This window comes from Adiantum capillus-veneris, chromosome 3 (assembly GCF_014529385.1).
Source record: "Adiantum capillus-veneris isolate H3 chromosome 3, ASM1452938v2, whole genome shotgun sequence".
NCBI classification, from domain to species: domain Eukaryota; kingdom Viridiplantae; phylum Streptophyta; class Polypodiopsida; order Polypodiales; family Pteridaceae; genus Adiantum; species Adiantum capillus-veneris.
The window spans coordinates 90,671,999-90,744,087 of record NC_140933.1 but is presented as its reverse complement, the minus strand read 5'-3'; the positions used below and the strand labels follow the sequence as shown (position 1 = coordinate 90,744,087).

Here is a 72,089-nt window from a genome sequence, read left to right as displayed (position 1 = left end):
GCTTTTGACGGCATAGCTTTTGGTCGTGTAGCTTTTGCCAGTTGTTTTTTTTAGCGCTAGGCTATTGAGCGTTGGAGCCACGTGGACTCTTGAGGGACCAAGGATTCAATTATGCCCACTACGCTAATGAAGTAAAAAAAGTTAAGATAGAAATATTCCTTTTTGCTGGAATATTATGGCCGGAAAGTGGTAGGAAAACGGCCGACCGGTTGGCTGGTGGTTGATAGTCAATGGTCGGTGACCGGTGGACAGCCTTTTCTACACATAGAAACAGATTGTGAAGCATTGTGATGCATTGTGAAGTTGATGTGAGGTGGTGAGAGTGAAGCAAGACGAGAGCTCCAAAAGGGTATAATCCCTTTGTAATCTACTTCTTGTTTTGAAGTACTAAAGCCATTGAGTGGCTGATTTCCCATGGACGTAGCCCACGTTGGGTGAACCACGTATATCGTGTGTGCACTCTCTCTCTCTCTCTCTCTCTCTCTCTCTCTCTCTCTCTCTCTCTCTCTCTCTCTCTACAATCTCTCATGTGTGAAAATTATCTCTCTCCTTTAAGTAAACTACTCAATTATCTACTTAGCTACGGCATATTCCCTAACAACTAGTATCAAAGCAAGGTTTTCTTGTAGGTAAAGTATCTCAAGGAAAGGATTCCTTGAATTGACTAGGAGTAATTTGGCGGAGGAAGGGAATCTCAAGATCGAGAATTTCAATGGCAAGAACTACCAACACTAGAAGGTGCAGATTGAAGACTATCTCTACCAGAAGGACCTTTATTTGCCACTACGCGATTTTGCAAAAGAAGCCCGCAACAATGGCAAATGAAGCATGGATTGTCATTGACCGAAAGGCGTTAGAAACAATCCGGCTAAGTTTGGCATCAACGGTGGCCTTCAACATTTCGGAGATGAAGACCACGGAGAACTTGATGAAGTCACTTGACGGCCTCTACGAGAAACCATCGGCATCTAATAAGGTATTTCTTATGAAGCACTTGTTCAATCTAAAGATGGTAGAGAATGGTTCAGTTGCAGAACACCTAAATGATTTTAACACCAACATAAGTCAACTTTGATCGGTGAAAATCAATTTTGATGACGAAGTTTAGCTCTCCTTATACTATCGTCTCTACCGGATAGTTGGGACAGCTTTGTGATGGCTGTAAGTAATTCTATCTCTGACACAAATTCTCTTAAGTTTGATGATGTTGTGGGTGTTCTCCTAAGCAAGGAAATATGAAGAAGAATCACAGGAGAATCATCAAGTGTTGCACTATCAATAGAAACAAGAGGAAGGCCTAAGGAGAGGTTCAAAAACAAAAGGGTCGTGATTGCTTAAGGCGGAGCAAGTCACGCACAAAGTTAGTTCTTGAATGTTGGAACTGCGGTGGTAAGAAGGGCCACGTCAAGAAGGGTTGTTGGTCAAAGAAGAAGAAGAAGTCAGAGTCTCAAGACAACAAGCCAACATCAGAGGCCAATGTGGTACTCTAATTCTCTCATTAGACAATGTGTCTAATTCCTAGATAGTAGATTCCAGGGCTTCATTCCATGCAACGCACACAAGCAACATTTCCAAGATTACACCAACATTTCCAAGATTACACCAAAGGTAATATTGGGTATGTATACTTGGGAGATGATGAAGCTTGTGAAATTTTCGGCAAAGGTACAATTTGTGTCAAAACTACTAACGAAAATGAATGGAATCTTAAAGATGTTAGGCATGTTCCTTCTATTTGCAACAATTTGATCTCTAATGAAGGTCACAATATTGCATTCGGAAACAAACAGTGGAAGATCTCAAAGGGATCTTTGGTGGTTGCCAAGAGAGAAAAGGGAGGTACACTTTACTTGTGTACTGTCAGCATGCAATCTTCAACTTGTGCAATAGCTACAGAAGTTGACAGTGCAGTGTGGCACTATCGGTTTGGGCCTATGAGTCTCAAAGGAATGCAAATCCTTCAATCAAAGAAGCTTCTACCAGGTTTGAGAGAAGTGGACTTAGAGTTTTGTGAAGATTGTATTTATGGTAAACAAAAGAGGGTAAAATTCCTAAAAGCAAGAGATGAAAGAAAAAATAAAAAACTTGAATTACTTGCAAGACCCCAAACAGCAGAATGAACCACACCATCCCTTGGTGGCTCACTGTACTAGGTAACATTCATAGACGATGCAACTAGAAAAACATGGGTTTATGTCATAAAGAATAAATCCGATGTGTTTTCCATATTTCAAAAATGGGAAGCCTTTGTGGAGAATGAAATAGGTACCAACGTTAAATGCCCCAGATACGACAATGGAGGCGAATATTGCAGCCAAGCTTTTGAAATCTTTTGTTCTAGCAATGGCATTTGGAGGCAAAGGACAACCCCAAGGATATCTCGACAAAATGGAATTTCCAAAAATATGAACAGAATAATCATGGAACAAGCATGAAGCATGCGGCTACATGCAGGTTTATCGCTTGAGCTTTGGGCGGAAGCAGTAAGTACGAATGTGTATTTGATCAACCGGTCACCCTCAACGGCATTGGATGGGGGAGTTCTAGAGGAGGCATGGACAGGTAAACCGGTGATTTATTCATTTCTCAAAGTGTTTGGGTGAGAGGCTTTCATTCACATAGAAGAAGCATAAGATCAAAGCTAGATACAAAGTCCAAAAAATGTTTCTTCATTGGCTGTGGAGAACATGAATCTGGGTATCACCTATGGAATCCTGAAGATGGTAAAATCTTTAAAAGTAGGGATGTAATTTTCAATGAATAAATTATGTACAAAGATTATTTGGAAAGAAAACAAACAAAAGAAACAGTTGATGAGTACATGGAGCTTGAGGATGGTGAAGACTCAAGGAGTGTAAACGGTGACAACGTACAACAACGTCAACCAAATGAAGAGTCTCAACCTATTCCCCGAAGATCTACAAGAGCAAGTAGACCTCGAGAAAGGTTTATTCCTTCCTTCAATCATCTCTTGATTTCAGATTTTGGAGATCCGAAATCATACAAGGAAGCTATGAAACACGAATGCAAAGAAGAATGGATAAAGAGCATGTAAGTGGAGATGGACTCATTATATTGCAACCAAACATGGGAGTTGGTTGAGTTGCCTAAAGGTAAGCGGGCACTTCAGAGCAAATGGGTATACAAGCTGAAGGAAGAAGAAGGTGGGAAGAAAAGGTACAAGTTTAGGCTTGTGGTAAAAGGGTTTTCTCAAAAAAAAAAGGTGTTGATTTCAATGAAATATTTTCTCTTGTTGCAAAAATGAACTCAATTAAGCTTTTCTTAAGCCTTGTGGCTGCTCATGATTTAAATCTTGAGCAAATGTATGTAAATACGGCATTCCCTCACGGTGACTTAGAAGAGGAAATTTACATGCTTCAACCAAAGGGGTATGAAGTAAAAGGTAAGGAGAAAATGGTTTGCAGATTAAAAAAGAGCTTGTATGGTTTAAAGCAAGCATCAAGACAATGGTACTTGAAGTTCGATCAATGGATATTGGCTCATGGATTCACAAGGTGAAATTCAGATCATTGCGTCTACACGAAGAATTTGGGAGATGGAAAATTCATCATCCGAATGTTGTTATTGATGACATGCAAGGGCTAAGCAGGACATCAAAGACCTAAACAAGGAGCTATCTAAATCTTTTTCAATGTAAGATTTAGGTGCTGCAAAGAGGATACTTGGTATGAAGATATCAAGGGACAGGACAAAGAAGACAATAAATCTATCTCAAGAGGATTCCATCAAAAAGGTACTAGAAAGGTTTGCAATGCAAAATGCAAAAACGGTTTCTACACCTTTGGCTGGTCATTTTAAACTAACCAAGGATATGTGTCCAAATACACAAGATGAGATAGCCTATATGTCTAAAGTTCCATATGTTGCAGCGGTAGATTCTCTTATGTATGCTATGGTCTAAACAAGGCCAGACATTGCACATGTAGTGGGAGTTGTAAGTAGGTTCATGGACAATCCATGTAAAGAGCATTGGAAAGTTGTTTAGGTATCTGAAAGGGACAACAACAAATGCTTTGTATTTTGGAGAAACTCCAAAGACACAAGAGGAGATAGCCTATATGTCTAAAGGTCCATATGTTGCAGCGGTAGATTCTCTTATGTATGCTATGGTCTAGACAAGGCCAGACATTGCGCATGCAGTGGGAGTTGTAAGTAGGTTCATGGACAATCCATGTAAAGAGCATTGGAAAGATGTTTAGGTATCTGAAAGAGACAACAACAAATGCTTTGTATTTTAAAGAAACTGATACAAGTGCAAGTACTCACTACCTTCGTAGAGGAGGCGATCTGTCAAGGACTGAGGGAGAGCTATGAAGAGCATCGTCCCCATCATGTGTGTTCACACAGATGCGCTTTAAGCACGTTGGCAATCCTTGATATTATGTTATTGCATGAAAGCTCTTTGAGACCTCTTGGGATTGTTGCTACCACGTTAAAATCTTGTGCTGCTAATTATGTTGCGTAAAATGGTGCGCAAAGACCTGGGAAAGAACTAAGGAACGATGATGGGAGCACCGTGCACGGCTAAGGAACGATGCTAGTTGGAGAACTGCCATGTAGGTGTACTTGTTTTTACTTAAGCTTTTCCTACAAATAATAAAGGTAAGCAACATTTGAATCTACTATAGATACTAAAGGAACAATGTGAAACCTACGTACGATTTCCGTGCAACCATAGTTGGAAACAAACTTTGTGCTCGAGTTCTATGCATGAAGCCATCGTTGTTGTTGTGAAGCCATCTTCTTCTCTTGATATAGTATGTATGCACCGACATGTGGTTGATTTGTACTTTGACAACACAGGTCTTCGCTGATTGGCGAAAGTAATCAGGTTGATGCAAATGAAGGCCACGTGGAAAGCGGTCACAACCTGAGCATGTAGTGAGCAATTGATCAGCACTTGTTGGAGCCTAAGCAAGGGAACAAGTAGCGTGTGAGCACTGAGCAGGTAATTGGCAGCGAGTAAGTCATACGAGAGCACGCCGGCGTGCGGGCCTAGAGCGAAGGAGATCTGGGCCTTTGAAGCGTGTGGTGTAACAAATGTTTCCAGGCCATGCAAGGGCACGCCAGCGCGCAGGCCTTGAGTGAAGGCATGTGGCGGAACAATTTTTTCCAGGCCATACGAGCGTGCGCCGGCACTTGGGCCTAAAGCAAAGGAGATCTTAGAATAAATTTTTCCAGGCCATACGAGCACACATCGGCGCGCAGGCGTAGATCAAAGGAGATCTCCAAAAAAAAAAGGGGAGGTGGGGGGGGGGGAATCACCAAAATACCCCTCTAATTTGTGAAAATTCCCAAAATAAAGTACCCTTGGTTTTGAGATTATATTTCTCCAAAGATAAAAAATTTGTAGCTTTTCATAAGAAGGCTGATTGTCTTTCAATACAAGATGCTAAACTAGAATTTGAGTTGCTTATATAGGCTTTGGAGATGAATTGTTTCATTACTTTTATACATAAGTGCTCTTTTTTGAAAGGTAATTTGTGAAAAATTACATGCTAAGCACTCGAAAACGGATCTCAATTGTCAAAAAGGAATAAAGATTGGAAAATCTCGAACAATCCAACCAAAACAGAATTGAAAGCATTTTGGGAATTTTCACAAATTAGAGGGTTATCTTGGTAATTTTCTCATAAAATATTCTTGGCCACACGAGCGCATGCTAGCATGGGGACCAAGAGCGAAAGAGATCTCGGCTTTTGAAGCATGTGACGGAACAAACTTTTCCAAGCCATACGAGCGCACATCGGTCCGCGGGCCTAGAGAAAAGGAAATCTCAGCCTTTGAAGCATGTGACAAAATACCTAATAAAGAGCACAAAAATAGGGGACCGTTCACTTTTATTGTGGATTGAAAAGAATATCATTTAGCCTAGATTACAAGGCAAATGAGTTTGCAATACTCACATGACCCTGTCTGCTGTAATGATGGACCTAAATGGTATTGATGAGGACCCATCCATTATCGTCGGTGTGGCTCTCTTGTCAACCAATGTATCATTGATCAATGGAAGATGTCATGGCTCGTGACGAGCATGGCAGGATTTTGTAATTCTATGATTTTGCTAATATAATCTACTCACCATTATGAGTATTGAAAAAGAAAAAAAAAATTCTAGGGTTGGGTTGCCAATGCAGCCGCGATGGCTTCTCCCTGCACATAGCCTCTGAGGGATTCGGAACATGGGTGCTCAGTGGGATCTCTTGTGGCAAGACATGCTTGCGTTGCACCCTCGATGTTGGCTCTATGCGGTGGAACGCGCGTCTGGAGGACGAGGGATTGTCTTGGTGGGGGGGCACATGGCTGCTCTCCTTGTATAGGTGCCCTGCATGTCGCAGCCCCCCTTGTTTTTGGCCTTGGGGGACCATTAGGGGCCGACAAGAGCCCCCCATCTGGGGCCGCCTCCAGCATGTCTACACAGTACATCTGGGCCATGACAGAGCCTCTCCCCCATACTCAGAGACGCCCCAAATTCACTTGCACTCCCATCCCCTAGAGAACCTACCTAGATCCCCTCCCCGCTCATGCAAAGAATTCCACATTTGGTGCAAGATAGGGGAGTGCTATAGCATGGCTCGGTGCTAGGATAGGACATACTAATGAGCACTTCCTAACTTGCTCCAAGCATGCAAGAGTTGAGAACCTTTGCCAATAAAGGAGGAGGGTTAGGGGTGCTCCTTCCCCCTACTTGAGGGACCCTTATCTTTTTTTTTCTTACATCTTTTAATATATTTTCTACTTTGAGAAATCTTATGCGATTCTCACAATCTCACGGGATTCTCACAAATGGATATTTGGAATCCACAAAGATGCTAATTCCTTTCATTGGAATTCTATGCTTATAAAAATTTATTATAATATTATTCCCTTTCTTATTGTAGAATGTTTTCTAGGTTTCTAGAGATGCCCGATGGATATGCAAAGGCCGCATCTCTCTCTCTCTCTCTCTCTCTCTCTCTCTCTCTCTCTCTCTCTCTCGGGTTGTGGATGACTAGAAATGCTTTGAGGATGGATTTGGTTAATATTGAAATCTTCATGTAAGTTGCCCAGAAGGGTTGAACTTTTGAGATTCGGTGAGATAATGCGATAATGCGCCATGTACAAAGGGAAAGCTGACCTTTTTTTCAAAATTAAAATGTACTCTTTGCAATTTGGTTAAGATTTTAAATCCTCATGCCAAGTGCCCTAAAGGATTTTCGTATTTTTGGAGATGTTGATCCATGTATGAAGGGGACTCTGTCCATTTTTTCAAAAACTAGTATGCATGTTTGGCTTTTATCCTAATGTGAGATGTGCTAAAGGTGTATGGTATGGTATGTTCTGATATTGTCCCAAGTATACACTACAACATCACCATAGATATTAGCTCAGGCTTTGCTATGCTCGTAAAATCTCACTCGGCCTATGGTAGGACTCACCCCAAACACCCCAAAAAAAAAGCGTTTGAAAGAGGCTTTCTACCAAAAAAGAGACCTTTCCCAAACCATACTTCTCATATATATCTTTGAGGGTTACAATCCATTCTCACACTAGATGGAGGGCACAAATGCAAGTGCTTATAACAAATCACAGTACCTATTGCAAAGCAGGCAAACAAGAAAACTTGGCACTATCAAGATCGGCCTGGCAGAATGCTGAAGGTATCAATCGATCAATTGGCTTCTGATTATTAGAAACTAACAAAGCTGAAGGCAAGACCGTTAAAACAAAACTTTGAAAGAAAAAGTCTCTTCTTTGTGGACCAACATGTCTCCAACATATAGAACAGTGAATGTGACTTGCTGCACTTTAATGGATGTGTACGCATACTCTACGCAGCTAGTGGAACTCATCGACAGGCTCTTGCAAAGCAACAATCACATAGTTATGCACCTCCTTGGTGGTTTGTGTGCATGTGTGTGCGTGCTGCTCTGAGCCAAACAAACGCATGTATGTGCATGCCCACAATGAGCAACAAGCCAATGATGTAATCACATACCTATATATAACAAGCTTGTGGGTGGATGTATTGAAGAGAGAGAGAGAGAGAGAGAGAGAGAGAGAGGGAGAGAGAGCTTGTGCCCATTTAGTGCTCATTAGGAGAGAACATGGTAAGCATCTAGTGTCATTCTCTGTCTACAATAATTGATCTATTTGTTGTATAGTTATTGCTCGTGTATTCATTGCTAGAAAATTCTATGCCTCAACTTTCTCTTCTTATATGTTAAAGATAATATCTCACTCCTCATTGACCATATTTTCTTCAACAACAAATTTTTTGGGTTGCTAGGGGCAAGTCCTCTCTCTCTCTCTCTCTCTCTCTCTCTCTCTCTCTCTCTCTCTCTCTCTCTCTCTCTCTCTCTCTCTCTCTCTCTTTCTCATGCACTCGCGGGTTGTGGATGACTAGAAATGCTTTGAGGATGGATTTGGTTAATATTTGAAATCTTCATGTAAGGTGCCCTAAAGGGTTGAACTTTTGAGATTCTATGAGATAATGCACCATGTACAAAGGGAAAGCTTGCCTTTTTTTCAAAAACTAAAATGTATTTTTTTCAATTTGGTTAAGATTTTAAATCCTCATGCCAAGTGCCTAAATAATTTTGGTATTTTTTGAAATATTGCTCCATGTATGAAGGGGGCTCTGTCCATTTTTTCAAAAACTAGTATGTATGTTTTGCTTTGGTCCTAATTGAAGGGGATCGGGGAGCACCACAGACGGAGAGTGAGAGAGAGAGAAGGAGACACACACACGATGTGGGTGGGGAGACTCAAAAGAGTGAGCAGCCCCCTATACACTTATGCTATGTATAAGGTACAGTGGACGCCCAGACTATGGGCGGCCGGGCTAGGCACATGCGCCTATACCCCAACAACCTCCCACTTAAAGGCGACTGTGCCTTTAAGCAAGAGAACCTAGTCTAAAGACTACAAAAGGCGAGAGAAAACCGCTCTCAACCGATGCCCACTGGCTGGCTGTGATCGTGTGCATCCGGCTGTCCTGCTCCCATGTAAGTCCATACACCACCATACGTACCGCACATGTACTGCAAGTATGTACGCAATACCTATATATCTCCCTCGTGCACTATGCCATCATGAGTCAACAAACGACTGGCAACCCCAACTGCAAATGCTCCCACTGCAGCTGCGATATCCGGTCTCAAGATCAGCATCTCATACATGAGACCACCGAATGCCGATGCAATGCTAGCGGGCCCTGCTAGCTCTACGGAGCATGCATCAACATATATATCCCTGGCAATAGGCATCTCTGACTGACAAGGCGTGTCAGCCACATGCATCTCCTGACTGTCCGCAAAAGACGCATCAACCTGTCGTGCAACCTCAGATCAAACTAGCTGCTCTAGGTGTCTGTTGGAAGACATATCCTGCACAACTATATCCCCATGCTCACTGTCGAGCATAGAAAGGAATGATTGCATAATCGCTAATGTCTCAGCCTCCTCTGCAATCATCCACTGTAAACATGACCACTCAATCTGTTGTGACTCACTAGAGCTCTCATGCTCTAACTCCTTATAAATAGACTCTTGCACAACGTCCTCCTGTCGTGACTCACTAGAGCAAGACCGCTCTACTTGTCTATCCTGCATAGAAGTATCTTGCACAACTGACTCTCTGCTTTGCTCAGTCACTAGCAAAGCATGCATGTCTGACTTTGTCACCTCTCTGTGTGACTGCTCAAGTCGTGCCCCAACTTTGTGCACAACAAGCTCACTACTCTGCACTCCATGCAAAGCACCCTGCAACCCATGAGCAAAAGAGATTGTCCGGGTCTCTCGCTCTCTGCATGGCTGTAACAAGATTGAGACTCGACCATCTCGCACCAGTACTACGTGCAATGGGTACCATGTGCCAACTCTAGCACCTCTCGCAATCACCAGCCAACCCGAATGCAACACAAAAGATCGCTCAAGCAGCGATACCCGACATCCACTATCCCGTAACTGTCTGACTGAGATCAAATCCCGTCTCAGATCTGGCACATAACGCACATGACGCAGGATAAATCTCATACCACTGGGCAAGGACAAACATACGTCTCCTGCACCCTCAATGTCATACACAACACCATCAGTCATGTGCACACAACCAAGCCTCCCACTAGAAAATGTGCTAAACCACTCACGATGCGACGTGACATGAAATGTAGCATCTGAATCTAGTAACCAATGTGAAGACAATGTGGAATCCAATATGCAATCCGTACACATAAGATCGTCTGAAGACAAGCTAGATGTAAATGTGACATCGCCGTCACAAGCATACTCAGTAACCACCGTACTGATCTCACTAGTATCTGTCATGCCCAAATTTGCATCACGCATATGTCGCCTCCGTTGTCTCAAACGCCTGAAACATTGACGCCTAATGTGCTCTCTATGTCCACAATGCCAACATGTCAAGTCTCTATGCCGTCGAGACTTGCGTGTGGGACCAATCCCTCCCATGGACATAGAAGTGGGACTAGACTCCCCTGTAGACATGGATGTTGCGTACATAGCATGTAAACTCTGCCATAAAGCATGAGTTGTAGTCTCCCTCGAGACCTGCCAGTAAACAGACTCAACCAGATGCAAACAAATCGTAGACATGGCTAACTCATCAAGATCCTGCCAATCATCATCACGCATAAACTAAGGCTTCGCCGATAAACCACGCAAGGGTTTATCCTGCCCCAAATCCACCAATGCAACAAGCATATGCTCCTTCTAAGCAACAAAATCTGCACCATCAAACTATGTCAGACCATAACGCTGAAGTCAAATGAAAAATCAGCCATAATGCTCGCAAAAGAGCAACCAACAATGAGTAGCAAATGTCAACCAAATCAGCCATAAACTGGCTCGAATCGCATCAACAAAATTCTGCAAATATGGCTCAAAACCTGATGCAAAATTGCACCAATAACCGTGCAAAACCTTGCACAAAATCACAAGCCAATATGACTCGAATCCGGGTACCTAGCTCGTAGCCACACAAGCATGTATCACTCCTGTGAGTGTGCCAAGATAATTGTACGCCTGTCAAACCGTGAGCTAATCACCAAGCCCACATTGTGCGGTATCGATGCATACACATGCACAAATCTCCCACCTACAGACAACACCGCACGCAAATGCTGAGTGCAACCCGCAATCTCTACCTAGATCGCATAAATGATGCGCATAAAACTCCTGGGAAAATTTCGCCAGAGTTTCGTCAGTAAAACGGCCACAAAACCAGTAACCAAACTGACTGCACGCTCAAAACTATGAGCAACCAAAGCGCATCAAACCGCACTCCAAATGCATTCACCAATCTCCACACTTTGCATACATCATTGCAAACACCTGCAAATCTAGTACACAAATATCTGCTCTACCTATGATGACTGCCAAAAAACATGCTCGAGGCATACATTGCCGAGCTCAAAATGCAATCACATTAGTCTCCCTGAGCATCAAACCACATAAGGAATACATCGTATCCTCCCACCTGTGAGGAAACTTGCAGCAAATATCACTCTCATATCTCCTCCACACACAATAAACAACTGCTGCTGCAGAAAATTCAGCGTTCAAAATTTTAAAATTCTGATATGACGAGCGCGTCCGGAGCATGCCAAAACCCCAAGGTAGACTCTGGATCACATGTATCCAAGTCCGGGTGTGAAAGCTATGCCAAAAACCTCCGTTTTGGCCCAAAAACGCAGCACAAACTGCCAAAAGAGGGCTGAAAAATGAAGGTCCTCAACCGTAGCTCGAATGAGGTTTTTGATGGCTCGAATGGCTTCGAAAGGGGGGTAAAACAGCAGGACGCCTGCTGGAAACGCTCTCGGAAAGCTAAATTTGCCGATGCCGAAGTCGAAACCCTGTTTGCACTCTTGAAAGTGCGCGCGCGCGCGGGGGCGAAAACAGCAAGCACAAAACCTCGCTCTGATACCAATTGAAGGGGATCGGGGAGCACCACAGACGGAGAGAGTGAGAGAGAGAAGGAGACATACACGATGTGGGTGGGGAGACTCAAAAGAGTGAGCAGCCCCCTATACACTTATGCTATGTATAAAGTATACAAGTCAGTGGACGCCCAGACTCTGGGCGGCCAGGCAAGGCACATGCGCCTATACCCCAACACTAATGTGAGATGTGCTAAAGGTGTATGGTATGTTTTGATATTGTGCCAAGTATACACTACAACATCACCATAGATATTTGCTCGAGCTTTGCTATGCTCGTAAAATCTCGCTCGGCCTATGGTAGGACGCACCCCAAACACCCCAAAAAAAACACCGTTTGAAAGAGGCTTTCTACCAGAAAAGAGACCTTTCCCAAACCATACTTCTCATATATATCTTTGAGGGTTACAATTCATTCTCACACTAGATTGAGGACACAAATGCAAGTGCTTATAACAAATCACAGTACCTATTGCAAAGCAGGCAAACAAGAAAACTTGGCACTGTCAAAATCGGCCTGGCAGAATGCTAAAGGTATCAATCCGATCAATTAGCTTCTGGTTATTAGAAACTAACAAAGCTAAAGGCAAGACCCTTAAAACAAAACTTTGAAAAAAAAAGTCTCTTCTTTGTGGACCAACATGTCTCACAACAGATAGAACAGTGAATGTGGCTTGCTGCACTTTAATGGATGTGTACGCATACTCTACGCAGCTAGTGGAACTCATCGACAAGCTCTTGCAAAGCAACAATCACATAATTATGCACCTCCTTGGTGGTTTGTGTGCATGAGTGTGCGTGCTACTCTGAGCCACACAAACGCATGTATGTACATGCCCACAATGAGCAACAAGCCAATGATGTAATCACATACCTACATATAGCAAGCTTGTGGGTGGATGTATTGAAAAGAGAGAGAGAGAGAGAGAGAGAGAGAGAGAGAGCTTGTGCCCAATTAGTGCTCATTAAGAGAGAACATGGCAAGCATCTAGTGTCATTCTCTGTCTACAATAATTGATCTATTTGTTGTATAGTTATTGCTCGTGTATTCATTGCTAGAAAATTCTATGTATGTTGAAGATAATATCTCACTCATCATTGACCATATTTGCTTCAACAACTAATTTTTTGGGTTGCTAGGGGCAAGTCCTCTCTCTCTCTCTCTCTCTCTCTCTCTCGTGCTCACGGGTTGTAGATGACTAGAAATGCTTTGAGGATGGATTTGGTTAATATTTAAAATCTTCATGTAAGGTGCCCTAAAGGGTTGAACTTTTGAGATTCTGTGAGATAATGCTCCATGTACAAAGGGAAAGCTAGCCTTTTTTTCAAAAACTAAAATGTATTCTTTACAATTTGGTTAAGTTTTTAAATCCTCATGCCAAGTGCCCTAAAGGATTTTGGTATTTTTTGAGTCCATGTATAAAGGGGACTATCCAGTTTTGCAAAAACTAGTATGTATGTTTTGCTTTGGTCCTACTGTGAGATGTGCTAAAGGTGTATGGTATGTTTTGATATTGTCCCAAGTATACACTACAACATCACCATAGATATTTGCTTGAGCTTTGCTATGCTCGTAAAATCTTGCTCGGCCTATGGTAGGACTCACCCCAAACACCCCAAAAAATAAAGCGTTTGAAAGAGGCTTTCTACCAAAAAAGAGACCTTTCCCAAACCATACTTCTCATATATATCTTTGAGGGTTGCAATTCATTCTCACACTAGATTGAGGGCACAAATGCAAGTGCTTATAACAAATCAGTACCTATTGCAAAGCAGGCAAACAAGAAAACTTGGAACTATCAAGATCGGCCTGGCAGAAGGCTGAAGGTATCAATCCGATCAATTGGCTTCTAACTATTAGAAACTAACAAAGCTAAAGACAAGACCGTTAAAACAAAACTTTGAAAAAAAAAAGTCTCTTCTTTGTGGACCAACAAGTCTCACAACATATAGAACAGTGAATGTGACTTGTTGCACTTTAATGGATGTGTACGCATACTCTACACAGCTAGAGGAACTCATCGATAGGCTCTTGCAAAGCAAAGTCACATAATTATGCACCTCCTTGGTGGTTCCTACGACATTCTTCCTGAATGTTTAGAAAAAACAATGCAGCGGCTACATTCACTGACATGATCCACAAGCCGGATAAAGACCCTACAACATTCACATTGTACTCCTCCAGTTTATACTTCTAGTGGATAGGCCCATTGCTCGTTTCAACACGAGAGAGAGAGAGAGAGAGAGAGAGAGAGAGAGAGAGAGAAGAAGAAGAGAATTTTAACGTCGTGGGAAACTATCCAAAGAGACCTTAAAGATCTATCCGACGAGGAGAGTTGAACTCAAGACCTGTTATTCAAGAGGGAAATGGCATAACCAATCTACCACACTTGGGTGATAGAAAGGTTATACCATTTTTCTCTTCTTATTAGCGCACGCACACACACACCCGAGAAGAAGAGAATTTGAACGTCGTAGAGAGAGAGAGAGAGAGAGAGAGAGAGAGAGAGAGAGAGAGAGAGAGTCTCACCTCCATGACCTACACAAAAACGCCAAAAAGCTTTATAGATGGCTAGACATGCCCCGTATGATATTCTTGAGCCTTCCTTTCAGAGAGTGTTGCACAGAATACTTATGGCCAATTATTTGGCTGTTGCAAACAATACTTAAAAACGTCCGACTCTTATCTTAACCGTGGCATGTACCATAAGACGATGGTTCATTAAATAAGCTTGCCATCATTCCAACAAGTCACTTTAACGCTGAATAATGGTTTTGCAGATGGGGTAGAGAATCCTTGCAACAGCTTCATCTCTTCCCACTAGATTTGAGTGCAATTGCTATCATGTCCGCAAAGCTTTCCTGCCTGAGATCATGGAGCAGCTTATAAGTAAGCTTATACAGACTTCAGCAAGAAAATTTGATTATGAATAAAACCGACTCAATTTGTCAATAGCAACATACATTGATTCAAAGCAATGTAGCTGCATATTGGAAGCAATCTTGGCAGATGCAAAACAGGAGAAAGCTAACACTTCTACCCATTGAAAACATGACCATTTCAGATAATTAGACCACAATAGACACACACACAGACACACAACACACAGAAATGAAATGAAATGTACTATTAACAACTGCAGAAGGCCAAAATGACCTATGAGACCAAAATACAACCATCATCTGAAAATAACAACTGTCTGGGTAAAAATAACTGAAATGTAATGTACTGAAATGAAAACTAATACGACATCTCTGACAGTAGAAAACCAGTGAGGGCAATAACAAAGAAGGAGAGTATATCAGCTAATGAGCTGCCTCCTGGGCCTCTGAAGTGTAAATCTCCTCCATAGTGAAAAAACGAATAGGCCTTGCTCGGTCTCTGACAATGATGACCTGAAACTTCCTCTTGAGTCCGTGGCATTGCAATGGTCTGCTCGCTTCAAATAGTTAACGTCTTACAGGTCATGCACCACGTTTCTGTCCTGCAAATCAGCCACTATTGCTACCGAGCCTCGGCCGTTTTGTTTTGTTTTATGAGTCAGGGATGGGTACCCTTTGACGTCTCCCCATAAAAGAAAGGAAAAAGATTAATATATACAATCAAAATAAAAAAGGGAAAGAGACAACAAAGACTCCATTGCACCCATACTCATAGGGCAAACGCTTTTGTCACTAGTTTCCCGTGGTCTACGTGAGGTCCTCTCCCCCAAGAGGCCAAGCTTATCTACCCTCTTAGAGCAGTGCCCTTCAGGGACCCACATCGCTAAATGTTATGGGCGTGACGACGACCAAGTACCTCATATCAGAAGCCCAGATACTGTTGGACTCGCTTCGGCCTTCCAATTGGAGTTTCCTCCACAAGGTAGCTTATAGCTCAACAACTAAACTGCCCTTGTAGCCCTGTCAATCAAGATACCGCACGCTCTATACTCTCAGCGTATCTCTGACTGGTGCTGGTAGGTAGAAAACATGAGATCTGTCTCTGTATTGGCCCTCTATGCTCTAGTCGTCTGCTCCTCAAGTGTCTCCCTGAGTCTGCATATCTCAATTAGGTATACGCCTAAGCATCTCTGATCTGAGTAATCCATAACTCTAGAGAGCAATCCAAAGCCCTCCCGAAAGAGGCAGTGAAAACGACCTCTGATCTCATAGTATGTAGGACGCTAACAAATACAGTGCTCATCGGTCTCCAGTGCTAGCGGCCATACCTGACACATGCTGTTCAAGTGGCACTCCAGTATATCTGCCAACCTCTATCTCTAGCTGATGTAAAGAGGTACAAATCTGACCAATCACACGTCGTAATGCATGTTATAAATGTGTATCTCGGTCTAATAATGAACCCATCATCTGTAGTGCGGAGGAGATGCTCTAGATAGAAAGCCATCTTCGTCCCTAACTCATCTGTTGGTGCCAACCATGTCCTGCTAACATCAATCTATGTGATGTCCTATCTGATGAACTGGTTAATCTCTGTACGCTTGAGTATGAGCAAAGCCGCATCTAGTGAGTACCAAAATGGAGGTAACCTATCCATATTAAAACCATGTAACCAAACCATGCTGACATCTGTGCATACCAACATGTAGTATCCCCAGCACTAGCTAACTGCTTCGATGACTCCAAAGCTACCCAAGCATATCTGTGTCAAGGAAGCTCCAACAGGCTATGTATAAATGAAACAGATGTAGTGAGTGCCTCAACTGTAATAGGAGTCGCACCAAGCTCTACTCTGATGATCTCATGTGGGACTGAGGCCTTACTACGAATCATCCTGGAAATCATGGTGACTAAAGGTCTCTCCATAGATTTCCAACAGTGTGTGCCTCCCTGTCTTCTTTGGCGGTCCAAGCTAGGACCCCATATCTTGACTCCATATACTAAAGAAAAAGTGACTAGAGTATCAAAAAGCCAAAGCTTCGTGCGAGGCTCCTAAAACTGTACATGTGAGCACATCCTCTCTAGAGAATCCAAGGCAGCATAGCCTCTAGTCAATCTGACATCAGCAACCCCTCTCAAGGAAAAGGACAGACCAAAGAAAAGCACTCCCAAGTAAGTGTATGAATCCACATACACTGTGTCCTGGCCTTAGTGAAGTAAGGTGCAGATCTCCTCACCCACTATGGAGTGGTATTAAACACCATAACCTTGGTCTTCCTAAGGTTGACTGCCATACCACTCTCTTGTGAATATAAGTGTAATGCATCTAACTGCCTTAGCATTCCCTCCGGTGACTTTGCAATCAACAAAATGTCATTTACATATAAGAGAAGAGGGATCCATACACCTCCTAGCTGAGCTCCTCTATCTCCTCTTGTCGATATAATTTGTAAGCTCGTCAATCTACAGCCAAAAAGTGCCGGAGAAACGGGCATCCCTGTTTCACTCCAATGGTGGAGGTAACAGGTATAGATAGACCCTCTGGAATTGTGACCCTACCAATCATTGTGTCATACAAAGCTGAAATCCCCCATACAATCTCACTGGGTACCCCAATATCGTACATCCTCAGTAAGAGCCTAGCTATGGGAACCGTATCAAACACTTTGCGGAATCCACAAAGCAACAATATATCCGTTTCCCTGAAAATCTGCCCTTCTCAATTAATGCTCTAAGAGTAAGAATACAGTAAAGAGTACCTTATCCTCTCCGGAAATCTGCCTGTCCCTATGCTCTAAATTGCAACCTCTGCCCATCTCTGTAACTCATGCTCGAGAATAGATGCATATGGCTTGCCAATGTGTGATCAATCATGATAGTGCAATAGTTAGCCTGCAGAGTGGGATCTCTTGACTTGTGTATAGGCACAATTGTGTTGGTGCTCCGGAAACCTTCACACATAGCTCTATCGAGCACATGAGCCAAAAGCGATGCTAACATATCTCTAGCATGTACTAGCCTGTACTAAGCCTGTCTATAGCCTCACGCACCATGCTATCTGTGAAAAAAGTAGAGGATTGAGGACAAATCTCTGGTGGATCTGGAATGGCATGCTACCCTGGTACTATATACCAATCAGCTGCATCTGTTCCCATGTATCAAGCGAAGTAACCTGTAATGGAGAGCTATGCTTCAAAGGAGTTTCCGTGCCTCTTTTGAATTTTGTCCCAGGAAAATCTGATGTAAATCCCTCTCCAATTGTGCTAAGTAGGCTCTTTTCTTCCACTTGATGAGGCATCTGAAAAGAATATGCAATCTCCTATGAGAAGTAGATCCAAGCACAACCTCTCTCTGCAATTGTGCTCTCATCTCTCCGCAATCATCATCATACCAACTGTTCTGCAGATCAATACCGGTTTGTGCTCTGCCTGAGGATCGTGAATGCGGGAAGGCCATCGTTACCCATGTATGTAAAGACTAGCAAAGCTGGTGAATGAGCTCCTCTAAAGGCAAATGAGGATTCACATCACATAGAGAGCGAAAGATCTTTGAAGTGTAAGCCTAATCAGTCTCCTTAGTAAAATGATATCGTGGGTGAGAGCTCCACAGTATACTAACAATCCAATGAGAGATAAATATGAGTGATCCGCTGCTATCCCAATAGGTCTAGGTGATACCATAAAATCATAAATATGAGGTATCATCTCAAGTGGGGCAAGAAGGTAGTCTACTGTGGTCTCTCCTCTCAATGTTATTGCATGTTATCCCTCCTAATCCCGTCCGTCGCTCCATGCCATTAAGTACGGGTAGGCTATGTGCAGCGCCCATATCCAAAATGTATCTGCCATAATCTGCCACTTCTCCGACATCTTGTGAGGTCCCCAAGTCATAATGATCCATCTCCTATAGAATCTCCTCTAATTTATCAATAAAAGGAACTTGTAGACTCCTATCCTATAATTGAAATTCCCCAAAAGAAGCACATTTCCATCTCTAGAAAACTCCCATATTTTACGGGACATAAGTAGATGTTATATGTGGAAAATAACATCCTCCCCCATCCATTCTGCATCAAGAGCCAAAAAGTGCCCTTGACCAAGTTATCCAGTGGACCTAGCTTACCTTTCTGTCCTTTCCTTGTGCCTAAGACCTATTGGTAGCCCCGCTGGCCTCCCCTGTCCACTCACACCTATATCTGAATCGTCGGAATTCTTTAATGAATCATCAACTGATTCCCTTGCTTCTTTGGAAGCCTCGGATGCACTGTCAGCTGATTCCCTTACTTCTTTGGAATCCTCTGATGAACTATCATCCAATTCTCTTGGTTCTTTCTGTTGCTAAATTGGCTTTATCTGACAGAAAAATAATTCTAAATGAATTATTGGATTTATAAGTGAGAGGGTTTTCTCGCTTGGAACACCAAGGAAAAATAATTCTAAATGAATTATTGGAATTTTAAGTGAGAGGGTTTTTCTCACTAGAGACATCCGAGTACAAAGTATTCCTAGTGCGTCATTCAAAGCAATGACGGGAGCATTGTGAACGGGAATATCTGTAAGGTCACCAAGAACGGGTACTTCTGATGCGTCACATCGGATGGGTGACAGGGAGCATCGGGAAGAAGTATCCGACCATCCAGGAACGGACATCTCTGATGCGTCATAGGATGGGTGACATAGAGCATCGTGAAGGGGATTGTACCGTAAGTTTGGTAGAAAAGGACTAGGTGATGGGTATTCCTGATGCGTCACAAGGTGGGTGACGGGTGCATCAGAAAGGGGATATCCATAGTCAATAGGAAATCCGAACTGGAAAGAGGAATACGCATAAAGACGCAAGCACAAGAATAAAGATGGGTTCTGAGAAGCTTTTCTTAAAAAGCGGAAAATTTGAACGAGTTTTCCGGGAAGAGCAAACGCTTTCCCGCGAGGAATCTATGTTTGCATTGCATTCGTGCATGTGGTTGCATCCACGGACGCCTGGGAAGTGTTGTGAAAAGCATTGTTTTAAACTTATAAGGTTTTATTGAGTTTTTGGGCAGGTTCATACCAATTTTAAAATATGCCGGCCGTCCACTTAATAAGTGGGCAGCCACTTAGAAAATAAAGCAACAAAACCAGCCAGCGAATTCTCTCTCCCTATTTCGGGTAGAACAAAACAAAACAAAAAAAAAAAAACCAAAAAAAAAAAACTACGGCCGCGATCTCTACGCAAGCAGCTATTAGTGCCGTGGTCAAGGAGCTATAAAAGCACCACATACCCTCACTGAAAAGGGAGTTACCAATGGGAAGGACATCGAGTCAAAGATTTAGAACGGAGGGGTTTTCTCCGGTTCTTGTGCTTGTAAAAAGATTCTCCCTAATAAAGAATTCTCTTTAAGGGGGGGGACCAGCCCATCTTCTGGTCCCCAGTACTGTGTCGATCTTCTCACTCTCTCTCTCTCTCTATCTATCTATTTCTCTCTATATCCTCTGGCTTCAGCAATAAGTGATAAATCCTATTTATCCGAGTGTATTTTATATTGTTATGCGCTCCCGTTTGTGACAGTGGTATCAGAGCATGGTGTCCTCTCTTTCTCTGTAAAGGAGGACAACTCTGGGAAGATACGGGAAGAAGCCATGACAAGCCAAGAGAGAAGTAAGCAAGCGGAACCCTAAGTCCTGCAAGGAAAAGCTCACAGAGGTGGGAAAATTTTTCTCTCTGCAAGAAGTCGACACAAGACTTGGGATTCTCTGAGAAGGCGACAAGAGCATGATGCTCAAGAACCTAGAGAATCCAAGGAGCGGAATGCTCAAGATCCTTCAGAATCCAAAAAATATCCATGAACATCAATCCATAACCATAGCCAAGAAATCCCGTCATTCCGGGAAGGATATGAAGAAGGTCTTTAGACCTCAGAACACTCCGGTCAAGTTTGATACTTTTGACGGATGGAAAGATGTCCCAAAAGCTAACGCTTTCATTTGACAGTTTGAAGTTACCTTTGCAAGCGGCAATTTCTGAAAAGCGCCGAAGGTGAGGCATGTGACCAAACACCTCAAGGGGGATTGCAAGTACTTGGGTGGTATACCAAAGCTTTGCAAGGAACTTACAACAAGACTTGGATCCAATTCAAGGCTGAATTTTCGGACAATTTTTTTTTTTCCTCTACGCTTTGAGGAAGGCATTCAAGAAGATTAGGATTGGTTTGCCCAATAGGAACACAAGCGAGTCAAAGCAAGTAGTGGTTCACTCTTGCCAAGGTAGCTCCAGTCTTGATCCTCTCTGAGGAAGGAAAGATGAACAAATTTAAAGGACTTTTGCCCGAATTTTGTAAACCCATCTGCAAGATACTTTGCAGCAGATGGTGGAGTCAGCAATAAAAGCTGAAAGTGTACACCTTGATGTACATAGAATACAATCCCCGCAGTGGGACGAGAACCATTGAACACAGAAACAACGAATTTTTGTTACTTCTCCTCGCACGATACATTGCTATCCGGAGAAAGTTTGGAGTAAGGGAATTCAATCTAACTCCTCAGTTTTTGACCCTCAAACTTTAAGTGAGAGGGCAGGTCTTTGATCAAAGTTAAATCTTTCAGGAACTCATAAAATGCGTATTGCTTTTATGCACGAGATATGCATGTGTCTAACCAGGACAATCACTCTCGAGTATTTATGAGAGTAGGATCAATTTGAACATTGTTTTTTGAGATGAATTGGTTTGCTCAACCATCCGGATTGATCTCGTATCCGGTAGTTCACAAACAAATTACCTGCTATTGCGGGTAGGACGGCAGAAAGGAAGGAACCATTCCAAGCTTTCAACCAAGAAAAGCTTTCACTAAGCTTATGAACAAACACCCCCTACCCGGTCAGGGAAGACATGGTAGTACTTTTCGCACAAGTGAATGAACACTCTCTTTACAAGGGAAGGAACAAGTGACGACTACGGCCTGTGCTCGAGGAATCCAAGGATTGAAATCCTAGTTTATTTGATGAGCGGGTTTTGCTCTAAGATCGAGCCAAGGGATCGTCAAGTTGAGCGTCTTCGCTCTAAGGATCTTATGAAGGAAAGGAAATTTCCAGGTTCACCGAAACTCTAACACAGCTTAAGAATTATGTACACCTTTGAGTACATGGATAACACACGAAGATGCAGACCTATGCCAGGGAACTGGACGGGAGTTTGTTATACTCTCTTGAGCGCCTTTTTGCGCGCAAGGATATTCCGACACGAGAATCTCTATTTGAGATGTGTTCGGTAGAAGGAATTTGAGTTTCTCTACGAAGAAGAGGTTTTCTGATGGTCGTTGATCATTGAATACGCTATGTGCTTTTACCATTACAGTAGCAACTTTTGGTTGCGGTATATGTTTCTCCATGAGCAGGTCAAGTAGCATTTACACGCTGCTAGAATAAATTCGAACTATTATGTTCGTAAGAATATAGTTCGCCAACCGTTTCAAAAACGGTAAGAATTACATATGGGAGAACATCCCTGGGAATCAAAGAGGGTTCGCTCTATTGTGAACCGCGTTTGAACGTACGTTCAGAAAATGCTATGGCTAGAATCCTATCTACTTGAGATTTTGCAAGGCGTCATTGATGCTCGCAAGGTGAATCATTTTTTATGATTTCGTGAGGAAGAGACGCTAATGGGCGTCGGGAAAACACTGCTGGTGGTAATAACTCACAGGAGAAAAGGAAGTGCCGCCGTGCACAAGGAATCTTCGGATTGGAACCGTCCACCTACATTGAGCGACGGCCCGAAACAATAACCTTCTTTAAGGTGATCCCAGACTTTGTTTGTCAAGGAAGACATCGAGATTAATACTCTATGATTTGGGCATTCCCTATGTGGGAGGACACGAGAGGTTTGATACCCTCAGGACTAACAACGCAGCATTATGCGCAAGGACAGATTCCTAGATTGATTTCTAGGAGGATTATTCTTCTCGGATTGAGAAGGTAGACTTGAGTTAATAGATTCTCGGATGAGGAAACTTCCGATCTGTTGGAAAGACGCGAATAATGAGTTCTTACATGGCTCGTAAGTTTGATGATTGGTGAAGGATATCCTCGAGGTACTAGAGGAATGACATGAACCGGTAAGGTAAGTATTGAATTTTTTGAATTTCTATTTAATTTAATTTTTAAGTTCTCTTTTGAGAAAGGACCAACTCAACTCACCATTGAGCAAGATTTAGAATCTTTCCGGTTTCTCCCCGGCAGTTCAGTTGGACCTCTACAGTTGAGGACAACTGTTTATAAGTGAGAGATGTTGCTAAATTGGCTTTATTTGATAGAAAAATAATTCTAATTGAATTATTGGATTTATAAGTGAGAGGGTTTTCTCGCTTGGAACACCAAGGAAAAATAATTCTAAATGAATTATTGGAATTTTAAGTGAGAGGGTTTTTCTCACTAGAGACATCCGAGTACAAAGTATTCCTAGTGCGTCATTCAAAGCAATGACGGGAGCATTGTGAACGGGAATATCTGTAAGGTCACCAAGAACGGGTACTTCTGATGCGTCACATCGGATGGGTGACAGGGAGCATCGGGAAGAAGTATCCGACCATCCAGGAACGGACATCTCTGATGCGTCATAGGATGGGTGACATAGAGCATCGTGAAGGGGATTGTACCGTAAGTTCGGTAGAAAAGGACTAGGTGATGGGTATTCCTGATGCGTCACAAGGTGGGTGACGGGTGCATCAGAAAGGGGATATCCATAGTCAATAGGAAATCCGAACTGGAAAGAGGAATACGCATAAAGACGCAAGCACAAGAATAAAGATGGGTTCTGAGAAGCTTTTCTTAAAAAGCGGAAAATTTGAACGAGTTTTCCGGGAAGAGCAAACGCTTTCCCGCGAGGAATCTATGTTTGCATTGCATTCGTGCATGTGGTTGCATCCATGGACGCCTGGGAAGTGTTGTGAAAAGCATTGTTTTAAACTTATAAGGTTTTATTGAGTTTTTGGGCAGGTTCGGACCAATTTTAAAATATGCCGGCCGTCCACTTAATAAGTGGGAAGCCACTTAGAAAATAAAGCAACAAAACTAGCCGGCGAATTCTCTCCCTATTTCGGGTAGAACAGAAAACAAAAAAAAAAAAACCGGCTGCGATCTCTACGCGAGCAGCTATTAGTGCCGTGGTCAAGGAGCTATAAAAGCACCACATGCCCTCACTGAAAAGGGAGTTACCAACGTCAGCAAGAGAAGACTCTGCCGCTAGAAGACGCGAGAGATCGCGAGACTACGAAGCACGGAAGTCGCTTTTCCCGTGCAAGAGCGACAGGTATCTATTGTGGATTCGCCATACGAATTGTTGTCGCGTGTATGCATGTGTGTTTGCAGGTACTTCATCGCGAAGGAGAAGCGAGAAGGCTTCGGCCTACGCTTGGGAATTGGAAACGGAATTCGGAAGTTGTCTGCGGAGTCTCAACTCCGAGTACAGATGGAAAAAGGATTGAGAGCTTGTCTCTCGGATTTTCCTTACGGGAAGGAACGACCATCGAGTCAGAGATTTAGAACGGAGGGGTTTTCTCCGGTTCTTGTGTTTGTAAAAAGATTCTCCCTAATAAAGAATTCTCTTTAAGGGGGGGACCAGCCCATCTTCTGGTCCCCAGTACTGTGTCGATCTTCTCACTCTCTCTCTCTCTCTCTCTATCTATTTCTCTCTATATCCTCTGGCTTCAGCAATAAGTGATAAATCCTATTCATCCGAATGTATTTTATATTGTTATGTGACACTTTCTTTTCGTTGGAAGACTCTTGCCTCGTTGAGGTGGGCATTGGCTTGTCCGTAGGATAGGTCAATGAGCCGGCATGCATACCAACACCTTGCTTAGCATGTCCCATAAGTCTTTGGATGGAGTCAGACTTCTATTGCAGGCAATGCCATTGAATCTCTTTTGGCAATCCACAACAGAACCGCTCAATCTGGTCCTTCAAAGTGATCCCCCGAAACGAGGATACTAGCAAATAGGTATCTCAAAACCTCTGGCATTAGTCATCCAAAGTGTCCTCCTTATTCATTCTAAGATGATCCCAAGCTGTGATGACATGTTCTTCCATTATCTAAGCAAAAGTGAAAACTCTCTTGAAATTTATCCACTTCGTAGGTGCTTCTCTACGCAACAACAGCGTAGACATTGCCACAACTTAACACCTAGAGTGCTCGCTGCTGCTGCTCTCGCTCGCACTCGCCATCGCCGTCGCTCCAATCCCCCCAGCCCCCCCTCACGCTGCCCTGACCCTACCAGCACCGCCTCTCCCCCCCTCCCCCCTCTCGCGCTGCCCTGAGCTGCCCGCCCATCACGCGCTGAACTGAGATGTCCGCCCGTCCCTCACTTCCCCCGTCCTGCCCACATTCCCCCACTCCCACCTCGAGCTTCTTTCGGTGTTGGTTCACAGCGACACCGACTCGCCTTGTCGCTTCTTTTTTGTTCGCATCGACAACCTCCACTCCCCTTTGTTCACCTTCCCAGCAGTAGACACAAATGGAGGATTCTCCTCCGCCACAGAGGGACTCCACTGAAGCCCCCTCGCCCGACCCCGTAGATGACAACAAACTTCCCAAGAAGGGCTCTGCTCTACTGTGCTGGGTCTATGATCCCCAAACCCCCCTGAGAACAAGGTAGAGTGATGACCTGCCAGGCTACTTTGGCCCGGGCTATCTGAGTGTCGCGCCTTATCCAAAGAAAGTTCCCGATCAGCCTCTCTATTTGGCTACTACAGGAGCTCGAAAAGATCCAGCAAGATGTAATGTACCACATAGTAGCCAACAACATCTGGTTGGCCACTACAACTTTGCCTGCCAAGGAAAGCCGTGCCGAACTCCAATGTAACAACTTTCTCTTGATGGACAAGAGGAGGGGAGCAATTTGCTGCTCAGGAACAAGTCCAACCATACAGCCCAAGTAGCGAACTACAGTCCCTAGGGAAATCCATCTAAAACTCTCACCAGGCAACCAATCATGCGTAAGAGCACTGCCAACCCAGAAAGCCACTGCCTTCCTCCAACTGATCAATGCACCTGATGCACAACAAAACATCGCTAGAGCCTACTCACACCTGTGTAGGTTGGCCTCCTGGCCCTCCAAGTATAAAGCTGAGTCGTCTGCAGACTCAGCAAGTAGCTCCTCGCCCCGAATAGGGAGTGTTAAGCCAAGCAGACCAACCAGCTTTGAAACCAAGAATCTGCTCATCGCCTCAACATAGAACAAAAAAAGGAAGGGGGTTGGAGGACAGCCTTGTTTGACCGAGCGTCTGAGCATGAAACGGTCTCCTCTACCTCCTACCAAAAGCACTTGACTGTGTGCACGTTTGTAGAGAGCCGACACCCCTATGATCCAAGCATCTGAGAAACCCATCCTGCATAGAGTGCCCTCCAAGAAGTCCCAGTCAACTCTGTTGTAGGCCTTCTCAAAATCGAGAAGATGTATCACCAAATCCTCACCACGAAGGCGCGCAAGGGCAGACGCCTCCCAAAAAGTGAAGATGTTGTCAAGGATACTACACTCCTTGACAAAACATGTATGGGTCACATGTATAATGCTCTCAAGAAGTGGCTGAATCCTCAAACTCACAGCCTTGGCTAGAATTTTGTAGGTTGGGTTGAGGATGGTGATGGGTCGCCACTACCGAATCTCATCCAAGGAGCCACCCTCCTTGGGAATGAGGTAGATCAAGCCCTCACTCATGTTGTCAGGCATCTCTCTTGTGCAAGATGACTAAAAAGCGTTGCACAAATCTGAGCCAAGCAGGTCCCAGTACTGCAAGCAACAACTAGGAGTCAAACCATCCTCACCGGGGCAACTACCTCGGGGAAGTGCTCTGAGTGCCTCATGGATCTCCTCTAACTGAAGAGGCAGCTCCAGCCTCTGGCGCATCTCCTCAGTCACAAGACAAGGCATTTGTGCCCAAACCAGCTCTCTGCATGCCTCCTAACGCTCTGACTGTGGCTCTGTTGACAACACGTCACGGTAGAAGTCAGTAGCAACTGCACGCATATCCTCTAGCTATGAAGCCACTGACCCGTCAGGTCACCTCAATTGGCTGACGCTGGTGTGTGCATGGCAGGGTCTCGCTGCCTCAAAAAGCGCCCCAATCACTCTGTCACCCACCTAGGTCCATTGAGACGTATATCGATGGAAAGCAAACTCGTGTCGCCTCTCCTCTATGCTGGTACGCTCCTTGCGAGCTTGCTGTAACTGCTCCTCCAAACAAGGACTGTCTGGATACAACTCTTGCATCCTCTGCAAGGAAGCAACGCTTGTCGGAGACGCCGCTCCTCCTCTATCGCTGTAGCTAGACGAGCCGTAGACTCCTGAAGAAAGAAACGACTAAGCTGAGCAAGTCCAAAGGCCACTCTCTCAGCAAAAGAGTCCTGAGTGTCCAAGCCCTCTGTCCAAGGAGCCACCACTTGCTCAATGCTCTCTGAGCTCCGAATCCAACAAGATCCTCTTAGGGATGCGTAGCATCATGATCCCCCTCCTCTGTCTATGTGTCACAGTGAGGATCACTCGTGCATGGTCCGAAAAAGAAGTCCCAGCCAAAATGCAAACTGACCCACCTAAGTCACAGAAGTGGTGATTGGCGTAAAAGCGATCTATCCTAGATAGATTCACTCCTCCCACTCTGGGTTCCTAGCGAGAGAAGGCCAAGCTGTCTGGGGGCCTCACAAAGTCAGAGTGTTGCCAAATATCTGAAACCCTCCAAGTCATACATAGCCTCTCCCAAGCTGCCAACTCATCCCTGTGCACAGTAGTATAGCTACCTCCAATCCTGTCAGACAGGTCCTCCAGCATGTTGAAGTCACCCCCAATGCATCATTGCTCTGCATGCAACAGAGACTCTACAATGTGAGACCAAAACTTTGCACGTGCACTTGCCACATTGGGCGCATAGATGTTCAGGAAGCCCAAGAGGCAGCCCTTAACCTGCATAGTAATCCACTGAGCCCTGCCAGGCACAATAATGTTGGGGTATAAAGCCCATTGTGGTCGCCCAGGTAAGTGGGCGGGCCGCCAAGTATGTACACATATTCTTTTGTAAAAACCTAATAAGAACTCACTATGCTCTACACATTACAGTAGAGCGAGTTCACCATATCGTCGTGCTCTTCTTCTCGCACTCTCTCTCGCGTCACACTTCCGCTCGTACTCCTTCAACTGGTATCAGAGCTCAGATCGAGGCTCGGGGCAGCACTGCAGGAGGCTAGAGTCACCAGCTCAGATTGGAGTGAAATTCGACAGGCAAAGACACGGCCCCAAATCCTGTGGGATGGCCCGAAGGGCTTGGTGTTCTCAGAATTTCATTATGACGTCATCTCGACCACCGTTCGGCTTCGACAAAGTCCTGCGCATGCCATTTTCGACTACGTGGTCTTGGCGGGTGCAGATCCGACTCTGCAAATTTGGGGTTTTCTGTCTACGACTGCAGGTGCTGAGGATATCGACACTCCCAGAGTGTTGATTTGTGGCTGTCTACACATCGAAGGACGGCTCACAGTTCTTGGAGGCGTGTCACATACGACACGGGCGCATCTACACATAGACTGTAGGCGACATCCACTAGTTCATCAGGTAGCTTGTGTTTGCTGCTTGATATTCCAGATTTCATCCTGACATTGCAGGTACTTCCACATGGGATGTATTGTCAGAGATGATGTATGTCTGTTGAGGGTTTGCTGGCTCTGAGTCACGCAGCAAACAACCGCCGCAGCGGTTACAGCATACAGTGGGAAATTTGTGGATGTATGACTTTGTGGGAAGTCTATGTACTGTCAGATTTACTGCAGCCTTTGTTGAGGGTCGAGTGAGGTTTTATTGAGCTGGGGGATTCTCGAATGTTGAGATCCTTTCGGTGATACAGGTCTTGGAGCGATCCCTCGAGCACCCTTAGATAGGCAGCTAGGATGTATTGACTGTGAGTTAGACAGTTGGGATTGCATCTTTGCTTTACTGCCGTTGAGGCATTGTCGCAGTCTATGCTTACAGGACAGTGAGAGACAGTACAGGTGCAAGACAGGTTTACCCACAGCTAACAGTGTTAGAGAGATAGTGGTTTTTTGAGCTGTTTTTTGGTCTGTTTTTTAGTACACCATAGCCATTTTACAAAGGAGACACTGCCAAAATTTCTGCAGAATCTGAAGCTTTCTTGGTTTATTTGACAGGTTGATATTAGTTCAGAGGTCAGTTTACAGGGGAAACTCTGCCGAATTTTTCCCAGGAAAGTAAACTACTGTGAAGCGTAGCTATGGCTGGATCACAGGACACTGCTCTTTACAATATCAAGAAGCTGGATGGAACCAATTTCCCATTGTGGAAGAAGCAGATTTGGCACGTGTTGGTACAAAAGAAGCAGATAAAACCTATAAAGCTCAAGGGGATAAAACCAGAAGATATGGACGAAGATGAATGGAGCGAAATGGATGAATAGGCACTTTCTACCATTATGCTGACTTTGACAGAAAGCGTTTACTTCAATGTAGCAGACGAGATGTCGGCTTATCAAGCATGGTTAAAGCTGAGTGATCTTTATGAGAAGCAGAGTGCAGCTTCACACGTATACTGGCTTAAGAAGCTTGTTGACTTGAAGATGAAAGAAGGGACACCTATGTCCAATCATCTGAATGAATTCAACACAATCTATAGTCAGTTGTCAGCTCAAGGTATCAAGTTTCATGAACCTGTTAGAGCTATGTTCCTGTTGATCACATTGCCGAAAAGTTGGGACACTTTTCGCACAGCTTTGAGTAATTCTGCACCTCCAGATGGTTTGAACATAGCAGGTGTAGAAGGAAGTCTGCTTACTGAAGAAACCAATAGAAAGACAATGGACAAAGGCAAAGGAACAGCCTTAGTTGTCAGGGGAAGGACCAAAGAAAAGTACAAAGGTGGAAAGAGGAATCAGTTTCGTAGCAAGTCTCGCAGTGCTAAAGGCAAGAGTGACTTAGAATGCTACCATTGTGGCAAGAAGGGTCACATCAAAAGAGACTGCAGAGAATGGAAAGCAGAAAAAGACAAAGAGAAAGCTGAAGACCATGGTGAGAAGAACAAGTCCTCAGTGAAGATTCAAGAAATAAATGTGACAAACACTGTTGCAGAGGATGACAGTCTAGTGTCAGGAGACATCTACTTTTTGAAGAATACAATGGACTCAGCTCTTCTTACAGCATCTGATGGAAATGCACTGAGTGACTGGATTATAGACTCAGGGGCATCACTTCATGTGTCTCTAAACAAGGAGTGGTTTACCTCTTATGTGACCACTAAAGATCATGTTCGGCTAGGCAATGGGCAGACATGTGAGATCTTAGGTGTTAGAGATGTTCAATTGAAGTTTCAGAATGGCTCTTCTTTCACGCTGAAGAATGTGAGACATGTTCCCGCAATTACAAAGAGCTTGATCAGCACAGGTTTACTTGATGATGCGGGCTACGTCACCACTTTTGGACAGAACATGTGGAAGATATCCAAGGGTTCAATGACAGTAGCACATAGAGTAAAGTCTAGAGGACTTTACATGATTTATGTATCAAATGTCTCTAAAAATGTAATCAATGTAACCGAGCAGCCGAACGTTTCTTTGTGGCATAGCCGGTTAGGACATATGTCCAAGAAGGGAATGGAAATCTTGTCTCGTTCTGGTTATTTGCCTGGCTTTTCATTTAATGATTTTGAATTCTGTGAACATTGTCTGTATGGTAAGCAAACACAGCAGCCACATAAGCATAGAAGCAGTAGAAGAGATACACAGTTGGCACTTGTTCATAGTGATTTGTGTGGACCTATGCCTAACCTATCTCTAGGGGGAGCTTCTTACTTTATGACATTTATAGATGATTACTCGAGGAAAGTATGGGTTTACTTTCTCAAGCACAAGGATGAAGCGTTTAGTGTTTTCAAAACGTTTGTGACACTTGTGGAGAATCAGAGTGGCAAGAAGCTTAAATGCTTACGCACTGACAATGGTGGAGAGTATGTTTCAAAGGCCTTTCAGGACTTTTGTGAGTCAAAAGGTATAAAACGTGAACTTACTGCTCCTTACAATCCTCCTCAAAATGGTGTTGATGAGAGGATGAATAGGATCATACAAGAGAAGGTCAGAAGTATGTTGTCTAATGCACAGCTGCCAAAGGGGTTTTGGACTGAAGCTGTATCAACAGTTGTTCATCTTATAAATAGATCTCATAGCAAGGTTTTGCAGAAGGATTTAGTGGCAGAGATGGTATGGTCAGGCAAGGTGCCCTCATACAAGCATCTCAGAGTCTTTGGCTATGAGACATATACTCACGTTGCAAAGGAATTTAGGAACAAACTTGAGCCAAAGAGTAGAAAGTGCATCTTTCTAGGCTATGGTAATTCTGGTGAAATGGGGTACAGACTTTGGGATCCCGAATCCAGAAAGGTTATCCGCAGCAATGATGTTCACTTTAATGAAGCCAAATATCATTCTAAACCAGAGAGGGTTGAGGAGATTAGAAGAGTTGTCTTCCAAGAAGATGGACCTGCACGTGCAAGACAAAATGTCAGGGCTCAAGAGGAGCAAGGACAAGATAGAGTGGAACCACAGGTTGTGGCTGAGCCTGAGCCACCTATTGTAAGTAGATCTGGACGTATCACGCGACCTCCTGATAGGTTTGTTCCATCTATGAAGTATGTCATGTTGACTGATTGCAATGAGCCTTCATGTTACAAGGAAGCAGTGCAAATGAAGGACTCCAGGAATTGGCAATTGGCCATGCAGTCAGAGATGACAGCTCTGCATAAAAACCAGACATGGAAGCTAGTTAAATTACCACAGGGCAAAAAGGCTCTACCTTGTAAATGGATTTACAAGTATAAGATCGCCACTCATGATAGTCAGCCAAAGTACAAAGCAAGGCTTGTTGCCAAGGGCTTTAAGCAAGAACAAGGCATTGACTTTGATGAAGTCTTCTCTCCGGTGGTCAAGATGACTACATTGAGATGCTTTCTTGCATTGGTTGCCATATTAGATTTGGTGTTGCACCAAATGGATGTCAAGACAGCGTTCTTGCATGGTGATTTAGATGTGGAAATTTACATGCAGCAGCCAGAAGGGTTTGTTGAGAAAGGCAAGGAAGATTGGGTATGCCAGTTGTTAAAGAGTCTTTATGGCTTAAAACAATCACCGAGGACATGGTACCATAAATTCCACAAGTTTATGCTTTCTCAAGGCTACAAACGTAGTGAGTTCGATCACTGTCTATATACAAAGAAGGATAAGGATGGTAGTTGGCTGATCCTTATTTTGTATGTGGATGATATGTTGATTGCTAGCAAGCACTTGGAAGAAATTTCAGCTTTGAAGTCAAAGATGGCAAAATCGTTTGACATGAAAGACATGGGTGAGGCAAGTCATATACTTGGTATGCGCATTGAGAGAGACAGATCAAAGAAGTTGATTTGGTTATCTCAAACAGAGTATATTGACAAGGTTTTGCAACGTTTCAATATGGAGAAGGGAAAGGCATTGAGTGTTCCATTGCCACCATATGTGAAACTTAGCAAACAAGATTGTCCTGTGTCTGAGGAAGAACAGGCTGAAATGGATAAGATTCCATATGCGTCTGCAGTGGGTAGTTTGATGTATGCAATGATTGCTACTCGCCCAGACATTGCATTTGCAGTGGGAGTAGTAAGTCGATACATGTCAAACCCAGGCAAGAAACATTGGGAGGCAGTGAAAGGAATATTGAGATACCTGAAAGCTACAAAGAGTATGCGTATATGCTATGGGAGTCAGGAGCTAAGTGTAAAGGGTTTTACAGACTCAGATTATGCAGGTGACTTAGACAATCGAAGGTCTACGTCAAGGTATGTCTTTACATTGGCTGGTGGAGCAATATCATGGCATTCTAGATTACAAGATTATGTTACTCAGTCTACTACAGAGGCTGAATATGTTGCAGCATCAGAGGCATGCAAAGAATCAATTTGGCTTAATCGACTAGTAACAGATTTGGGAATCAAAGAAGAGATGCCTGTGTTATATTGTGATAGTCAGAGTGCTATACAATTGGCTCGCAATCCAGTTTATCACCTCAAAGACAAAGCATGTGGATGTGAAGTATCATTTCATCAGGGAAATGCTCGAGGATAAGAAAATTCAGCTTGTCAAAGTTCACACCACAAAAAATCCTGCTGATCTACTTACAAAAGGACTTTCCTCAGAGAGCTTTGCGCATTTTCGCAAGCAGTTAGGTGTAGGGTAGTACATCACTTCTCTACATCTCTTGTATATTAGCTTGTATAGTAGCTTCTCTCACACTTAAAAGTACCACATTGGACTTTAAGTGGGAGGTTGTTGGGGTATAAAGCCCAATGTGGTCGCCCAGTTAAGTGGGCGGGCCGCCAGGTATGTACACATATTCTTTTGTAAAAACCTAATAAGAACTCACTATGCTCTACACATTACAGTAGAGCGAGTTCACCATATCGTCGTGCTCTTCTTCTCGCACTCTCTCTCGCGTCACACTTCCGCTCGTACTCCTTCAAATAATGTCTCTGCCCACAATGGCCTACTGCCAAGAGTCTGCAATAGTCATACATAACCCTCCCTGAATACCACCAGGTCCAAATGCAGCTGCCCAAAAAGTCTCATATCGTCCACGCAAAGCTGACCACAACGTCTAATGCGGCTCTCACAAAGACGACGCTCCTGCAACATAAGAATATCAATCTCGCCGCCCACAGGGCATCGCGAAAGCTCTTGGCGCAATTGAGCCCGCTAGCCCTGAAGTTGGGGCCCACCTAATCCGTGCACGTTCCATGAGACAATCCTCATGGAGAACGAGAAAGAACTGATGCTGCAACAGCAGCTAACCGCGCTATCTTTGAGGCAGGCTTGGATGGGGAATAATCTGCATCTGAGCGTCCCCTGGATAGGCAAACTACAAAGAGTGTCTGCCCAAGCCCAAGAAGAGCGTGCCGTGCGCAAGGGAACCTCCTTTGTCCAAGAGTTCTCATATATGTATACATAGCATGGTGGGCTCTGCGTGTCAACAAAGGGGTGTACTACAATGTGTCTACATCCTGCCGAGTTCGGAGGAGTCACTGAGAACTTGGTCAACGGCCACATCTGTACCAGGTCTGTAACCCCCAGGTCTCCCATGTGGTGAGAGAACTCGAGGGCCTGTGCCTGCAGCCACTCCATCACCGAATCCAGTGTCCACTTGGACTGGTCCCTGCCTCATAGGGGAAAAGAGAAGCGAACCGCTATGTACAAGGCCTCTATCCCTCTAGCTACAAGGAACAGTACATGGCCTCTGAAGCAAGCTGCCTCAAAGTCTGGTGAAGGGTCGCCGAGAAACCGAGTGAAGTCATAGGCGAAGAAGTCCCACCTATGACGAATGTCGAAGTGATGCTGATGCTGGAAAACGTTGGTGCTTGTAGGGTTGAGAATCGCTACATGATGATAAGGTGCTGCGAGTACTGCTTGCACTGCAAGGTACTCATTTTGCGGGTCCTCCTCCTTTCTTGCCCTAGGAGGTGACCCCCTAGTCCTTTATAAAGCAAATCCATGCTGGAATGAGCAGCCATAACTGAGACCCAACGACCTTGGAAAATAAAGCTAGAAAAGTCACTTATTAATAAGTTGACATAAGAGACTGTTCACACGCCTATACGCTGATATGACTTTACTGTGCAAGAGAGGGTATGCAACTACGACCAGCCTGAACATGCACGTCCTACTAGAGGCTCACAAAGTGCAAGCTAGGTCCTAAGCTAAACTGCGACTGATCTACTGTAGCAGAAGTTTGTCCACGTGGCTCAAGTGTAATGCGCATGTGACATCCCCCCTGTTAAAGGTGAGGCACAACTGCCGAAGTTCCTGCGGATGCTTTCTATACTAATGTTGAATGCTTGTGATGCTTGTGGATGCATAAACCGATAGAACTCCTCCAAACTTATGGATACTGCGGAGGTAGGTACTGTTGCGATGTAAACACCGACCATACAAGTTACTAGGTAGCCTTACTACTGTCGCAGAATACCAGCCTTGATGCTGACTCTGCGTTGCGAGCAAGTACTACCACTCAACTAGCCCTGTCATGAAGACATTGCGGGTGAAGATGAAAGGTAAGGGTGCTCAGAGGTATTTCCAATGGTTCCATGTCGATGGAAGTGGTTGGACGCTACATGCGAATGCGAATGCAAAAGAGGGTTAGGGATCCTTGCACCAACTCCTTCTATATCCGCATACGAGGCAAGTAGATCTTGGTACTCAAGATCTGGATTGCCGTGTATCCTATGTTGATCTTCGTTCAAAGACATAGCAATGAAGACAGGAGCGCGCCCGATGCGCGATGGACTAAGGGTGGGAGTGGCTAATAAGTCCGGGGTCGGGACACGAAACTTCTTTGAGGAGGAAAAACTGAGAGAGGTTCTTTGGGTTCTTCGTTCTGCTTGAGTTCTTGATTCTTCCCTTGAGTTCACAAAGCCGAAGCACGCACAGAGCTCTGATACGAGTGTCACGTGCAGTGGAAGTGTTTAAGGATTTAGCTCGGATCTAGTACTCCGCACAAACACAAGGTTACTTAACTTCACTTCAAAAGAGAAACTCAATTGAACACAATGAAGGAGAGAGACAAGAGAGACAACACGGCATGTTGGGTCCCAACCACCCTGAAGGGCCCCCTTGTACTATTTCCATAGCAAGTACTTGCTTTATTACTTGCCCAATGTTGTTGCAATGATCCTACATGCTGAGATGCTTGACGGATACTTGCTAGAGATGCTCGGTACTGCGAGAAGATGCTTGGTACTGCGAGGAGATGCTTGGTACTGCGGGGCTAAGGCTGAAAACTGTTATGGCTGAAAAATGCCAGAATGATGAGGCTGAAAATACTTACACCGGCTGGTCTGAGGGGATGTTGATGAATCTGAGGTGCGTCTGAGGAAAAACACTGAAGCTTCCTTATGGCTGAAACGCTGATGTGCTGAAAACGCTGGTTGTTGGTGCTTGAAGTCAATGATGCTGATGCTAGAAAACGTTGGTGCTTGTAGGGCTGAAAAACGCTACATGCTGATGAAGTGCTGCGGGTACTACTCGTACTACAAGGTACTGACTTTGCGGGTCCTTCTTCAAAAGTCACTTATTGATAAGTGACTTAAGAGACTGTTCACACGCCTATATGCTGAAATGACTGTATCGTGCAAGAGAGGGTATGCAACTACGACCAGCCTGAACATGCACGTACTACTAGAGGCTCACAAAGTAACAAGCTAGGTCCTAAGCTAAACCACAACTGATGCTAGACTGTAGCAGAAACTTGTCCATGTGGCTCAAGTGTAATGCGCATGTGACACTACAATACCTTGATTGTTGCTTGATAATGTCCATTGTGTTGTCTTTTTCGCTGTTTTACCACAGAACGATGCCTTACCGTGTTTCTAATCAAGTTATTCTCTCTTCTCAAAAAGAAATTTACTCCTTCACTTTTTCCTTGTCACCATGCTCCCTGAATATAAAAGGCAAATTACCTTTCTGAGCTCGACATTTGATTCATAGACCGAATGCCACGAATGGGAGGGGGGCCGGACAATTTCACACCCATAGAAGAATTGCATACATCACCACATATGACCACTTAAACAAAGGTGAGATTTGATTTAAATGTCTTACTTGAACACTTCTTCTGCTGTCTTGATGACTTCCAAAGGGTTAGTTTCCACCACTTGCCCACCTATTATCATCTCATCCAAGATGGTATGCACCTACACATTGCATTCAATACATCAGATGAAAAGCAGAGTTGAATGAACTATAAACTTAATCTCACACTTGAATAGGGAAACAAAAACATCATATTTATTCTCATTGTGCATTTCAGCTCTTAAGATAGCAGCTATGAAATAAGTCCCGAACACATAAAGGCACGCATCTCTCCTATGTCAAATATGTGTTGTAAACCGCATAGCATAGAGGGGTTGAGAGCATCCTAGAACTGTAAAAAGAATTGTGTAATCAACCCATCCTCTTTGGACAAGAGGCACCATCGAGGCCAAGCATTGTGTCATGCATCTCTTGCATAGAGAAGGGACCTAGTAACCTATGGCGCATAACCTCTGTAACCACTAGCTGCACATGAGACTAAACCTCTTCTCTGGAATGCATAATATCATCAATAAGTTGATCAACAGTAATCAAATGCTGAAAATAATCTGAAGCTATGTCAAGGACCTATGCATCCACAATCGAATGCTGCAGATTTGGATCAAACTCTTCCTATGAGGAGAGTCAACTGGCTCTCTGATACCAATGAAACCAGCAAGTCACCTCGCAAGGCAGTAAAGACGGCGCAGCAATACAAAAACTGACAGTAAACAGAAAACTTTGTGGCATCTAAAGACCTTGAATGATGTATTCATACAAATGACAGGCATAATCATCTTAGCTGCCTTTAGGGGCTTCAGCAATACATTTTCTGAATCTCATTCAGATTATTGGTGAGAACTCTCCTCTACCTCTACAAAGCTGCTATACTCAAAATTACCAATGGTTGGGAATTACTCCCCCACAGTCATCATAATTTGGCAATCTACCTGAAACGCGTTTCAATTCTATTGTAAGAAACTAGGAAAAAGAAACAGCGCGTGCTAGAGTGCGGGCAAGTACTATCTGAACTATGTCACAAATGGAGTAACTTTAAAAATCAGCAAGGTTACATCCCAAAAAGGCAAGTCCACAAGCACACAAGCAATTAGATTGAGCTTAAACAAAGAAAGATTGGCTATCACACAGAATAAGTTGGCTTTGCAATTCTCTTATTTTGTCCTTCCCCCTTCATCAATTATTCAGTCAAAAGCAATGTTCTGTTGCAACAGCAAGTAACTTGAGTGAAAGAACCAAGTGAGAACAAAAGCATTTGCCTTCAGAATGAACTTTCAAACGGTGAGATGTGCAATTTAAAATCAAGAAAGCCCATGCCCTTCTAAAATTGACCAAGACTAACCTTGTTGAAGTTGTACACTATATCAAGCTCGCATACATTCTTGAAGCATCTGTCCAGTGACTCCACAAAAACTGGAAAGTCCACTAAATTCAGAGACAAGTCCTCCTACTTTGGAACACTAACATGAACAGATACAGCTCACCTTGAATTAAGTCAAGAACGCCCAGCTCACTTTCGGCATTGTCAATAACAAAAATGAAATACAATGTGGCAAAATGCTTATAGACTAGCTTCGTCTCCTGTGTAGAGAAAATGGTTTTGAAACTGGCATGCCAAATACTGGTATCTTGTCACATTGCTTGAAATAAATCACGTGAATATTATTTTGAAAAGAATATTATACTCACATAACCAAAGATAATTTCAGCCTCTACAAAATTGCACACGTGCTCTGCCCTGCTGGACAAAACTGCATCCAAAGAAATTCCTCTAGTTTACTATTACCATCCTAGACATTTTATCAAAAGAAAACATAATTTAAAACTGAAAACATTGTCATCTTAGTATTACATAAAATAAAGCCATTTTTATCGAAGCATTACTATACAGAAGTAATCGTTCAACCTGAATTCCTTTTTAGTGTCTTAACACATGAAGGTACTAAAAGAGTCTAAAAAAGCCCAAGACTTTCTAACATGTGAAACCTAGTTGTATGCACTCACAAGAAGGTGTATCCGTGACAAAAAGGTGACTCAATGCATCCTGCCAGGTGTATGTTATGTCCCTAGCCTGAGCAATCACAGGCGGCCAATGTGAGCCACGCACCTAGATTAGGGCACTTATGAAGTCAAATAATTAGGACTCTGGGCTCAATTGTGAGCTATCTCGCGTGCTCACCAAAATTGGACTATAGATGCAATGTCCATACGCTGCTTGGCCATTGTCACAAACTGCTGACGTGTCAAGTCACTGAAGAGCAGAACCAATCTTCAGATCACGGCCGAGGGGCCTAAACCCTAAGAAGAACAAGTAACAGAAGAAGAAGTCCTACCAATTTATGGGGACCCCGTCCGATGGGGCCCTAGTGACATAAAGGAATTAAAATAAAGCAGGACCCACACACACACACACACATCACGACTTGCGCAAAAACTGATGACGTGGCAGCTGTACAGACACTCCAGATTTTCCACTGGCTGATGACGTGGCAGACCGTACGGATTTCCGCGTTTTGCATTGATTGCTGATGTGGCAATTGTACAAATTCCGTAATGTACGCTGGCAGCTTTTGGGCATTGCTTTTGGACCACATGCTTTTGAGTTTGAAGGCTTTTCATGTAAACTGCTTTTGGGGCCTAGGGCCTTTAAATATGAGGCCATGGACTCATTCTCTGGCATGCTTCCTGGAGAAGGTGCAGAGTCTGGAGTACCAGCTTGTACTGTGTTGATGCAATATAAAGAAATACCGAAAGGGGCGCCAAGGTTTGGGGCCAATACTCTCTGGGGTGGAATTTCGCCACTCTGTGTCGCGTGTTGTCTCTCTCTCTCTCAGTTAGTTGTTATTGAAGTGCTAAAAGTCTGTTCAGTTTGTTCTTTTCTGCTGGCGTGTGGTGCCCGTCTTGTGACAACCATCCAAGGTAGGGTTTGAGGTGTGGGTTGGTTGGTATGGGAAGCCAATCCTTGAGATGTGACATTAGGCTGGACAAGCAACAAGCTCCTAGGCTACACAACTAGGCTACAACAATTATGTAGTCCTATACCTAGGCTCAATTTTGAGCTAACTAGCGGGCATCACTTGGACTGTAAATCCTTGCAATGCTTGCCCTGACATCCAACGTAGGGTGTGAGGTGTGGTTTGGTGATATGGGATGTAACAAACTTGGACACCCCAAGTCTAGATTCTACCGCGACACAGCAGAGATTCACCTTAAAACAGTTCACAAAGACGACACACGGGTGCTCGCTCTCAGACTCTACGTCCAAATAATCTCCACAATGAGCCCACTTGGGTTCATTATAAAGGTTACAAGGGATGCCAAAAGCAAAGCCCCAAAATCTCAAACTCAAAAGCTTCATACTCTCAAAAGCTTCATACTCTCAAAAGCAACTGTAATCTAAAAGCTGCCAAAATAAGCCAGCGTAATTTCCAGAAATCCATACGGAATGCCACGTCGGCAAACCAACGCAAATTGCGGAGGTCCGTACTGCTTGCCACGTCAGCCTGTCAACTCATTTTCCGACTATTGTTGCCACGTCGACACGGGCTGTGTGTGTGTATCCGAGGGCACTGCCATGTCACCAGTTTGTGACATACCCCCCTCTTGAAAGAATTGTAATCGCCCTCGATTGCATCTGTAAAACAAGCAAAGGCCATAAATTGTCTTAGTAGACACTGACTGTTAGTACCGACGAACTAGACACGACACATCTAGCACATGTACCAATCGACAGTCACATCACTTGACATCACAAGACATCACATGACAAATCACATTCAAATTCATGCCAAATCTCAGAACATGATTAATCGGCAACGTATTTAGTAATCGCATCTAGATCCAGTCAGGACCTCACAGATGCCCCATTAACTAATCCATAATTGCAATCATGTCTATAGAGATTTATGAGACCGAAATGCTGCAGTCATTTCGTCTTTCAGTTCGTGCACTCAAACAAGTCAAGTACAAATCAATCAGTATCATTTTCGGGAATTCCAGTTCATAAAGTCATACAGCAGAATACTATCAGCCCAGCAGTATCCATGAAACCCAAAGGGACATCAGTGACTCTATATCCAAAATCGGCGGGTAATCTATTGACAAAGGAGCGGAGTGACTCCCCTCTTGTGCAAACCCGCTGCACTAGATTCACCCATGCTGAAATCTGGGTTCTATCGGAGTAAACTATGCTAAACCGAATGCTTCAAGGTAAAGTTCCACAATCTGAGGAGTATCTGATAGGTCCTCCTCCTCCATCCACTTCGCATCCAATGTAGGATAGTTCTTGAATTTAACCAAGAACCGCCTAATCACTTTACCTTTAATCTTTCTATCTTTATGTGCCAATATCAGTTCTGGAACGAGTATCTCCTCGCTTTCCTCCACTTCGGGTTGCTCATCTGGCTCCCTATCATCGGCCACATCGCCTTTAAAAGGCTTCGCGAGACTCACATGAAAAGCATTGTGAATTCTCCAAGTATCGGGCAGCTTCAACCTGAAGGAGATATCATTTATCTTTTCTTTGTCTGGAAAAATCCATAGTATCTCACGGTAAGCTTTGGAAAAAGGCGCTTCTTTCCCTTTTTCTTTCTCAGGTGTGCCTTCTCAAAACGTAAGAGCACCCAATCGTCTTCCTTTAATTTCGAATCGCGATGGTGTCGATTTGCTGACTTCTTGTGTCTTTCCGGAGATTTTGCTAAAGCCTCCCGAACCTTGGCAAAAGCAGTGTCCAAGTCCCTCGTGTACTGGTCGGCTTCAAAAATCTTATCTTTCGTGCTAAGGAAGGGTGGAACCTTAGTAGCACCTTCATAATCTCAAATGGAGCCTTCCCTGTCGAAGAGTGGAACGTGTAATTGTAGGCCAATTCCACCAAGGGCAAAAACTTTTCCCATTGAGTCTTCTGATCAGAAATGTAAGACTTCAATAAATCCAGTACGACTGAATTTGCAATCTCAGATTGCCCATCTGTCTGCGGGTGGAAAGATGACAAGAACTACAACCATGTGCAAATGTTCTCCCAAATAGCCTTCCAAAACAAACTCGTGAATCACAGATCTCTATCAGAGACTACTGTCTCAGGCATGCCATATAAGCTCAATACCTGGGCAATGAACAATCTCGCTAAATGGTCCGGCTTGACACTTTTCTTCACTCGAATGAAATGAGTTTGCTTGCTAAATTTGTCAATAACAGTCCAGATACCATCGTGCCCACTCTGTGTCTTCGGGAGATCAAAAATGAAATCCATAGCAATACTTTCCCAGGGGCGGATGGGAATGGGTAAAGGCTGTAACAATCCCTGTGCTTTATGCATGTCAAACTTGACTTTCTAGCATACCAAGCAACTGCGTACAAAATCGTCCACGTCCTTCTTGAGTCTCGGCCAAAAGAAGTAATGCTCCACATCTTTCAAGGTGGTGTCAATGCCCGCTGGTGACGTGGCAGTAGGCCCCCGGACACACAGTGCTGACGTGACAGCAGATTCCGTAAAACGCACCGACAGGCTGACTGTACGGACGTCGCAAAACACACTGACTACTGACGTGGCAGTTTGCCGCAAATTGCGTTGACATGGCTAACGTGGCAGCTGCACGGATCAACGTGAGTTGCGCTGACTAGTTTTTAGGATAGCTTTTGGGACAACTGCTTCTAAGATTAAAAGCTTTTGAGTTTAAGTGATTTTGAGGCTCTGCTTTTGGGGCACCCCTTGTACTTATAAATTAGTGGGCAAGGCTTCACTTCTCAAAGCATCTGGACGCAGAGTCTGAGCGTGAGCACCTACCCGCTCTCGTACTTTGAACACAAATAAATATAAAAAGAAATACCGAAAGGGGTGCCAGTCTTTGGGGCCAATACCTCTCAGCACGGAACTACACCAGGCCGTGTCAATTTTGTGAATTGTTTTGAAGTGAATCTCTGTTGTGTCGCGATAGAATCTTGACTTGGGGTGTCCAAGTTTGTTACAATGGTATCAGAGCACAGAAAAATTCTTCCTCTACGGAGAATCCAATCCTTTTTGCAGCGCGCACAGCTTCTAGGAAAGAATCTTCGCGTCGCGACCCCGAACTTATTAGCCACTCCCACCCATTATACATCGCGCATCGGGCGCGCTCCCATCTTCATCGCTCTATCTTACAGGGCATAAAGCCATAAAGAATCCCAGATTACACATGGATTCTCGTAAAGAATCTGACAGAGATGACACCTCTCAATGGGAAGGCAAAGAAAAGTTTGAAAATCCGGCGCGGGAACTGAAGAAGATTTGGGCAAATTGTTTTCGGACAAGTTTGCTAGAAAGGAGTACAAACGTCAACTACAGATTGGCATATGTGTGAACAGATTGATTGAGTACTCCAGGGACCCGTGATTGGTGAAACACTTGAAGAATTATCCGATTGATAAGATCTACTCGAGAATGGGTGTGGCCATTGCTTCTCCTTTCAAGTAGGGAGGAAAGCCGAAAAGAAAGACGAGTGCAGAAAAGCAGAACCTGTACTCGCAGAAAGACATGGACAAGCACTCTTGAAAAGAAGCACTTCTACAGAGCCAACCAATATGACTTCCTCGAAGACAAGAGCAAGAAAACAAAAAGAATTTAAAGAAGGTGGACAGTCGATTAAAGTTGAATCCTTTTCTAGGTTCCGAGATGCTCTGAGGGCTTTGGCCTTCATTCCACAGTTTGACATAGCTTTCTCTGGAGGGCATTACTCAGAACACTCCACTATTAGGAGGGCTACATCTTTTTGCAAGGGAAATGCTCGAACATGGTGGTCCACTCTTCTTCCGAGGAAGGAAGCTCCAATTAAATGGTTGAAATTCAAAAGGCTCTTGTAACAGACTTAGACACTCCAAGTCGAGAATCTATCGCGACACCACAATAAATCACTTCAAAACAGTTCATAGTTCACAATTGATTCGACACTGGCCCGGCGGAGTTCCGTGCCTAGAGATGTTGGCCCCAAAGACTTGTGTCCCTTTTGATATTTCTTTTTGTATTAATCTGTTGCAAAAGTACAAGTGAATGGGAGGCTCTCACTCTTAGACTCTCCGTCCAGATGCTCTGCAGAGTGGGAGGCTTGCCCACTTATTTTAAGAGTTTAGAAGGGATGCCAAAAGCAAGAGCCCCAAAAGCTTAAAATCAAAAGCCTTGCCAAATAAAACAAAAGCTCTCTGTCGAGAGAGAGAGAGAGAGAGAGAGAGAGAGAGAGAAAATAAAGCAAAAGAAAAAGAGCTCTCTCCAATTGCGTAGCAAAAAGCTACCAGCGAATTTCCGTGAAAAGCGGCACAAAAAGCGGACGTTCGTACAGCCTGCCACGTGTCAGCATTTTCGCATTTCGCGGGCTCGTCCGTACGATGCAACCACGTCATCATCAGCGGGTTTTCCAAGGGCTGTCCATGCGGGGAGGGGGTGTGTGTACAGGGCAGCCACGTCACCAGTTTGTGACATACCCCCCTCTTGAAAGCATTGTAATCGCCCTCAATTACGCCTGCAAAACATACAGAAGCCATAAACTATCTTAGCAAACACTGATTGTTAGTACCGACGCACTAGGAACACACATCTAGCACATGTACCAATCGACAGTCGCATCACATGACATCACTGGACATCACATGACAAATCACATCCAATATTCATTCGGATCTCAGACCATGATTTATCGGCAATGCAATTAGCAATCGCATCTGGATCCGCTCAAGACCTCATAGATGCCCGATTGACTAATTCCTATTGCAACCATGTCTATCGAGATCATTCAGACCAAAATGCTGCAATCATTTTGTCTATCAGTTCCTGCACTTAAACAAGTCAAGAACAAATCAGTTTCATATTTTCCGGAATTCCATTTCATAAAGTCATACAGCAGAATACTGTCAGCTCTCAGTATCCCTGAAGCTCAAAGAGACATCAGTGACTCTAGTATTCAAAAATCGAGGCATCTGTCGACAAAGGAGCGGAGTAACTCCCCTCTTGTGCAAACCCACTGCACCAGATCTCCGTCCAAGCTAAATTCGGGGTTCTATGCTAAACCAAAAGCTTCAAGGTAAAGTTTCACAATCTAAGGAGTATCTGCTAGGTCCTCCTCCTCCATCCACTTCGCATCCAGTGCAGGATAGTTCTTGAATTTAACTAAGAACCGCCTTCTCACTTTACCCTTATTCTTTCTGTCCTTATGTGCCAATATCTGTTCAAGAACAAGGATCTCCTTGTTTTCTTCCACTTCGTGTTGCTCATTAGGCTCCCCATCTTCAGGCAGTTTCAGTCGGAAGGAGACATCATTGATCTTTTCAGAGATCTGGAAAGGTCCGTAGTATCACATACTGAGCTTTAAACAAAGCCTCTCCTTTCCCTTTTTCTTTCTCAGGCGTGCCTTCTCAAAACGTAAGAGCACCCAATCATTCTCCTTCAATTTCAAATCGCGACGATGGCGATCTGCTGCCTTTTTTTGTCTTTACTGAGATTTCTGCAAAGCCTCGCGGACCTTGGCAAAAGTCGTATCCAAGTCGTGCATGTACTCATCGGCTTCAAAAATCTTATCTTTCGTGCTTAGGAAGGGTGGAACCTTTGCAGCACCTTCAATAATCTCAAATGGCGCCTTCCCCGTCCAAGAGTGTATCGTGTTGTTGTACGCAAATTCCACCAAAGGTAAGTACTTTTCCCATTGAGTCTTCTGATCCGAGATGTAAGACTTCAATAAATCTAGTACTACTGAATTAGCAATCTCAGATTTCCCGTCAGTCTAAGGGTGGAAAGGTGACGAGAACTGCAACCGCGTGCCAATGTTCTCCCAAATCACCTTCCAAAACAAACTCGTGAATCTGGGGTCCCTGTCGGAGACAATCATCTCGGGCATGCCATGTAATCTAAAGATTTGGGCCACAAACAGTCTCGCTGAGTGATCCGGCTTGACTGTTTTCTTCACTGGAATGAAATGAGCCTGCTTGCTAAATCTATCAATAGCAGTCCAGATACCATCGTGACCACTCTGTGTTCTCAAGAGATCAAAAATGAAATCCATTGCAATACTTTCCCAGGGGCGAGTGGGTATCGGCAAAGGCTGTAACAATCCATGTGCTTTATGCTTGTCAAACTCTGGCATACCAAGCAACTGCGCACAAACTCGTCCACATCCTTCTTGAGTCTCGGCCAAAAGAAGTATCTCTCTACCCCTTTCAAGGTGGTAACAATGCCGCAATGACCCGTAAAAGGTGGATAGTGACATTCGGTCATAACCTTTTCCCTCAACGGCTTTGTAACGCACAACATGGTTTTCCTCATCAAGTAGCCATCCCGAATGGAATATCCCGCTATTGTCTCCCCATCCCGTATCCGTGTGAAAATGTCTGTAAAATCTATATCCATGGCATACTGATCGACCATATCCTCGAAGCTCCTATGATGTATTGCGGAAATAGCCAGAACCAACGGTTTCCGAGACAAAGCATTTGCCACCAAATTCTTTTGTCCCTGCACATAGACAATCTGGAAGTGAAACTGTGACAAGATGTTCGCCCACCGCATCTGCTTTTCCGATAGCTGCTTCGTTTGACAAGAAGTAGCGTAAACCCTGATGGTCTGTAAAGACAATAAAATCCGCTCCGAGTAGGTAATATCGCCACTGAGTAAGAGCAAGGATAACCGCCAAAAGCTCTTTCTCATAAATCTGTGCTATTTTGGAACACATTTGTAAGCACCCTTGACACTGCTTTCCAGACTTCCTAGTATCGACACTTTTTGGTTGTACGAACATGTATAGAGTTCAGTCTTCATCTTCTCAATAATATGGTGGGCAAACTGAGAGTTCTTCAATATCCTTGTCAATTCCGGCCTTGAGAGCAATCGGCTCTCATAAGCAATGACATGGCCTTCTTGCATTAAGACCACACCCAAACTACGACCACAAGCATCACAATATACTTCAAATGACTTCTGCAAGTCCGACAAAGTCAAAACTGGTCCCGTAGTCAATTTCACTTTCAATGTCTGAAAGGCAGTCACCTCTGTGGGTCCCCACGAGAAAGGGACTCCTTTCTGTGTCAAGATATGCAAAGGGAAAGCAACCTCTGCAAACTTTCTAATGAACTGTCTGTAGTACGAACACAATCCCAAGAAGCTTCTAACTTCATGGACATTCTTCAAATCTCGCTAATCACGAAAAGTCTCTATCTTGGCCGGGTCCATCTGCACTCCCGCTGCTCAGACAATGTGTCCCAAAAGGTGTGTCTCTGGTAGGAAAAATTCACTTTTCTTCGCATTAATCACCAACTTGTGATCTGGTAATGCCTGAAAGACTTGAAGCAGATGTACTCTATGTTCTGCCTCATCCTTGGAGAAAACAATGATGTCATCAAAGAAAGTGCCGACAAATAGTCTGTACTCTCTAAAAATCCTATCCATCATCCAGTTAAATGCCGCAGGAGCATTGTTTAGGCCAAAAGGCATCACCAAAAACTCAAATAACCCAAAAGTCGTCCAAAAGGTTGTCTTGTAGACATCTCCCGACGCAATTCGGATCTGATGATATCCACTTTTCAAGTCTATCCTGCTAAAGCACGAGGATCCCTGAAGTCGGTCAAGTATATCATCAATTCTAGGAATCATAAATCTGTTCTTGATGTTGATTTTGTTGAGAGCTATATAATCGATGCACATTCTCCAAGTCCCGTCTTTCTTCAAAACCAACAACACTAGAGAGCAGTACGGTGAAGTACTAGACTGGTCACTGGACAAGACCCTTTCCAAGAGGTCTTTCACTTGGTTCATAATTTCTTCGTTCTGGGCTCGGCTCACATTATAAGGTGGCCGGTTTTGTGGTGTGCTCCCAGGTATCAGATCAATGGTATGATCTTCAGGACGAGCGGGTGGCAACTCGCCTGGCAAGCCCTTTGAGAAGCAATCGGCATGAGTGTGGAGAAAATCTTGGCGTCCTATTCTCATCATTCATCTCTCAAAAAGATCGAGTAAACATACAGACTGGATTTCATTAATTTTGAAATGGCCGAAGCCGATACACTAGGGACAAACTCGCCCTTAAGTTTTACATCGAGTACAATGGTTCTGCCCTTCTCTATAGTCAAAGTCGCTTTTCTCGCCTGATAGTCGACCACAACGTTGTTCTTGTGGTACCACGGAATTCCCAAGAGGACATCACAACCTTCCAAAGGCATTATGTAGAAGTCCTCATGCCCCAAGTACCCCTGACAATGCAATCGAAGTTTGCCAATGACAGGTGTAATGGCTACGTCCCTGCCGGGTGCCGCTAGAACTGCCTCCACTAGTGGTCCCATTCGATCGGGTGTGATCTCGAGACGCGCCGCCAATTCAGGTGAAATGAAGTTGGCCTTGGCTCCTCCATCAAAGAAGATCAAGGCTTCTTGGTCTTTTACTTTGCCCCACGCTCGACAAAGTTATGTACTCTCGTCCATCGTGCTTGGGTCAGTACCCACGCAATTTGGAACCAGTCCTGTTTTCATCTTGCCTTTTCGTCCACGTTCCTCAGCTACTCTCGAACTCTCAGGCCTTTCATCGTCCTTGTCGTTCTGTTCTTTCGATGCCTTTTTAGGGCACTTTGCGGAGATATGCCGAGTTTCCCCGCATCCAAAGCACTTTCCCTCCTTGATATAGAGAGCTCTCTCTCGAGGAGTGAGTTTGGGTCATGCATCCTTTTCTTTCTTTTTTGGGTTGCTCTTCCTCTTTCTACTTTCATTTTTCGAAGTCTGTTTGGCCCTTTGTCATGATTTCATCGATGGGGTGGATCAAACTGCCTGAGTGAATGGCAAAACCCAATTTCGCATGACTCGTCAGCTCCTGAATGGAAGCTGACTTTTGTTCTAAGCAGTGACCTCAGATCTCTGTAGGAAGACCCAAGGTAAACCGCTCAATCTGTTCTTTGAACGAGATCTTCTTAAATGAAGAGGCGGGTAGAAAAGAGCTCCAAAATGTCTCGCAATAAGCGTCCACTATATCCTTCTTGGTCATCCGAAGATGGTTCCAAGCAGTTCGTATGTCGCGTTCATACTCTCGAGCCAGCCAAGAAGAAATAAAAAGCCTTTTGAAATTCAGCCATTTAACTGGCGCTGTCTTGTTTAATAGAAGCGTGGACCAGCATTCCCCTTAAAGTAAGAGTCAGCCCTCCAATTCTTGGAGTGCTCTGAGTAACGCCCTCCTGAGAAAGCTATATCAAACTGCTGTATGAAAGACAAAGCCTTCGAAGCATCTCTATAACCAGAAAACGTGTCAAATTTAATTGATTGTCCACCTTCCTTAAACTCTCCGACTTTCTTGCTTTTGTCTTTCAGATTGGCTTTAAGAAAATTCTTCTTCTTTGCGTAAAAGTTGTTGTCGTCAAAGTTCGAACTATCTGAAGACGAGTCCTCTGTAGAATTGTCAACCACGAGGCGAGATTTAGGCCTTGCCCTTTTTGAAGCTTTGCTTTTTGCTTCGCTTTTTGCCTTTTGTCTTCTTCGCTCGAGTCATAGGAGCTAGAAGAACTCTCAGAAGAAGAAGAACTGGATACTCCTTCAAATCGAACACGCTTCTTCTGCTTTCTTGCCGATGCAAATGTAGACTGACGATCCAAATAACCCGAGAAGTCAGTTCCTTTCTTCTGCTTTTTGTCGTGCTTTTCTGCTTTGTTCTACACGTCAAAAAGCTGAGCAATTCGTGCATCACCCACCTCTTCTAATTCTTGCTCTGTGTACATCCTTGGAGTAGGAGGTTTCTTCAATGCCGGTTTGAGGGGTGGTTATGTGGTCTGTCGCCACTGTGAGTGCACCTCTTCAAAGGAGGTTTGGCTCATAAATATTGCAAATTTCGAGTCCTTCGCAAAATTTAGCATCATCTTTGTTGCATCGCCGATCAAACGTCAACGCTCCATCTCTTCGATCTCTGCCTGGGTAGACAGACGCGGGCCATACTCCTCGCGTGAAACTTCGTCGTGATCTCTTCTCGCATCTCAACGGGTTTTCCGAGGGTTGTCCATGCGGGGAGGGTGTGTGTGTATACAGGGCAGCCACGTCACTAGTTTGTGACAGCTCTTTATTTCTTCTTGGCTAACTCGCAAGTACAAACGAGATATACGAACCGCTTGGAATCATCTTCGGATGACCAAGGGAGATTCTTTGGGCGCTTATTGCGAGAGATTTTGGAACTCTTTTCTCCCAACCTCTTTATTTAAGAAGGTCTCTTTTAAGGAACAGATTGAGCGGTTTTGCTGCGAACTCTGTCACAAACTGTGATGTGGCTGCCCGTGCTGAATGATGACGTCACTGCAAGAAACCCTAACTGCAGGAGACCCTAAACTGCTGACGTCGCTGGCTGTACCCGAACGGAGGCAGTGCCATGTGGCAGTCACTGTACGGACGCCCAGGATTTCCAGCGGGATTTGCGGCAGCAGGGAAAAAAGGAAAGCGGCAGCTTTTGCTGTTTTCCTACACACACACACACACAGGTGATGTGGCAGTTGTACAAACACCCGCGTTTCGCGTTGACTGCTGACATGGTAGATGTACAAATTTTCGCAAATTGCGTTGGTAGCCATAGGCGCTAGCTCTTGGAACCAAATGCTTTTGAAGATGATGCTTTTCATGTAAACTGCTTTTGATGCCCAAGGGCCTTTAAATATGAACTACAGACTCGCTTTGTGGGATCCTTCCCGCGGGAGATGCACAGCTATGTTGTCGTTGTTATACTGAGTTGAAGCAATATAAAGAAATACCGCAAGGGGTGCCACAGTTCGGGGCCAATGCTCTCTTGGGTGGAACTCCGCCACTCCGTGTCTCGCATGCAGTGTATCTCTTTCAGTTCAATTGTTTTGAAGCGTCTAAAGCTTGTTCAATCTGTTCTTTTCCCTTGGCACGTGGTGCTATCTCGTTACAGACACACCCCTTTTCTCCTCCCCCCCCCCCCCAACCCTCCGTGTCTCACATGCAGTGTATCTCTTGCAGTTCAGTTGTTTTGAAGCGTCCAAAGTTTGTTCAGTCTGTTCTTTTCCCTTGGCACGTGGTGCTAGCTCGTTTCAAAAAGACACCCCTTCCCCCCCCCCCCCCCCCCCCCCCCCCAAATATGCCTATATAGTCACACTGGTTAGTTTGATGTCCAGAAATAACTATGGTCCATTTACTTGACTATGATCCAAAAGCTTCTTCTTGGAAAGCTAGAGACCCACCTCACCCCCACCCCCAACTCTCCCCGAACCTCCCCTTGCCATTTGAGTGTGATCGAGAACTGGAAATTGATGATTTAAAGCACAGCCCGCCATCAAAACAAGATATTATAGCAGCAAAAAGAAACCCAGGTGAACTTTTATGCGAATGAAACTATTAACAACCGTTTTAGATCAATAGGAAGCCAAAGATGAGATCCACTAAACCATATTCTAGCTTGCGATATGAACACATGGTTCCAAGCTTGCTGGTGCAAGCAAGCTAAGCACCTGCTTTTCAGAAATGCATTGCAGAACAAAAAAAGACCTTTGTAGACACTTCGAATGATGTCCTGCTGCTTCTCTGCACGCTACAAACACAGAAAACCGAGCAAAAGCTTGTAATCACAAAAACTGATATAACGCTTACCGTGTAAAGACTGCAAATCTGGCAATGCCGATCCCAGAAAAGAAAAGGGAAGAGACCCAGTGAGGGACGCTTACCAGTGGGTAGTAGAACTTGGCTAGGCGGGGTTTGCCTAGCGTGTTCAACACCAGTACAGCGTGGATCATTTTCTTTGCATAGTGAATACCCCAGCAACAGCCTGGGAGGGGGGCAGTGCTTAATTTAGTTCAAACGCAGAGTTTTCCATGGCGCCAAGAATGATGTTAAGGTAAATGATCCCACCCACGATTGATTTTTAACCCCTATATAGAGGGAATCTACATAGATTCCGTCTTTATCATATGTAATCGGGTGATTCTTTTTCTCACCGTTTGCATGCAATTGACCGCCACTCATGCTGCATGCAACTCGTCTCTCTCTTTCTCTCTCTCTCTCTCGTGTGGCACCACAATTTGAGAGGCTAACAACGCAGAAGCAAAACCTGGATACAACCAAAGCCTGTCAAAAGGTGTGTAGAATGTTCTACAAATGCTCTTGCATTTGGGAACTTCAAAATATCGTATTGTGGGGTTATTGGCAAGTGGTCAAGGGTGAAGAGGGCATGAGGCACAGCGAACAGATGACTCATAGGTCATAGGTGAGAAGTCATTGGAGCAACTTTAAGAAGGGAGAGGGGGTGCATCTATGCAAGTGGCGTTGCGATGGGCAAGCAGCAGGACATGGGCCTCCCATGGACACATGCGAGATTGGTGGTGGCACGTTCGATGGCATCGACACGCACACAATGGAGTGAGCACACAGCATCAAGGGCAGTGGAACAGAGGCACGGATACCAGAGGTCTGATGTAGGGGCGAGGGTGAGGATGAGGGTAGCAAGCGAGAAGCGGATTGGAGGAATCTTCGAAGCATCTTAAAACTAATGCATTTTAAATTAAAAACAGTCGACCCCTTTTACTCGTGTAAATGGTATAATTGTTCAATAACATTCCATCTTTCGACCAAACAAGTGATAAAATCACAAGGCCTACCTACCTAGAGGTTAGAACCTATAGGAAAAACAATGAGTAAGGGCATCATCACCTTTATTGTGTAATATCAATTTTTGAAATAATGGAAGGGGAGGCATGTCACTTGGCATCCGTTGATTTGAGGGGAAAATTGTTAAGCTAATTTTGTCAAATTGTAAAGTTAATCTAAGCTAATTTTGGAGTGCAAAGGCAAGCGAATAAAGCTAACTATGGAGAGCTCCCAACAGTATCCATATAGTCGGAAGGGGGGCGGGGAGGGAGAGAGAGAGAGAGAGAGAGAGAGAGAGAGAAGGAAAAGAAGAGTATTTTAACGTCGTGGGAAACTATCCCGAGAGAGAGAGAGAGAGAGAGAGAGAGAGAGAGAGAGAGAGTGAGAGTGCTATTGCATACCGAATATTGTAGCCTAGAGAGATAGCGTTTTCATGCACAGGTCATTGTGTGTGTGTGTGTGTGTGTGTGTGTGTGTGTTTGTTTGCTATTTTTAGACTTATACTTATATACAAAAGAACATAAACAATTCAAAAGATAGCTAGCTTTAGACAAAGGACAATGACTAGCTTAGTCTTTTATTCATTTTTGTACATCATAGTGATAATGAGTGATAATGAGGTATCATTCTAGTGTTTTATACATTGTTACCATATACATGTGGTAGTGATGTGTGTGAACACACTAGGACCGCCGGGGCATTTTTTCCCTCTTTAGGAGGTTTTTTCCCCCGTGCATTGTATATACGCCCATCACTCTAGGGCTATCTATCTTTCCATTGCACACTAAGTAACACACTCTCTATTGTGTGCCTTGAGCTTCCTTCGTCTTCTCCAAGCTGTGTGTGTTTCTCTGCAACCCTAATTCCAACAATTGGTATCAGAGCAGGTCACGTCCTCCCGGGCTTAGTCGCCAGCTGCTCCAGCACACGCCTACTCACTTTCTCCGATTTCAGTGAGCTTTGGCGAGCGTTCGCAGGTCGACAAATATTTTGGGATAGCTCGAAGAGCTTGGTCAGCTCAGAATTTTGATTTGGGCTCATTTCGGCCTCCGTTTCCACTACGGGCAGTACTGCACAGGCTATTTCGTCATTTTGTGTAGATTTTCTGTCAGTGCCGTTTTCTGCATAACAGGTGCCTTATAGTCTTCTACGGTTTGTGCTATATAGCACAAGTTGTTCCCGCTCCATTTCTCCTATTTTCGGGCAGTTTTCACATCAGGTGCAGCATTTACCATGGCTGACAACAACAACATAGATGTGTTCAAGATGTTTGCTGCTGAGGACAGGTTGGATGGGGACAACTACCCTATGTGGGCTTATATGATGCAACAACATGTTCTTGTGTCAAAAGGTGTCTGGAACATTGTGCAGGGCATTGATGTACGTCCTGGTTCTGAAGATGTAGGCGATGTTGAGGATGTTGCAGGTCTTGCTGCAAGGATTGCAGCTGTTAGAGTTGTTTTGCCTATGGCAGAACAAGCTCGTTGGGATGTTAAGGATGCGCAGGCTCATGCATTGATTGCGTTGTCTGTGAAGCGCACCGTTATTCCTCACATCCGCTCAGCAAAATCTGCAAAACAGGCTTGGGATATTCTAGCAGGTCTTTATGCAAGCCGCAATGAGGCTAAAATTGCTTTGCTGCGTAAAGAGCTAGAGTCGAAGATTATGCATGAGGAAGATGATATGGACACTTTCCTTGCTAGTGTCAAGGATATCAATGAGCAACTCATTTCTGCAGGTGAAGTCATTTCGGACAGTTCCCTTGTGCAGACTGTTCTTGATGCCTTACCAGATTCCTACCAGACTTTTGCTAGTACTTGGAGACTCATGACCCAAGGAAATCCTGAAGTTGTCAAGTTTGATGCATTATGCACATTGCTGTTGCAAGAGTCACTTTCTAGAAAAAACAGGACTAGGCAGCGTGCAGTTGAACAGGCTTTTATTGCTTCTCAAAGAAAGGGTGGTAACAGTAATGCAGCCACTTCTTATGGTTCTGCTGCGAGTGGCAAAAATTCTGTTCCTAATGCTTCTGCTGGCAGCACTTCGTCTGGCAATTCTGGTGATAAGGGCAAAAAGAAGATGTGTTGCCATTATTGTAAAGCCAATGATCACTTGATCAAGTCGTGTCCTAAGTTGAAGGCCAAAGAGGCTAAGAAGAAAGAGGGTGGTTCCACTGCAAATGCTGGTTCCACTACAAATGCAGCCATTGTTGAGTCTTCTGTGAAAGGAGATTGTGATGCTGATGTTGATGCAGAATGGGCTTTTAGCGCAGAGTGCACTTACAATCCTGCTGTCCATGATGCATGCTTGTCAGTTGCTGCAGATTCACATGTGTGGTATTTCGACAGTGGTGCTACAAAGCACATTACCTCACATCGTGAATTGTTTACCTCTCTTGAGTCTGTCCCTCATGGGAATTCAGTCACTTGTGCCAACAACGCCTCTTATCCAATTCAGGGAGTTGGAAAGATTGTGCTCACTGCTGCTAATGGCAGTTCCTTCACACTTGTTGATGCACTTTATGTACCTGGGATCAGAAAGAATCTCTTGTCTGTATCCGCACTTGCTAGACTTGGACTTGTAGTCAAATTTGTGGATGACAGATGTACAGTTCATGATCTCAGTTTTGGTGATGAAATTGTTGCATCTGGGCTTTTGTGTCGTGGGCTGTATAAGCTCACTTTGTATGACAAGTGTGGACAAAATTTTGCAAATGCTGTTGCAGATTCAAGGGCTATTTCAGATGCAAAACTTTGGCATGCACGTTTTGGTCATCTGAATTTTGCAAGTTTGCTGCGTTTGCAGAAATCTGATATGGTTGCTTCTTTGCCGCCTCTTGAAGCACCTGTCAAACATGTTTGTGAAGGCTGTATTCTGGGTAAAATGCAGCGTTCTAAGTTTCCAAAGGATGGTTCAGTTAGGGCCACATGCACGTTGCAGCTTGTGCATAGTGATGTTTGTGGGCCCATGCAAACTCCGTCCTTGGGCAATTACCTGTACTTCGTGACTTTCATTGATGATTACTCCAGGCATGCATGGGTATTTCCGCTTAAAGCGAAGTCCGAAGTTTTTATGTGCTTCAAACAATTTTTGGCTATGGCTGAAAATGTCTCAAAATGTACTATGGGCACCCTCCGTTCCGATCGAGGGGGGGAGTATATGTCTCATGAATTTAATGCATTTCTGGCTAGTCGTGGGATAAAACACCAATGTACAGTGCCTTATACACCTCAGCAAAATGGTGTTGCTGAGAGGAAAAACAGGTCACTAACGGAAATGGCACGATGTATGGTCAAAAGTCAAGCTTTGCCGCATTCTTTTTGGCTCGAGGCCATCATGTGTGCCACTTATGTACTTAACAGGTGTCCTACGAAAGCTTTGCAGTCTATTACTCCATATGAAGCATGTCATGATAGAAAGCCTTCTATTGAGCACATGCGTGTTTTTGGTTGTTTGGCATATGCTTTGGTGCCACAAGTGCAGCGCAGAAAATTGGATGATAAGGTTGTCAAATGTATTTTTGTTGGTTATAGTGCTAAAAGCAAAGGTTACAGGTTGTATCATCCAGAAACAAAACGTATTCTGGTTTAACGGGATGTAGTGTTTGTGGAAGACTCTGTTCAGCCCTTGCTGTCATGTACTAGAGACAGTAATGTAAGCTCACAGGACATTTATGACACTTTGTTGCCTCTTTTCAGTGGTGGAAATACGAATGTAAGTTCCAATGAGGCAAATGTACAGCCTATGGGGGTTTCTAAAAATGTTTTAGAACAACCTATTATTGATGCAGATGTACATGATGTACTTGATGAGGAAAGGGCTGAAAATGAGCAGGCTAGAGGTATGCCAAAATGGCTGGTGCACACTTTGCATGATAGTAAATTGGATGCACCTTTATCTAGTCGTACTCGTTCAGGCTCTCGCCATGCATCTTATGCATCAGATTGTTATGCTTTGGTTGTGTCTAGTTTACATGATGTTGAGGAGCCTCTGTCTTTTGATGAAGCACAGAATTCAGAAAATTGGATTGCTGCCATGAAATCAGAATATGATGCACTTATAGAGAATGACACATGGACTTTATGTGATTTGCCTCCTGGCAAAAAGGCCATTGGTACAAAGTAGGTTTACAAGTTGAAACGCAAGCCGGATGGTGAGATCGATCGCCATAAGGCTCGACTTGTTGCAAAGGGTTATGCACAACAAAAAGGCATAGATTATGAAGAGACTTTTGCTCCCACTTGTCGTATGACTACTGTACGTTTTCTATGTGCATTGGCAGCTCATTTTGGTTGGGATGTACATCAATCAGACATTGTTATTGCTTTCTTGAATGGTGACATATTTGAGGAAGTTTATGTAACGTAGCCTCGCGGTTTTGTCATAAAAGGACAAGAGGACAAAGTGTGCAAATGTAAGAAGGCTTTGTATGGGTTGAAGCAATCTCCTCGTGCTTGGTATGAGAAAGCTGACACTCACTTGGTTAAATGAGGCTTTCGTAACAGTCCAACATAAATCACATTGTATGTAAAGCGTGAGGATGATGTATTTCTCATTGTGGTTCTTTATGTTGATGATTTGCTGATCACTGGACCAAATGAGAGACATATTGCTGAATTTAAGGCTGATTTGAATGCTACTTTCAAGATGAAAGATTTGGGGCTGTTGCATCATTACTTGGGTATACAGTTTAAGCAGTGTGATGGTGGTATTGCCTTGTGTCAGAAAAGTTACATAGAGACATTGCTATGTAAGTTTGGACTTGAGGATTGCAAACCTATTGCCACTCCCATGGAAACAGGTTTGAAGTTGAGTCTACATGATGCTGGCGATCCTGCTGATGTCACTCTTTACCAAACTGCTGTTGGCTACCTCATTTATGTATGCAACACGAGGCCAGATATTCAGTTTGCAGTCTCGCAGGTCAGCGGATTTATGCATAGCCCAGGGTCTAAGCATTGGCAGGCTGTCAAGAGGATTTTCCGCTACCTTAGTGGCACTTTACATCTTGGCTTGTTTTATCCCAAGGGGGGATCATTGCCGCCAGACTTACATGCTTTTTCGGACTCAGATTGGGCTGGTTGTTTTGACACGCGAGTGTCCACAAGTGGTTTTTGTTTCATGCTTGGCATTTCATGTATATCATGGTTGAGCAAGAAGCAACCTACTGTGGCCACTTCGAGTTGTGAGGCTGAGTACAGGGCAGTCTTCACAGCTACGGTTGAGTGTGTATGGCTCAGACGCCTTATGGCTGACTTGGGTGTTGGACAGGACACTGCCAACACTATCTACACTGACAGTCAGAGCGCATTGGCAGTTGCGAGGAACCCAGTTTTTCATGCTCGCACAAAGCACATTGAGGTGCATTACCACTATGTCAGGGAGAGGCTCTCAGCAGGAGAGATCAGCTTGGCTTATGTGCCAACACAGGACAACCTTACAGATCTTTTCACAAAGGCATTGTCTCGTGAGAAGCTTGAAGCTTTCCGCAAAGCTTTGGGCTTACTCCCCTTTGTGGACTGATCGTGTCCTCAGGGCATGGCACTTCCCTTTACTCATGTGCCAGCTCTTGTTCACCGCATCACTCCAGGGGGGATTTGTTACCATATACATGTGGTAGTGATGTGTGTGAACACACTAGGACCGCCGGGGCATTTTTTCCCTCTTTAGGAGGTTTTTTCCCCCGTGCATTGTATATACGCCCATCACTCTAGGGCTATCTATCTTTCCATTGCACACTAAGTAACACACTCTCTATTGTGTGCCTTGAGCTTCCTTCGTCTTCTCCAAGCTGTGTGTGTTTCTCTGCAACCCTAATTCCAACATACATAAGATAGTCAAGAACAACTTATCTTGAAGTGAAAGAGTCCAAGTTCAACGGTGATGGACAGCAACTTAGCCAAAAAGATCATGAGTAAAGATAAAGTCCTCACCTGCATCCATATAAACAAGAAAACAGATTCGTTAGCCTTGAATACGTATTACAGGTGTCAACAAACCTATTAGTTGTTATCCATGTCCTACTTAAAACCTTTTTTACTTATACCTACCATCGATGTAGTGTTAAATATCAGCAAGTATCCATTCTCAAAATAGGAAGTTGAAAGTGACATGTGTGTGTGTGTGTGTGTGTGCACCCCCACCTGCCCTAACCCAAGCACCATAATCAGTGAGTCGGCAGTAGGCCCATACTCACCCATTGAGTATGGGCCTACTGCCTCATCAAGTTGATGAGAATAGAATACTCAAGTCTGAAACCAACGAGCTGTATCATATCAAAAATCCATGAGTCTCATTGAAAATGAAGAGGATTTTAACGTCGTAGAGAATATTATGGATGTTGTTCATAGTCACTCATAGAAGCTTTCCATGCTTTAACCAGTTTCTATGGATAGTCCTCAAATGCACCGTCCATCCAAGAGTAGTTCGTTTATAGTTAAAATGTTCCCGAAATCATAAGAATCAAAATAGTTACACAAGGGTAAGTAATTTTAGATTGACCTGCAATCGAAAACCAGTAGAGTCAAAGACTACAATAGCTGTGAGTAGGAATTCGATCTATAGACAAGAAACGACCACCTAACCCCTATCAACCTAACTAGGAATGATAGACAGTGGGTCCATCAAAGCTTATAGACAAAAATCTCCAAAGCCAGCATCCTAATTTCCTAGCTTTCTGGGAGAACCTTGTGTTTAAGCAACAACCCTACAACAAACACCTGCAACATCCTCAACATCACCTACATCCTCAGAATTAGGACGTACATCAATGCCCTGGAAAATATTCCAAACACCCTTTGACACAAGGACATGTTGCATCATGTAAGCCCACATAGGGTAATTGTCCCCATCCAATCTATTCTCAGCAGCAAACATCTTGAACACATCTATGTTGTTGTCAGCCAGGGTGAATGCCTGCACCTGATGTGAAAACTACTCAAAAAGAGGAGAAACAAAGCGAGAACAACAATTGCTATATAGCACAACCCGTAGAAGACCGTAAGGGACGTGTTATGCACAAAATGACACTACAAAAAATTATGCACAAAATGACAAAATGCCTATGGAGCACTGCTTGTAGTGGGAACGGAGGCCAAAATGATCCTGAATCAAAAATATGAGCAGCCTGTGCTCTCCTGAGCTCTATGAGCACATCCAAAGTATTTGTCGACCTGCTGACGCTCACCAAAGCTCATAGAATCCAGAGAAAGTGAGCAGGCATATCCTGGAGTTGTTGGCTACTAATCTCAGGAGGACGCAATCTGCTATGATACCAATTGTTGGAATTAAGGTTGCAGGGAAACACACACAACTTGGAGAAGACGAAGGAAACTCAAGGCACACAACAGAGAGTGTGCAATGGAAAGATAAGATAGCCCTAGAGTGTTGGGTGTATATACAATGCACAGGGGAAAACCTCCTAGTGAGGGAAAAAATGCCCCGGCGGTCCTAAGTGTGTTCACACACATCACTACCACGTGTATATGGTAACATCACCAAGGTGCTAATCAAGCTTTAGGCATGCAAAGAATAGGGAGACTATAAGATGCTAATTAACTAGTGCCCTAACCATAAGCTATGTTACCAGGTTGATGGGATTGAGGGGGATTAGAGAGAGAGGCGTTCATAATGAAGGAATGCTAATTACAATGCTTAACTGCAAGAGATTAAAATAGAGCATAGACTCATAAAATAAAACTAGATTATGTTGCAAAATTGAACTTAAAAGACGAGTACAAGACAACTCAATTATAGCCATGAGCTAGGCTTTAGATTGCCAAATGGGTACCTTAGTCATGAAAGGTTTTAATGCAAAGTAGCTTTGCAGGACATATTCTGCATGGAGAAGACATCTCCAGCCGCAAGAATTTCCATCGGTTTGATTTGGGACAGGTACATCTTTGATTGGGGCCTTGTATAGTTCATACCTTCCACATAGCTTGCCATAGGCAAGCAACAACCTCTTTATACAACTGCACAAAGCAATGTCAAGATGTTAGCATGAGGCTTCAAATTTACATGGATATCTATAAGAAACACTTTCTGATACAAAACACTTACAGCCTAATTTCAGGGTGGGTTCCTTTTATTGAATTGAACACCCACACTGCTGGTTGGTCAACATCAAGGCATATGAGACTCCAGTGATGGTTGTTCTCATATGGAAAGATGATGACAGTAACTTCCAGCATAGCACAGTGGAGAAACCAACTCCTAAAGGTCCCAGATGGACTGTTCTTTTGTCTAATAATCACTGACATTTGTGGATCAAGAAGAAACACCTATGTGTGGGTGTGCAGTGGGAGTTGACTTTTGATCAGGCTGTAGAGACTCTACCTGAGTTAGCAAACCTATTATCTGAGTTTTCAAAGCTAGCAAGATAGTAACACTTACTTAAGACAAGCATAGATAATTGTGTCTGAAATCTGAGCATCTGGATTCTGCAATAAATTAATGTAGACTTTTTCCAGAGCTAGCTTTCTGGCTCCATCTACAAATGGTATCTCTGCAAGCAAACCATCCTTCATTGAAAGTAGAGTTTCTTGATTGCTTGCCTCTATGGACAGGGTCACATTGCATTCTGTTTGCCTCTGGGACTCCACTGCTACTTTTGCTTTCTCCTTAAGCTCTGCTTCCCTCATGTCCTTTGTTTGGTGAGCAATAGTCTCTGCCCTTGCCCTTGTATTCACATCATGTGTGACATCTACAACTGTGAGTTATGGCACTAGCTCCGGGGGGTATAACAAAATTTCCCTCATTTTCTTATCCTTGCAGACATTGGGGACCAGTAGTTTGTCATACCTCCACCTTATTCTTTTCAGTGTCTCACTATCTTTGTCCATTATAGTAACCCTGTGGGCATGGGCTGCAACAATGGTCATGTCACTGAAGTACTCCAGTAGGAAGTCCTCTGCTGCTTCTTGTAGAGCCATTAATGCCACCACCTTCCACCTTTTGGTGCCCCAGGTAGCTTCTTCACATATGGACCTCACCATCCTCTGGAAGGGCAGCTTTGGTATGCATAAATCTACACATTTCTGTGCCTTTCTGATTTCTCTGAAAAGTCCCATGCAGGTTTGTAACTTTTTCATCCTTGGCCCTTTCAGAATTTTATTGGGTTTTCCAGGTCTTTTCTTTGGGGTTGCAGATCTGCTACTTGCTTTAGATGCTAATCCTGGTCCCTTGCCTGCCTTCCTTGCAGTGGCTTTTGTTCTAGCCATTTCACTGTACACAAAAAAAAGAGTCTCTCTCTCTTTCTCTCTCTCTCTCTCTCTCTCTCTCTCTCTCTCTCTCTCTCTCTCCTTTCTATAGCTTAGAGAGAGAGAGAGAGAGAGAGAGAGAGAGAGAGTGAGAGAGCCCATTACTAAAGGCGCGCGTGGAGCACGTTTTTACCTCAACAAACACCTCCGCGCACCGTTAGTATAAGGTAAAAGAAATACACACTCTCTCTCTCTCTCTCTCTCTATAACACTTAGACATACACTGGTCAATGCACAGTACTAACGGTGCGCATAGAGACATGCACACCGGTTATGCCTCTCTACGCGCGCCTTTGGTAGAGAGAGAGAGAGAGAGAGAGAGAGAGAGAGAGAGGGTATGTGTGTGTGTGTGTGTAAGTTATATTTGTGTGTGTGTGTGTGTTTGTGATTTGTGTGTGTGTGTGTATGTTATATTTGTGTCTGTGTGTGTGTGTGTGTGTATGTATGTTTTATATGTGTGTCTGTGTGTTTGTGAGTGTGTGTGTGTGTGTTGTGTTTGTGACTGTTTGTGTGTGTTGTTTGTTAAGACTGAGCTTGGTACTGTGACAGAAACATAGATAGAGAGATAGAGGCAAAGGCAGAGGGAGAGGCAGACCTTCGTTATGTCGATGGGTCGGCTTGCTGTCGGAGACGCAGACGACGGCTCTTGCACTCTCTCTCTCTCTCTCTCTCTCTCTCTCTTTGTCACGAGGTGTGGTTTTTCTCTCTCTTGACCTCTATATATGACGTACAAAAGTATACGGTCTCAATAATGACCGCACGTGTGACAACATGCAATTATACTCTAATTTATAGTGACACGTGGGGCGCCGCCGTGTGTATCCGTTATAAGTGTGATTTTGAGAGAGAGAAAGAGAGAGAACAATAGAGAGAGAGAGAGAGAGAGAGAGAGAGAGAGAGAGAGAGAGCCATAGAAAGAGAGAGAGTGATAGAGAGACAGAGAGAGAGAACAGATTGTGAGAGAGATAGAGAGAGGGAGAGACACAGATTGAGAGAGAGATAGAGAGAGGGACTCCTTACTCTCAGAGAGAGAGAGAGGGAGGGAGAGAGACAGAGTCAGTTTGACACACAAAAAGCAATGGAGGAGACACCTCCCTTGGAGTTCCTGCAAACCCCACCAACAAAAGGTGATCTCTCACTCTTTCTCTCTGTATTTCCAACAGTTGGTACAAATTGTGTGTGTGTGTGTGTGTGTGTGTGTAAACAAAGAAAAACCAAGACTGTTGTTCAACACACACACCTCAACACATACTTGCATAGACAGAGACACACACACACATGCACACAGACACACACACAGAGATATACACATTCTCTCTCTCTCCCTCCCCTCTCTATCCCCGTTACTAACGGCATGCAGAGCCAACCAAACACTGGCTCCAGCTCTCTCCGCGCGCCTATAGTATAGTTATGACTCTCTTAAAAGGCACGTTTACATCTTTACGTGTCTTTCCCTCAATTGCACTTAAGGCGCGCGTAGAGAGTTGCAAAAAGCACGTTTTTGTCCTTGCGCGCCTTTAGTACAAATAGACACATACAAAGAGAGAGAGAGAGAGAGAGAGAGAGAGAGAGAGAGAGAGAGAGAGAGAGAGAGAGTCTATGTGTATTTTTTTAGTGTTCTTTGGAGAGAGAGAGAGAGAGAGAGACTATGTGTGTTTTTGTTTGTGCTTTGGTGAGAGACATATATATATATATATATATATATATATATATATATATATATATATATATATATATATATGGAGAGAGAGAGAGAGAGAGAGAGACTTGTCATGTTTCCTGATGAATAGGATTAAGGTCCAGTAGGCAGAAGAGGCTGAAACCAGATCCAGAGCTTGTGCCAGGATTTCAACCCTTGCAGGCTCAGTTGCCTAATGTATCTGCCAAAAGAACTGTTGACTTTTGTCATGACATATCTGAAGAAAAGTCAATTGGTGAAGATCAATCAGAGAGGTCACCAGGGCAAGAGGATCCCTCACCCTACAAGGCTGTGGTGCCCTGTACAGTACTTCTGAAGAAAAATACAAGAAAGAGGAATATAGACTTCTCAGATGATGCAGATGTGCTAGAAAGTAGTCCCTGTGCAACTAAATGTAAAGCCAAAGAGGATGTGTCTTCTCTGGAAGACCTAGCTGCAACTGATGAGAGGCTGTTTGATTTTGCAGCATTTTGTGGTGCTGGGGACAAGTTTGATCTAGTTCATTCTATGTTTAATCCAAAGTTTGACATTGAAGACCTGCTAGCTCAGCACAGTAATTTCTTGCAGTCCTACAGAGATAAGTTTGAAGTGATGGTGCAGGTAGGGAGGGTTGTTCTGCCTACTATGACTCTTGTGCATTTAAATGACTATGGTGGAAAGGGACAGGGACTGAAGAAGTATAGGGAATTACCACCTTCTTGCCGACATTCAGCCTGCCCTTTGCATAAAAAAGAATGCAAACTCATTCAGGAAGCCTTTGGCTTTATGATTTACCTGAACAGCCTGTTTGGATTCCTCATGCAGAATCCTGATGAGGTGTTAGAGGAGCAGGATGCAGCACCAGATGAAGAATGCGAGGAGACAACTCATATACAAGAAGTCGAGGAGGTTGAAGACACAGTCGACCTTGAGGTTGAGGCAATTGAAGTACAAAGAAGTAAGATGCTCTCTGTGAAAACCACAGAAATCAAACTTCCATTGGATGTCAGTAACTTCACTGAGAAGCATGCTCAGATGATGTTGCCTACTGTGCCTGACTTCAGGATTGGAGACAGGACCTATATCTTCTTACATGATGTGCAAAGTGTCTTTTATTTAAGGGAGGATTTCTCCCTGACTATTATTTCCAGAGTCCAAGAGGAGAGGAGTGGATTTGTTTTAGAGGATAGTAGTGATGATGAGGCAATGGAAACATCCAGCAATCCAATGGAATGCCTTCAAAGATGCTTTGAGAAAGCTGAAAAATACAAGGAGACACTACCTGATGAAGCCACCTTCCAAGCAATAAGACAAAGCCTAAGACCATCAACAAGTAACAAAGAAGTGGAGGATTGGTTTAACCATTCAGGTCAGGGGTCAACTACATCTGTAGACCTGTGGCAACAAAACCTCTTTCTGCAGGATGAGAGCTTCATGGTAACTCTCTCTCTCTCTCTCTCTCTCTCTCTCTCTCTCTCTCTCTCTCTCTCTCTCTCTTTGTGTCACTTCTGACATGGTATGTGCAGTCTTGGATTGCTGACAAGGATGACTTCCTTCGGCGCCGGACTCGAGAGTATCGAGGAAGGGATGCGGACCTAGCGTAGTACCTTTCAAAGCTTTGCGAGTCGCCGATAGTAGTTTTTCACAATTCCATGTCACAAAAGGGTTCAATAGCAACTTACACATTCAAAACACTATCACGCTTCTTGGGTGGACCGGTGCTGCCCAAAAGTGCAGATAAAGTCATTCTTGTGGACAAAGTGTTTGCTAGAGATTGTTTTGGTTACTGCCCGGGCTATACAGGTGGTCGGGCAACGTATTACTACACCTACACAGCAATGGCACTAGCTCTTGGTAGACAAAACCCAGATGAACTTTTAGAGTATGGCAAACATCTCATGATTCGTTACAAGGGTGACGTGCCAAAAAACAAAATTGAACCTTCAAAATCTTGATACACTTCAAGTAGCAATTGTATAAGATCATGTATTACATAAATTTTGTACAATGTCATCCACTCAGAGTATCTTTCTCCACTTGTGATTCACATACACCATTGTCTCTCTCCACCTTCGTTGACTTTCACGAGCTCCGGAGTTGTTGTATGCCATTGATCTTTTAACTTTTTGTTGTTGTAAATGTCTGATGGCTTGTGCTGTTGCTGAATTTGCCAAGACTTCTTTTGCCTGCATTCGATGAATGATTCTACGATAGAACCATTCAAATAGTTCTCTCAAACTGTTAGCCTTGATTCGAGAGCCACCATGTCGTGTGTGCCTGAAATAAGCATTTCTCGCCATGTAATGAGACTTTTCCATCCCTTGGGTATTCCATATTGCCGGGTTCCCATACTTTTGTATAAAATATGGTAAATTATTGAAGATGATGTGCTGGATATGAAAACAGATTAGTTAGAATGTTTTATAGTCACATATTTGCACATAAGAGAGAAAGAAATACATGATAATACCATGTAGTGAGTAATCTGGGTGTCTGTCCATGCTGTCTTGAATGATTTTTTCAGAAGGTTGAGATTTTCCTTGAACTTGTTCATATCACCTTGTGACCAGTCATCTTTGTCGCACATCAAAAATAGGATGTCTATTGATCGCCAAACCTCAGCCTTCGCGTTACGAGTAGTTGGTTCGTGGTCTTTGACTGCAATATGTAGCTTTTTCCAGCTCTGATACTCTACCTTGCTAACATAAGATGTGTTATATATTTTTCCATGTTTTGTTAGCTTCGGATCTCTTGTACCTTGGGGCTTAGATAAAAACCTCCGTGCCTTCACCCCACCGATGGATGGTTTGCATGGGACATCCTTCTCAGCAGTTGATCTCTTTTCATCCCGCTGGATTTTCACATTGCCACCATGAAGCCCCATATCCGACAGTACCATTTCTAAGCACTGCAGGGCTACTTGTCGTTCTGCGGAGTTCTTAATCTTTCAAGCAAACCCGATGTATAAGTAGACCAATTTCTCCACAATTCTACAAAGGGCATGCATTGTACAAATGTGGACATTCACAAGTGGTATTTTCAAAACCGGTCGAAAAGCAGGATCCTCAATGTGACGTGTTGGAGCTTTTCTCCACCACTTTGGGTCCATGACCTTTGCAGGCTCCATGCAGAACAAACACGGCGACTTTGCCATTGCACCCATTCCACAATTATACATGCACTTTAATGTTTTGAGGTCACCTGCAAGATGCCACTGAACTTGAAAGTCTCCCCTTCCATCTAGACGTAGTACCTCTCCCTGGTTAGTCTGTCGATCAATCACCTCCGGAATATTAGTTCGATGGAACACCCAATATAGAATCTCATGATCTTCTTTCTTTACCTGCAACACAAAATAAATGAGACTTAAGTAGATGTGTTTGAGCTTACCTGAGAATCTCGCTTACCTCAAACGCACCAAGCCACCATATGTTCGATTCTGATTGAACACTAAAATATAAAGGATCATCACTGGGACACTTTGAGAGGGCTCTATTCATTAAATTAATAGTAACACGCTCTAGCTTTTTCTCTTTAACAAGCTCACACTCATCCAGTTTTAACACAAAATGTAATATCCCACGTGACTCTTCAAATGTGATGTTGTAAAACTCCACCATTCTCTTTTGTAATATCCGCAGGTCCATAAAAATATTGTTGAACTCATCATATGCCATGTTTGCTCCATGGCCACTGTAAGTTGCTTTAATATGAAAGGGCTGTCCAAGATAGTCTCCCTGTGCCTCGTTAAGCTGAAGCCTCTCTTTCCAAACACTTGAGGTTGATGGTAGAAGTTTGGATTTTATACCCTTCCTAACAAAGATGGATGAGACAGACTTTTGGATAGTCGAATATCCTCTTTTGCTTACACCAAGTGAATCAAGTGTGCCTTGTATCTCTTTTGCAGGCACTGAGTTCTCTGAAATAAAGCGGTCCACTACATTTCGTTGTAGGACCTTAAACTTCTTGTCATGTACTATATCTGCTACCAGGCTTCTACTTATAAGTGGCTTCAATCTCTTTCCTATATTGGCTTTGGGGTCAATGTTTTCCTTGTCAGGATAGATTGAATCTCTACATGAAGACAATGCATAAGTAAATAACAGAAAATTTGCTTCACTAACACTATTTAGGCACATGAAAACAATGCATAACAAGAAAAAACAAAAATATTACTTAACTAAGACAATGTAGCCAACCAAGAAGCATCACCTTAATGCTCGGATTCTTTTCTTGAGACCTCCTGATGCAACCTGCAATGTTTCAAGATTGCGCAATTTCTTCTTTCGGATACGACCACCCAAGATGGTGTCCTTCATTTGACAACTTCGCACCTTTCCTTTCAGTTCTTGTACCTCTGTTTTATGTTGCAAAATGGTAACCTGATCTGTAGAATGTAAATGTGAAAGGCGAACAATCTCACATTGTTGAGCTTGGAGAATGCTCTTGTAAGTTTCAGCTTCTCTTGTAAGAGATTTACAATAACCCATAAGGCCCTTTTCTCCATCACCAGCAAAGGTCAATAAGCTTGTAGGATTGACAAACGGTGGAGACGCATTAGTCATTGGATTCTTAGGGTAGAGAGAGCCTCTCGTCCAGATATCTATGTGTTTAGCTCCCTGAGCTCTGAGCGTGTCTATTGCAGCGGGAGGTATATGTGTGTTTGTTTTACTGCGCTTAATCAATGGTTGGTACTCATTGTCCAAATCAATGTGAAGGTGATATTTGGCTCGTTTCTGGGTAACATTTGTGCCATTTGAGGAGTGCGCCATTAGCCAAATGTGCAGGTTTAATAGAAAGTAAATAGCGGCTGCGTCTTCCTCCCTCCATGTTAGCCTCATTCCCTCCATATTGACGAGGTTCATTCAATGCAACTGAAAAGAGGATTATCCCTCAATCACTACGAACGAATGTTCAAAAGAGTAAGGAGTCTACTTAAAGTACACTTTTTGAACTTTTACTATGAAAGACCCAGCTCTTTTATTTGCCATTTTTTCTAGAGATAGAGTGCAAAAAATACATTTTCTTAGAAGGCCCTCCAAATGACCTCCGAAATTTCCTAATGAAAATCATCATTGTGCCGAGGATGCCCGGCAATGGCTGTTGTCTACAAAAGTATTGCAATCGTCCCTGAAGTACACTGTCAAATAGATTGCTAAGACCAGAAAGAGGAATTTATTCAAGCATCGCTTAAGAGAGTCATGATATGAAACCTCAAAGCAAGGCAGTTTTTTTTTTTTTGAGTAATTATTTCTACTTGCAGTTTGGCAATCAAAGTACATAGCCGGCCATACTACTCCAAAAGCTAATCAACTTGACTTCATGGGCATATTAGAAGGCGTAGCAACTGGAAAAGAGGCTTACATTTTGATTGGTTAGTTCATTACCAACTAGAAGTAAAGATCTTTTGCCTATTGAATGTCAAACATCGTGTAACTGAAGCTGAGTTCAAACCTAGCGGCGGTGGCGGCAAAAAAAAAAAAAACCATTGGCATTATGCAGCCACTGCATGGTACTGTACCCTCTCTGGACCGAGTAAGCACACCTCCCTTCTGCATGGAGTTGGGCACTGCATCTTAAACCTCCACAGCTTCTGCATTCTCATCAAGCTTCTTGTACGCCATTGCCCATGGCCCGTCTCCTCGAGCACCTCTACAAGTGTTCACGAATGGCACCAGGAGAGGAAGGTGAAGTTGACCCTTTGCCACCTGTCCCGGGTGTTCTCTCGCCTGTAATCCACAACCGTGGAGGGGCATGGGCTGAGCTCATGGATGGAGGTGCGGCGGTGGACAGGTCTAGAGAATCTGTGCATGTGTCTCCAAGCGTGGAGTGGAGGCCGTAGGGAAAGGTGAGGTTGAGCAGAACCGGACCAGTGGAGGGAGGTGATATTGAGCTGTAGCTAGGAGGCAGTCGTGGAAGAGCTCAAAACTGTATACGCTTGATCTAGTGTAGGTGGACTTCGAAAACTGCTGTAAAGCTTGCTTATCAGGGGTTGGCAACGCATAGCGAGAGAGAGTGAGAGATGGTGGGTGCGTCACATCACTAGAGAGAGAGAGAGAGCTGACGGGTTGTTGCAGCTGACGAGCTGGAGAGAGAGAGAGAGAGAGAGAGAGAGAGAGAGAGAGAGAGAGAGAGAGAGAGAGAGAGAGAGATGGTTGGCGGCCGGAGGCTCTAAGAGAGAGAAGGTCGTTTGCATGAGGGTGCCAGGCGGACGACAACACAACTGAGAGAAAGAGAGAGTGAGACGTTCGACAGTTGTGGCTGGCATCAAAATAATAATAATAATAAGACTGAGAGGGAGACAGCTGTGGTTGGCACCGCTCTGCATGGTTGAAAGTGGCAGACGAGGAAGCTAATTGTGTGCTGCATGGTGGGCTAGTCAAGTGAGAGAGGGATGATGGCAGCAGCCAATGCATGCGCGCATGCTGGGAATCAAGGGAGTGGGCGAGAGTGAGTCATAACTGTAGAGCAGAAAGACCGACGATCGTGTGAGAGAGAGAGAGGGAATTCTGCATCGCATCCCTGCTGCATAATGAGACGAGAGAAAAAGACGGTTTTCAGGGTGAGAGAGAGAGTCACTGTGAGTGGTCATGGGACCACAGTCGCAATATGCTGAGTTGCTGCATGGAGGTTGGGTGGTGCATAGCGAGTTGTTGGAATCCGTCAACTGACGAGAGGGAGAGAGAGAGAGAAAATACATGCAGATTAGTGTGGGTGGTTGGGGGAGTGAGTAGAGCCGCTCAAAATGACGGCTGGTGCTCCTTGTGTTTCCCCATAATTGCATGCGCGGACGGGAAAGGAGCTAGCATGCTTTCAATATGCGTGTGGCTACGACTGTAAGAAATATTTGGTGTTATTATTATATATGTATATATATTGTTTTTCAAACTGCAGACTAACGACGGACATGTTGCCATCGTGTGTTGATGAGAACAGCCTGGGAATCCTACGGATGCTTTGAGTTGGTTGGTGGGTGTCTTATAACGAATTGTGTCAGCCACTGTATGCCATGGCCTGCCACACTATGCCTTGATTACTAGTTTATCTAATCGACACACTCAGAGCGCACTGTGTGGATGATTCTCATTCGACTGGTTTGGAAAATCGGCACCTTCATCACCACCACTCGAAGGTGACACACACGAAAAAAGATACCTTGGAACTTTTTCTTGCTAGTGCCAATACCTCACCTATCACAGCAATGTCGTTCTTGGACACCAGACCAACATCAGTCCCTTGACACTAGTAAAATTGAACCACAAGACATTCATTGGGTAGTATCCACACAGAAATGAAGCTCTTTCATGATTCGAGGTGAGGGGTAGTTTCCCATGGAGATGAAGCAGCTTTTTTAATAATAATAATAATAAATAATAAATAAATAAATATATTGATTTCAAGGTAAAAAATCGCTTCTGACTATTCCTAAAACATGACAATTTTCTCTTCTTTTTCTTTATTAAGCTTTCTCGAGTCTACATAACTTAAGTATGTTTAAAGCAATTATCATTAATTAACACAATTACAAATGTAATTATTAGAACAAAAGGATCTAAACAATCAAACCATGCTCGTGCATCTCATATCCAAGTATAAATATCAAGAAAGAAGTTCAAGAAGAAAACAAAAGACTTAGCTCTCGTTGTTGTGATGATTTCTATAGACATCTGAACGTAGCCTAAGCTCTGATACCACTGCTACAGCCGGAAGTCGTGGCGGCCCTGCGAAATACCAGAAATAACACAATAAACAGCATAAAACCTACTAATCGGCATACCTGGCACAATCACGTGGTCGCATGATCGCAAGATACACGAACAAAGAGAGACAGAGAGTGGGGGAGAGTAAACGAGCACGTGCAGGCACACCTCCTAGAGCGGAGTGCTACGCCGGCACGACGAGAGAGGCGAGAAGAACAACGCGGACATTGGGTGCAATATCCCCCCGTGCGAGAGTGACCATTTTCCTCTTGCACGTATTCGTTATATAGATTTCTTGAATGGTCACATTGGTTACAAACTGGCCGACCGGTCATAAATGGCCAAAGCTCATAAAGAGCACTTCAATAATCAAATATACATAAAATATAATATCCTTCTGCATAATCCATTATCTGCTAATGCTTTTGCCACCTGTCAGCTGTAATAAATGGATAAATATCAATTCCATAACAGATGTTCATAACCAAAAGGCTAACATTACATTTAAACAGTTGCTAGTATTGAATCCTAAGTTGAGGAGCCATTGGTCTACAAGCATTAGTATGAGGCTTCCATGAGTTTGAATGATGTGCATCTGGTATAGAATCTAGCTCTAAGGGTAAGGAATCCAGTGGATGTGCTTCCCATTGTAGATGTTTCGATTGAGAAAGAGGTGTAGGTGCATGCATACGTTGACGGTGGGGCTTAAGTTTTTGTGCTCACACAGGCCGCTATGAAGGAAATCGGTATCAAAACTGTGATCAAGTCCAATGTGAAGATGAGGATAGCCAACCGTGCCAAGGCTATATTGTTAGGAAATATAACGTAGCTAAATAGATATTTGAGTAGATTACTTAATGGAGAGAGATAGATTTCACACACAAGAGATTCTAGAGTAGAGAGAGAGAGAGAGTACACACGACAAACGTGGTTCACCCAATATGGGCTACGTCCACGGGAAAGCAGCCACTCAATGGGTTTAGTACTTCAAAACAAGAAGTAGTTTATAAAGGGATTATATCCTTAATAGAGCTCCCACCTTGGTTCACTCTCACCACCTCACACACACCTTGTTGCATCAACTTCACACTAAGAAATGTGTGTAGAAATGGCCTCCTTTTATAGGCCAAAAGGGCTGCTCTCTCTCATGAGACGCAGCCATGTGTAGCCGCCCTTGTGTAGATAAGAAATCCGCCCATGTGTGGCCGCTCTCGAGAAGACAAGTCCTCTTTTGAATTCGGCCAGCGGCGGCCAGTGGCCATTCACTTCCGACCACCGGCCAGCGGCCATTGACTACCGGCCCCACCGGCCAACCGACAGGTCGTTTTCCGACCACTTTTCGGCCGCCGTCCAGCCATAATATTCCGACGAAGCCAATCTTGAGCTTTTCTCGAGATTGGCCGTGAAAATTT

The 72,089-nt window shown here is 43.9% G+C and overlaps 1 protein-coding gene across 1 annotated transcript; it reads right to left on the bottom strand.

Moving 5' to 3' along the window:
• Window positions 1-14,499: 14,499 nt before the first annotated feature.
• On the bottom strand, window positions 14,500-51,307 carry LOC147461294 (Clathrin adaptor complex small chain family protein). The gene is made up of 7 exons (XM_086508870.1): window positions 51,121-51,307; window positions 50,945-50,987; window positions 38,162-38,223; window positions 37,957-38,053; window positions 37,815-37,885; window positions 36,485-36,576; window positions 14,500-14,825 (listed from the first exon to the last, which is right to left on the bottom strand). Exons 1-7 carry the CDS (start codon window positions 51,187-51,189, stop codon window positions 14,768-14,770), a joined length of 492 nt encoding a protein of 163 aa, XP_086364996.1. The 5' UTR covers window positions 51,190-51,307; the 3' UTR covers window positions 14,500-14,767.
• Between the last annotated feature and the right edge of the window lie 20,782 nt (window positions 51,308-72,089).

Excerpts from the sequence above, each read along its gene's own strand:
- LOC147461294 (XM_086508870.1), bottom strand. The coding sequence starts at position 51,189 with ATGATCCACGCTGTACTGGTGTTGAACACGCTAGGCAAACCCCGCCTA. Across the intron at positions 50,988-51,120 it reads CCAAGTTCTACTACCCACTG|CGTGCAGAGAAGCAGCAGGA; the intron begins GTAAGCGTCCCT and ends CTGTGTTTGTAG. Across the intron at positions 38,054-38,161 it reads CTGAAATTATCTTTGGTTAT|GAGACGAAGCTAGTCTATAA; the intron begins GTGAGTATAATA and ends TTCTCTACACAG.